General features: G+C 37.2%; 3 protein-coding genes and 1 pseudogene across 8 annotated transcripts; 1 reads left to right on the plus strand and 3 right to left on the minus strand.

Annotated features, from left to right (window-relative positions):
- Positions 1 to 17,243: 17,243 nt before the first annotated feature.
- On the minus strand, positions 17,244 to 19,078 carry LOC121240914. Its single transcript, XM_041138434.1, has 3 exons — positions 18,851 to 19,078; positions 18,009 to 18,491; positions 17,244 to 17,885 (listed from the first exon to the last, which is right to left on the minus strand). The coding sequence occupies exons 1-3, from the start codon at positions 19,076 to 19,078 to the stop codon at positions 17,244 to 17,246; spliced, it is 1,353 nt and encodes a 450-aa protein (XP_040994368.1).
- Positions 19,079 to 26,468: 7,390 nt separating this feature from the next.
- On the minus strand, positions 26,469 to 27,137 carry LOC121240915 (annotated as a pseudogene).
- A 10,005-nt stretch (positions 27,138 to 37,142) lies between these two features.
- LOC121241014 (putative disease resistance RPP13-like protein 1) lies at positions 37,143 to 42,547 on the plus strand. The gene is made up of 2 exons (XM_041138583.1): positions 37,143 to 37,597; positions 42,426 to 42,547. The coding sequence occupies exons 1-2, from the start codon at positions 37,274 to 37,276 to the stop codon at positions 42,471 to 42,473; spliced, it is 372 nt and encodes a 123-aa protein (XP_040994517.1). The 5' UTR covers positions 37,143 to 37,273; the 3' UTR covers positions 42,474 to 42,547.
- Positions 42,548 to 42,899: 352 nt separating this feature from the next.
- Positions 42,900 to 58,918, minus strand: LOC121241354 (hexokinase-3-like). Of its 6 annotated transcripts, none has more exons than XM_041139088.1 (9): positions 58,309 to 58,912; positions 56,980 to 57,130; positions 56,686 to 56,877; positions 56,324 to 56,398; positions 55,656 to 55,811; positions 55,451 to 55,549; positions 55,248 to 55,375; positions 43,566 to 43,647; positions 42,900 to 43,454 (listed from the first exon to the last, which is right to left on the minus strand). In XM_041139088.1, the coding sequence occupies exons 1-9, from the start codon at positions 58,581 to 58,583 to the stop codon at positions 43,248 to 43,250; spliced, it is 1,365 nt and encodes a 454-aa protein (XP_040995022.1). In that variant the 5' UTR covers positions 58,584 to 58,912; the 3' UTR covers positions 42,900 to 43,247. The 6 variants fall into 6 exon arrangements, with proteins under 6 accessions (XP_040995022.1, XP_040995019.1, XP_040995024.1 ...); XM_041139085.1 differs by lacking the exons at positions 42,900 to 43,454; positions 43,566 to 43,647 and adding exons at positions 52,495 to 53,057; positions 53,213 to 53,294 and having other exon boundaries at positions 56,695 to 56,877; positions 58,309 to 58,918; XM_041139084.1 differs by lacking the exons at positions 42,900 to 43,454; positions 43,566 to 43,647 and adding exons at positions 52,508 to 53,057; positions 53,213 to 53,294 and having other exon boundaries at positions 58,309 to 58,918.
- Positions 58,919 to 60,948: the final 2,030 nt, after the last annotated feature.

A 60,948-nucleotide genomic window follows, 5' to 3' on the forward strand; every position in this document is an offset into this window, starting at 1 on the left:
GAAGGTGGTACTACATAACACAACTTTAGAGATCCAAGACACCAGACCTTTGAACAATTGTTGGATGATGCACAATGTCCACTCTATCCATCATGTACAAAGTTCTCGAAACTTTGTACATGAAAATTAAAAATATCATCTCACTTCTACATCTCAAGATATCTTGCAATGAGATTCACACACCTTTACAAAATCAACTCAAATATCTTAACCCAAATCATCTCACTATTATTTATAGAATTTCTTATTATTGTTCACAAAATTCTGAGTAATTAAAAAAAAAATCAATTGGGAGCTAGCTAGCGCTGCATATATATAGGGTGGCAATATGTAACACGACTCGCAAACCCAACACGAGCATAATACAAAATTAGTGGATTTAGATTTTATTTTAACAGGTTCGAGTCGAAACGGGTTGACCCGTTAAGGCGATAAATTAACGGGTCAACCCGCTTAACACGAAATCAACCAGTTTTACCAGTTTAGATTTTATTTCAAAATTCAAATTTTATTATTGTTAAGTTATAATATTAGTATTTCAACGTATGCTTACTTTTTATTATTTTTATTGTTGAAATTGTAATTTTAGACCTATACTCATTTGTTATTGTAAGGTTTGTAATATTGGTTTTATTATATGTTAAAATTTGAAAAATATTGATACTTATTTTTTAAGATATTGTGGTTACTAATAAATAAAGATTTTAACTTTTATGCAAATTTATGTTAATTAGGTCAAATGAGTTATGCGTGTTAGTTCAACCTATTTAGATTAAATGTGTTTAAATGAGTTGTGTTGTGTTAATTTATTTCTAATTAATTATTAAACAGGTCAAAAAGGATGATACGACACAATTCATTATCTAAATGGGTTGGGTTAGGGTTTTAAAGTTTGACATATTTAGCTTAACGGGTTGGGTTTGGATTAATCTATATAGTTGAATGTCATGACTTGACATGACACGAACACAACTAGAAAACACGATTTGCCACCGTTGATATATAGCACTAACTATAAAATGTTGTTACTCCCCTGGGTGTTTTTTTTTTTTTCACTTAATGATTAAAGAAGTGTTTTTAATGATTTTGTATTTTTTAAAATATTTAAAAGTGTTAAAAAATGCATGAGAAAAAAAAAACAAAAAAAAGAAAGATGAAATGCATTGTCAGGAGCCCCCAGCGAAGCCCTTAGCGGTGGCTGTAGAGCCACCCATTCAACTTCTTCAAATCTTTAAATAAAAATAATATTAAATTCTTATATTCTAATAATATTTTAACTTTATAATATTTTTTATTTAATTTTTTTCTTTCATTTCCTAAAACTTAAAAAATACGTAACTCAAACTATCTCACTACTATTCACAAACTATTTTAGTATTATTTACAAAATTTCCATGGCATCTCACTCTCCAAGGATCTGTCTGCCATTCTCGAAATCTAGAATTTTGATCTCTTAGCATCCCCTTAACTATTCTTTAACTCTTCTTCAAAATTCCAGATAGCATGGCCTATATCGAATTTGGAGTTTTGCAATCTTCAAACATTCATCTTCATTCCATACTGAAACTTAACACATCAAATAGAGCATTTTAGATAACTTTGATCTCTTATCAACCCGAACAAACTACAAACCTTATCAGTTATTATTATTTTTATAGATAAATCTTATCTTTCTGTTTTTTTTTTTTTTTAAAAAGAGACGGGGTGACATGTCCAAGAGTGACCCTCCCCCCCCCCCAAATTTATTAAGAACCTCACTTGTGGTAGAGGAAAATCTTGACTACAAACATATCACTAGGAATATTTAACCAACAAACCGCAACTATACAATTCCTATCAAACTCATATAAACGGCAAACCCGCCTTATCAACACGAAATATTCCTTTTAAAGGAGTTGGTATGTCCACCGACTCCATCCAAAGACAAGAAATTCCCTCAGCACCGAACTTTGCCAAGCCATCAGCCATCGCATTCCTTTCTCTAAAATTATATTGAACTGTGTACTTTATCGAGCGTAACATTAAAATGATCTCCTCCTAAAAATATTCAAGATACCAAATACCACACTTACTCTCTTGCAACCAATTTACTAAAATCTTTGAATCCATTTCAAGCTCCATGTACTGTAGGCCCAGTCTCCTACAATGCCGAAGACCATAGACAAAAGATATTAATTCAGCACTATTGTTTGTGCCATTTGCAATCTCTGTTGCATACACAAGAATGAGTGCCCCGTTTTCATCTCGTATTGCACCACCCACACCTGATCTTCCAGGATTTCCCAAGTTGCAACCGTCCGTATTTAGTTTGCACCATCCAGCTCTTGGTTTCTGCCAAGCAATCAGCCTAGCTTCTTTCCTTTTCATGTGCTTAATAGGCACTTCTAGCTCAGCCAACACAGCATCATCAAACGCATTCCACTTTACTGCTGCCTTGATTTTAAACCCACCCAAGAAATCCAATATAGAATCTGCCGCCAAAGAGACTCTTTCAAACCATCAACACCCTCCATCTTTTTTTTACATCTCCACAGCCAAATTTGCCAAGTAACAATCGAAGGGATCAACCCAAGCAACATCCCACGTGAGGATGATTTTTTCGCCCTATTAAACCACAAACAAATTCTTTGTTTCCATGAATTGGAAGAGACAAAACACATACCCAACCGTGTAGATATTTTCCTCCAGATATGCTGCACCATGTCTCATCTTGACAGAACGTTCTCAATATCTTCATAGGCTCCAGAATCACAACACACATTTTGAGACAATCAGAACGCCCACTTTACGCAATTTATCATCCATTGAGAGACCTCCATGAATGGCTTGCCACATAGTCATAGAAATATTTTTAGGAAGAACAGGATTCCAGATCCAATTAAAGCAAGGAAACTTCGATCCCCTCATTCTCGTCATCTCCCAAACATTTTTCATAGAGAAACCCCCATCAAACTTCCCTATCCAAATCAATTTATCCAGACCTTGTCTACTATTAGCCAAATGCAGCAACACTTCCAGGGCCTTTTTCCTCCCCAATAAATTTGTGAACAACTCCTCATTCCAACCAATCCTCGACTTACATTCTTTTAGAGACAACAAAGGCATAGCAATATATGTATATGTATGTCACAGAGGCTCTATAGAAGACCACTTATCCCACCACAAAAACATATCCCCCATCCATAACCCTCCATCTTGAATGTTGTAATACCTCAGGAATGCATCTCATCACTATACGCCAAAACCTAGTGCCCCTCATTGGATTTATCAAAGAAATATGACTCTTTTATATACTTAGCTCGAGAAAATGAAGCCCATAATGACTTTTTAGCAACAACTTTCCACGCAAATTTCATATTTAAAGCTTTTTGAACATCACCTAGATTCCTCAAACCAACTCCCCCTTCCTTAATTGGTTTACAAATTTTTTTCTAAACCACCCATTTTTTTTTCTCCTTCCCATTTTCCATTCCCCAGAAAAAGGAGCTAAATGCCCGATTCAAGGACTCAATTGCCAACTTTGGAATAGGAATAATAGATAACAAATGGACCGGAACGCTTGAAAGAACATGCCTTAACAAGATGAGTCTCACTCCTTTTGACAACAACCGTGCCTTCCACCCTTCAATTTTCCTCTTAATTTTTTCCAACAACTCCTCCAAATGTCTATTTAAAAATTTGCCATAAACAATGGGAACTCCCAAATATTTGAAAGGAAACGCACCATGCACAAACCCAGTAGCTCGTAAGATGGAATGTCTTCTTGTCCTTATAATACAATCAGAAAAATAAATCGCCGATTTATTTTTATTTACAGCCTGCCCCGACCAAACCTCATACTTCTTCAAACAATCCATAATTGATTTTACATATTTTTTCCCACCATTGGCAAATATAACCATGTCATCTACATATAAAAGGTGAGATACTAGCGGCGCCCCCATTGGATGCGAAAACCTCCCAATTAATTCAGATTGAAATTTCTCCTTCAAAGGTTTTGAGAGCATCTCCACCACTAAAATAAACAAATATGGAGATAGGGGGTCTCCTTGCTGTAACCCATTTCCACCCTTATAAAACCCCTTCACCGTTCCATTCATAACCACGGATTACCATACTGTAACGCCCCGTCCCCGAGAGTTTGAAGAGTTAACTCATGTCACCTAAAATCATCTCCAATAACACTTTTAAAAATAAACCAAAGTCTCCATAACATATTAACCTATTTGTTCAACACAAATATCCATGTTCTTATATAAGGGCACATCAGAAGTGTCTCAATAATATACATAAACATTTTCACAAAGACTAGGAATATCCACTACTCAAAATACCGAAGCTACAAAAATATCAACACTACCAAAAAGACTCTCCAAAAAGTCCTTGTACCCTAAGGCACTTAGTCTTCTATGATCAACAAAACTTGCAAGAACTCCCTATTCCTGACTTCCTGTTGTTGCATCAAAATTATCTGAAACATATTATGGAGATAGGGGTGAGTTATCAACAACTCAGTAAGTAGATAACATATACTAGTATGCAAACATGAGCATTTACAGAGTTCAAAATGCCGAACAAAACACTTTTTATTTTCAGAATGCAGAGTCCGAACATGTTATCAGAAATATCAGAGCGAACGTTCAAAAAATATTCTTATTCAAAATTTCATTGGCACAGCATAACTGAAACATCATATCAGAACAGAATTCCATGTTTAATTTCCGTGGTAGGGTTGTGCAAATCTCGGCGGCCAACCGAGCAGAAACAGAATGTGAATCTTCCCCTTATCACCCCGAGTGTGCACATAGGAAAGACCACGAAGAAAAACCACTTTGTTTCCAAAGTGGGTGCACCAGAAACAGAAAAGTTGGTACCAACCCAAATAGAGGCCACAGTTTTACACCTGTGGTAAGGTCAGAACATAACATAAACAAAATGTCATGCCAGAGGTTTCAGAAATCACATCATACCATATCAGAATACAAACCATTTTCATAACATAATAGAATCATATCACAAAATATAATTTATGCACAAAATTTCATATTCGCTCTCGAAAAAGCAGTGGTTCTACCCAACACAACACCTAGAGGGGGGTGAATAGGTGTAGTTCAAAATTTTCTTAGTTTACTAAACATATTGACACCAATACAACTAATCAAAAATATGCATCACACAAGTAATCAAAGCATAGATTTGTTCACGGAGTGGAAACTCATTTGAAGAACTTCTTCAAAATATAAAATCACTCCAGGTGTAGGTCACCACCACAAATCTACTATAGAAATATAAGTTCGTTACAACCAATTTAGAAACACTCGCAAAACCTTTGTAGTAGCTAAATATTGGCTTGCAACTCCATAAATAACCCTTTCTATATTATCCCACGAGAACCTCTCGATCTCTGCAGTACGGCAGCTCCAGAAACCTTCCGGCCAATGAATACGTCCACTTCAATGGACTCTACAGTGTTTTTATCTTGAGTGTGTTTTGGTGAAGGTAAATCTTTCAAGAGATTCAACTTTGAATGAGAGAAAAGTTTCTCTCAAATGCTCTTGAAAAGATATTGCGTTTTTGCTCTGTTTTCTTCACACAAAGAACAGAACTAACATGTTCTGTTTATAGTCCCAGCAAGACACGGCGCCCAAAATTAGGTTGTCTTGAACATTGGCTCGAGCGAGGTGTCGAGCGAAGGTCGAGGGAACGTTGTCTTCTGAAACCGCTCGAGCAAGACGTCGAGCGTACATCGAGCAAACCTCTCTGGATGAGTTCTGCTCGAGCGCTACGTCGAGCACACCTTGAGCGAACCTCTCTGGATAGGTTCTGCTCGAGCGCCACGTCGAGCGCACCTTGAGCGAACCTCTCTGGATAGGTTCTGCTCGAGCGCCACGTCGAGCACACCTTGAGCGAACCACTCTGTATCGTTCCGCTCGAGCGCTTCGTCGAGCGCACATCGAGCGAAGCACTCTGTATGGGTTCCGCTCGAGCGCTAAGTCGAGCGCAAGTCGAGCGAACCTCTCTGGAAGATCCCGCTCGAGCGCCAGTCGAGCCATGTTGAGCACACTTCAATCTTTTTCATATTACACTGCTTCAACACTTGTTACAGCTCAATTTTACACAGGTTTTCACAAGAATATACCAATCAACTAATTTATTCCTCAACAATCTCCCCTTTTGGCATTTCTGTGATAAAACCTCTAACCTATACATAGGACCTAATCCTGACACACCCCAAATAGGATTCCCATGATTTAGACAAAAGCTTGAACATGTTGAGAAATTTCTGCAAACACTTAGCAAACGGTTAAACGAACCACCAAAAATATGCAAGAAATAATCTTATAAGCATAAACAATGTCAGTTGCACAGTTTTCATAAAAAAACTTTTCATTAAGAAATTAATCAGACATTGAGTTCAAGAGACAAACAATAGCAGCATGCAATTAACAACAAAAGCTGCTCCCCCACAAAAACAATGTGATACCATTACTAACAAAACAAAAACTGCCCTTACAGCTTTCTTGCTACTCCCCCTATATCTATACCACTCCCCCTGAATATGTACTACTCCCCCTTTTTGTCACGACAAGCCAAGGGTCTCAAGTATCACCATGAGGCTGACTGCCATCATCATCACCATGAGGCTGACTGCCATCATCATCAAAGCGCTCCTCTATATCGTTGAAGCGTTGAGTCACAAGCTACTGCAGGCTGTTAACTTCAGCATCAAGGCTATCAAACCGTGCATCAAACCGGGCTTCAAGACGGGCAAGGTACTCAACAACCTGCTGAAGGCTGGGCTCGATCAAACCAGGTGTCGATGTGGATGGTACCGAGCTATGTGGTTGTGAGCTTGAAGGCCGAGAGCTCAATGGTTGAGAAGAGGGTGGTGGAGGATGCTCAACATCCAGAGGTTGAGGGGCAATGTGAGCCCGACTCAGTTGCATGGTCCTACGACCAATAGGAGCTTTAAGAGGGACTCTAGGCTCATGTGGAAGAAGCGCAACTGACCGAGAGAGGGCTAACCTAGTGATGAGGCAAGCGAAAGGCAAACCAGTCCTTGTTTTAGGGGAATTAAAAGCCTCAAGCATAACCCGGCACAGATGACTACCCAGGTCTATGGAGACATCGTTGATCAGTGCATACAAAAGAGTGGCATGGTCAGGACCCACATCACTCTGATGACCAGTAGGATAGAGATTTGTAAGGGCTATCCTACTGAGAATGAGAAAATCAGGTGGAAAACGTGCCGTTAGAATGGGTGACTTACCATCCCAACTAGAAAATGGACCAATTAGACACTCAACAATGACTGTTGGACTAGGAAGAGAAGTCCGTGTATAGGGATACACTGGATTTGCCACACGCGGGGCATTTAGCAAGTCCGCTAACATGCCCGGAGTCACCCGGAATACAATGTTTCGGAGACTAACATCAAAAGAGCCATCATCAGAGATGGCATGAATGTTGGAGTAAAACTCCTTAACCAACTCCATAAAATGAGTGGGATGACCAGTGGTCAAGGCCAGCCACTGGCGAGACTCAAAAATGTGTGGGATAATAGTCTCAGAAAGCTCACCGAGGGTGACTACCCGCTCGACAATAGGAGAACGGTTAGAAAAGTTCTGAGCGTAAAGTTCTCTTGCACGAGCATCGTGGAAGTGCTTGAGCGGGGCAGGAGGATTTTGGCGTGGACGAACACGTCGAGAAATGCTTTTGGCTGTGGATATAATTAGTGACCGTTAGACAAGGCTAAAGGAAATGTGAAATGTCCAATGCATGTCTAAAATGTCCAATGCATGATTCAAACCAATGTATACTTTGCCAAAATTAGGTTATATAAAAAAATTTCAAAACCAAGGCATGAATGTTGTCAAAAACCATTTTAAAATGCACAATGCACAATACACATGCCCAAAAACACAATTTAACAACCCATTTGGCATTTTGAGCACTTCAAGTGCAACTAAGCCAATGTTGGGTCTTAAACCCAATGGAGGTCCCAATCCTCAATGTCAAACACTATCCCTACACTAGGATAGACATGGAATGATTATGGGAACAATGCTATGCTGATGCATGATGAAAATGAACAACCAAATCTCATTGAGGCATTTCACTGAACACTTGGTGTGCATCCAAGCAAAAATCAATTGAAAAAGAGTCTTGGGAGTTCCATGAACATTCTCAATACAAGAGTGAGAGAATCACACTCTACTCCCAAATCACAAATCAGCAACCACCCTGAATACAACAAACCAATGGAGAGAAACCAATACAACAAACCAATGGAGAGAGAAAAAAATAAAAAAACAAAACCTAATGCTGAAATTAGGACAATAAACCCAATGGAAGGAAACTTACCGTGAGGGAAGAGAAAATGGTGCAGGAATCGCACAGAGAGGGAAGAGTCGCACCCCAATAGAAGAATCGCACGGAGAGGGAAGAGAAAAACGGTGCAGAAATAAAAGGAAATGCAGAAAAGAGAAACCGTCGCAGCTTTTAAAACGATTTTCGCTCGAGCGGAATTTAAGTTTCGCTCAAGCGAAAATCCAGAATTCACAAATATAAGCACAATTTCTCATTCAGTGATTCAAGCATTAATGAAGTCAATTTTGAAGCCTGAAAATCACATCACATGTAAATGAGCATCATATTATCACAATTTACGCAGGTAGTAGAAACAAAGTATTACAGGTAAGATGTACATGCATGCGTGTTTATAGAATTCCTACTCAATCAAGAAGTTTCAACCAAAATATGTGAGTGGAGTTAGGCTGAAACATGAAACCATAAGTGTTGGGAAAGCTTTTCCACGATACAGAAAGTAAAACCTAATGCTGTTAGGACCTAAAAAAAATTCTGTTTTAATTCCTGTATCAGTATTGCCTATCGAGTAATATGTCCCATTTTTCTTCTTCTTCTTCATCTTCTTCTCCCTTTTTTTTTTTAAAAGCAAAGACTGCATAAGAGGAATTTTGATATAAAATCAAGAGGTCATCTAGCCCGTGGTCAATTCTGTATACATGTAGAGCTCCCTTACACCTTTGATTGCCTCCTCAAGAACTCACAGGTGGCAAAGCAACAATTGATTGAGCTAGAAGTGTAGTGTGTGATGCAGGTCACAAAATACACATAGTACACATGTTTTAAACCATTGTAACTTGTAAATGTACATGATACAATTTTCAAACGACATATGTCTACAAAAATTTCAGAATTGACATCACTAACCATCTTTATCACACACGTGCACTCTTTCTATATATAACAGCAAGCAAAAAAAAATTATAATAGAAGAGAGGAGCAAGAGGATAGGGAAAATACACAAAACAAATAAAACGAAAATGCATGTAATGCATGTAATGTATGTTCCAACCCTTAGGTCAATGCACAAATACCAATAGCCTTTCTAAGACATTCAAATCGAAGCCCATCCAAAGGTTTGGTAAGGAGATCAGCTAGTTGATGTTCGGTGGGAATGTACTCAAGGGCTACGATATGTGTTTCCACAAGTTCTCGAATGAGATGATGTCTAATATCAATGTGTTTGGTCCTAGAATGTTGGACAGGATTTTTTGAAATGTTTATGGCACTAGTATTATCACAATAAATGCTCATTACACCTTGAGTAATGCCATAATCACATAACATTTGTTTCATCCACAACAATTGTGTGCAATAACTCCAAGCGGCAATGTACTCAGCCTTAGCTGTGGATAAGGAAATGGAATTTTGCTTTTTGCTCATCCAAGCTACAAGATTAGTGCCTACATAAAAGCACCCACCAGAAGTACTTTTGCTATCATCCGCATTACAGGCCTAATCAGCATCAGAATAGCCCGCAAGCACAGTATTAAAGTCTCTAGAGTACCAAATCCCATAATTAACTGTCTCATTCACATACCGAAGTATACGTTTGACAGCTACAAGATGTGATTCTTTGGGATTTGCTTGAAATCTAGCACAAACCCCAACACTAAACGCAATGTCAGGTCTACTCGCAATGAGATACAATAAACTCTCAATCATGCTCCTGTACACGGATTGTTCAACATTTTTCCCAGACACATCAGTGCTAAGCTTGACAGTTGTGCTCATGGGGGTTCTGGCATGGCTATTGTCATCTAACCCAAATTTTTTGATCAAATCCCTCACATATTTTGATTGGGATATAAACATCCCATCGTCCAACTGTTTCACTTGGAGTCCTAAAAAGAATGTCAGTTTACCTACCATACTCATTTCAAATTCATTTTTCATTTCTTCTGCAAAGTCAAGAGCAAGAGCATCGATAGATGATCCAAACACAATGTCATCCACGTAGATCTGAGCCACTGTTATGTCTTCCCCAGCTTTTCTTATGAAGAGTATCCTATCAACACTTCCTCTCAAAAACTTATGATCTAACAGATATGAAGTTAGCCTTTCATACCAAGCTTTGGGAGCTTGTTTTAGACCATATAGGGCTTTCTTCAACCTATAGACATGATTCGGATGTTGGGGATCCTTGAACCCATTTGGTTGCTCAACGTACACTTCTTGAAGAATCTCATTCAAGAAGGCACTCTTAACATCCATTTGATACAGTTTAAAACACATATGACAAGCAATGTTCAACAATATCCGGATTGATTCAAGTCTGGCAATTGGTGCAAATGTCTGATCAAAATCTATTCCCTCCATCTGGGCATACCCTTGAGCAACTAATCTTGCTTTATTTCGCACAATCGTACCATGCTCATCTGACTTATTCTTGAAAATCCACTTGGTACCAACCACATTGTAATTTTCAGGTCTTGGAACCAAGTGTCATACATCATTCCTCACAAACTGATTTATTTCTTCATGCATAGCATTTAACCAACTCTCATCATTTAAGGCTTCTTCGACTCTTTTTGGTTCAATCTATGAGATGTAGCCTGAATGAGCCAGTTGATTTATCACTTTCCTCCTCTGTGTCATTCCTTCATCTATCTTCCCTATTATGTTATCCTGAGGGTGATTTAACTTCACTCTTGACGATGGCTCCTTGTGGACAATTACCTTTTCACCAGAAAAGGTCTCCAAGTTTTCATTGTGCTCATCAACACCCATTTTTTCAGTTTCACTAGGTATGTGAACTTGTTCTTCACTGTTCAATTCCTCTCTAGGAGCATCATTCACCACCACATTTATTGATTCCATGACATTTTGGGTGCGTAGATTGTAACTCCTATAAGCACGACTGTTTCTGGAATACCCGAGAAAAATTCCTTCATCACTCTTAGGATCAAACTTAGCCAAGTTTTTCCTATCTCTCAAAATATAGCATTTGCTTCCAAACACCCTGAAGTACTTCACATTTGGTTTCTTCCCTTTCCACAATTGATATGGTGTTTTAGAAGTGCTCGGTCTTTGATAGACTCTATTCATAATGTGACAAGCTGTGTTCACAGCTTCCCCCAAAAAATGAGTAGGTACACTTTTGTTGTGCATCATAACACGAGCCATTTCTTGAATGACTTTATTCTTTCTTTCAACTACTCCATTTTGCTGTGGAGTGATAGGAGCAGAAAATTCTTGACTAATACCCTCTTCATCACAGAATCTCTCAAGACTAGAATTTTCAAACTCTCTTCCATGGTCGTTCCTAATTCTGACTATTGATTTTCCTTGTTCATTTTGAAGTTTCTTGCACAATATTTTAATCACGTCAGGAGCTTCACCTTTTTCTCTCAAAAACTCTACCCAAAAGTATCTGGTGAAATCATCTACCATCACCAGTATGTATTTCTTTCCTCCCAGACTCTCAGTTCTAGAGGGTCCCATAAGATCAATGTGTAACAACTCTAATGGTCGTTTGGTTAGGATCGCCGTTGTATTCTTGTGAGCTGTTCTGACTTGTTTTCCCAATTGGCATGACCCACAAACAGGAGTCTCCACTTTACCCAGCTCAGGCAATCCTACCACCATTTCTTTCTTGGCAATCTTGGATAGATTTCTGTGATTCACATGTCCAAGCCTTTGATGCCAAAAATCAGTAGTCTCACTTTTAGCACTACTGCAACTGTACTATGAACTAGGAGTGATGCCATAACAATTATCAGATGTTCTGATTCCTTGCACTACACACTTTCCATCATTATCTGAAACAGTACATATTTCTTTTGAAAAACGGACTTCAGCACCGTTATCACACATCTGACTTATATTGAGTAGATTTGCTCTTAATCCATCAACAAACAAGACTTCCCTCATGACAGGTAGTCCAAGTATTTCAGTTTCACCCCTTCCAATTATATTGGCCTTTCCCCCATCTCCAAATGTAACTGTTCCGCATTTGTATTCTTCAACAGTTTTAAATAAGGTTCTATCACTCGACATATGACAAGAGCATCCGCTATCAAGGTACCACAAAGACCTGGTCTTCAGAGCAATGTGTGCAACATGACAAGTGTACCTTTCCCTTTTTGACCCACATGTTTCTGATTTTTGGAGAGTTTGCCTTCCTAGCCTTTTGGCTAGTAGTCAGTTGGTCTAACTTGACATTGAGTCTATCATTTTGTCTAGTTAAGGCCATGACTTGACTCCACAGATTTTGATGCACTTTCCTTGAATGATTCTTCTCATCTCTCATGGGATGCCTCCTAAGCTGATAACAATTTGGCCGGATGTGACCAATCTTATCACAATTATGGCACACATAATTTTCTTTGTAATCTCTCTGTCTCATGAAGGGTGAGGCATACTTAGGGGCATTTATGAGATTCTTACCCCTTTTTGACAAATCCACATTTTTACTCTTAGAGGATGTAGGACCATGCATAGTGTACCTTTTCAATTTAGAACACTCTGTTCTAACATGCCCTATCTTTCCACAGTAGTGACATATAGGGCTTGTATTGCGAGCTCTTTTTCTTTCTGGAGGTGGAGCAAATTGTTGCACCTGTAATAATTTCTTACCCTTTTCCGATATGTTGGCATTCCCATTGGCAGTTGATTCACAAACAAACGCAGTCCTTCCCACATTTTTATAGGAGGTTGTAGCCACATCGGATTCCCCTTTTACATATCCCAGACCATTCTTGTCACTAGAGGACTTTCCTAAGATTAGGATTTTGTCAAGGTTATGTTTCCCAGTAGAAAAGGTTTTCAGTCTATCATTTAACAAAATCATCTCACTTTCTTGAGTTCTCAACTTATCTTCCAGAACTGCATTCTTCATTTTTAACTGATCTGATAAACTTATGACTTCATTTAATTTGTCTTGAAGCCCTTCATTTTCACATTTGCAGAAAACTATTTTCTCAATGTGTGCTTTGTTGAGTTTTCTTTATCTAACACACTCCTTGTACAGCTTCTCATATATTTCTTGCAACTGATCTTCGCACTCAGATTCATTTCCAGATATACTCCCATCATCAGACACTTATTCACTGCATTGACTTTTGTCACTAACAGTAGAAGTAAATGCCATGTAGTTGAGGTTTCTTTTTGGAGAAGAGTTCTCTGATGAGTCACTTGACTCTGACTCACTCTCACTCAAGGATGCAATCTTAGCTCTTTCTTTGGCCTTTTTGTAATTTGCACATTCTAAGCGAATGTGTCCAAATCCATGACATTCATGACACTGTATCTTTGATTGACTCTTGTCTTTGTTAGCATTAGTGTATTTCTTAGAGCTCCTCTCCTTGTTCCCTGAACTCGAATCTCCGTTGTATCTTTCAAACTTTTTCTTCTCTTATCTCTGATTCTTGTTATATCTAGACACGAACATTTTCCTGAATTTCTTAGCATAGAATGTTATTTCTTTGTCACTCATAGCCAACTCATCTAATGACTCATCTGACTCCTCTCTAATGGTATTGAGGGCTATAGACTTGTTCTTCTTATCCACAGGAAGAGTATGTTCATAGGTTTGTAGAGAGCCCACCAGCTCTTCAATCCTCATAGTGTCCAAATCTTTGTTTTCTTCAATAGCAGTGACTTTGGGGCGAAATCTTTCAGGAAGAGATCTGAGGACTTTTCTTACAATCCTATTTTGAAGAACTTCTTTAAAATATAAAACCACTCCGGGTGTAGGTCACCACCACAAATCTACTATAGAAATATAAGTTCGTTATAACTAATTTAGAAACACTCACAAAACCTTTGTAGTAGCTAAATTTTGGCTTGCAACTCCATAAATAACCCTTTCTATATTATCCCACGAGAATCTCTCGATCTTTGCAATACGGCAGCTCCGGAAACCTTCCGGCCAATGAATACGTCTACTTCAATGGACTCTACAGTGTTTTTATCTTGAGTGTGTTTTGGTGAAGGTAAATCTTCCAAGAGATTCAACTTTGAATGAGAAAAGTTTCTCTCAAATGCTCTTGAAAAGAGATTGTGTTTTTGCTCTGTTTTCTTCACACAAAGAACAGAACTAACATGTTCTATTTATAGTCCCAGCAAGACACAGCGCCCAAAATTAGGTTGTCTTGAACATTGGCTCGAGCGGGGTATCGAGCAAACATTGTCTTCTGAAACCGCTCGAGCGAGACGTCGAGCGCACATCGAGCAAACCTCTCTGGATGAGTTCTGCTCGAGCGCTACGTCGAGCACACCTTGAGCGAACCTCTCTGGATAGGTTCTGCTCGAGCGCCACGTCGAGCGCACCTTGAGCGAACCTCGCTGGATAGGTTCTGCTTGAGCGCCACATCGAGCGCACCTTGAGCGAACCTCTCTGAATGGGTTCTGCTCGAGCGCCACGTCGAGCGCACCTTGAGCGAACCATTCTGTATCGTTCCACTCGAGCGCTTCGTCAAGCGCACATCGAGCGAAGCACTCTGTATGGGTTCCGCTCGAGCGCTAAGTCGAGCACAAGTCGAGCGAACCTCTCTGGAAGGTCCCGCTCAAGCGCCAATCAAGCGCCAGTTGAGCCATGTTGAGCACACTTCAATCTTTTTCATATTACACTGCTTCAACACTTGTTACAACTCAATTTTACACAGGTTTTCACAAGAATATGCCAATCAACTAATTTATTCCTCAACAGCTCTCTTTGCACAATTCAAAAACAAAATATCAAAATAAGGTCATGTCTATACCAGTCGTGACAGAAAATACTTTCTTCTTATACAGAATTTCATAAGTAATGCAGAAAAAATAACTGAGGTCATTTCCAAAATCAATCTCAGTTCATTTTATTTTATGCAAAGTGTAGCATAGGAATCTCGCTTACCTAAACTCCTTAGTCTTTTAAAAAATTTCCCTAACAATGCCGAACAAATATTAATCATCACCTATAAAAGTCACGTAATTCTCGTAAATTTTCAATCAACCATGTATTTCGATATTTCAACTTAAAATGCTAAAAGAACCTATTTTTAAAACCTCAAAACCTAAAATTCTCATAATTCCTAAAATACCATCAATTTCTAAAACCATCAATATCCACGTAATCGAATTCGTACTGAAGAAGAAATTTATCGAATAAGTATTATGATATTATGGAACTCAATAAATACTAATATTTTAAAATATCTAAAATACCAACAACGTATTATAAATTAATAGAATACTTTGGCTACTAAAACAAATTCCCATAAAATAAGTCATGAAAAACTCCTCTAAAAAAAAATAGGTTTACTTCCTTTAATAAACAATATTATCAAAATATTATCTACACAAATATAATATTCTTGAGACTTAAAACAAAACTCATTTAAACTAAGTCCTAAATAATAAATTTGGAGGCATACACTAAGGGGTAAAAAAGTAATAGCACTTCCTTCTATTAGGTTAATATAGTTACATATATGTATATAAAACTTATAAGAACATGAAAGCCAGACGAACACATACATCGAGATAAAAACATGCATGCGGCGGCAGGGGCTTACCCAAGAGAAATCGAGGCACGTGTGAAGGGTTAAGGCGCGACGGCGCTGGCTGGAGGGACTGTGGTGGCACGATTGAAGAGATGGAATGCGGCGGAGATGCCGTCGAGCTGGGCTAAGCACGAGAGAAGGAGAGGGAGAGGTAAGGGCGAGAGAGGGTGGATAGAAAGGATGGAGTAACCGAGAGAGGTACTCACCGTGAGGGGTTGCTACGGGCTGAGGTGGCCTGTGGGTGTCCAACGGCCTTTTCTGTGCAAGTGGCGACGACTTGAAGTGGCTGGTGCGGTGCAGTGGTTCGGTGGGGGGGATCTCTGTTTCGGGTGGCTAAAAACAAGGGAGTTTCGTGGCTTACAACGGAAGCTACGGGAGGCCTTGGGCGGCGACTTCGTGTGGCTGGGCATGGTGGTGAGGTCTGGACTGAGGTTCACATGGAGTAGATGAACTGGGCGGCAGTAACGTGGGGGGTGCAGTGGGTCACTAGATTCACACTCTGTTTTAGTGAAAGAAAATAGAGGGTGATGGAGGATGTGGTTGACGACAAGGATCCTCACTAGCGCAGTGGAGTGGAGATTTCAGTTTGACCTTCTGTGAAGAGGAGGACGAGTAGCACATTATTTCTAGGGTTGAGGATGCTTAACACACACACACACACACACACATATATATATATATAAGATATAAATAGTAATGAGATAAAAACCTAGAGGAAGGGGATGAAAGGACGTGCATGAAAATGGCAAAAGGACGTGAAACCATGCGACATGGACTCTGGAAGCGCTTCCACGGGCCTGGGCTCTTTAGCCAAAAAAATAAACATAATCGGCCTACGTTTTGGATTAGGATCAATGCGTGGGCTTTTTCCTTAAGTTTTGGGCCTCGACTCAACTTAAAAAAATATAAACTTGTCCTGTATATTTTTTGAGTAAAAATCCACTAGATCCATTAAAAGATTTTAAACCTAATTATCAAACCTATTGAAAAAAATTATAATCCGCCAAAAATATCTTAGGCTCGAACTCTCTTTCAAAAGTTTTTACTTTTAATCCCAAATGATTTTTCATAACTATAAACCCAAAAATTTTATTAAGCGGTTTGACTGGGCTTGGGTGTTACACATACAATCGTTACACATTATTTTACCAAGTCTTGAAACTATGATGAAAAGCCGAAAACATCCAACACATGTAAAAGAAACTCCCAATCAATGTTGTCATATGCTTTAGCAAAATCCACCTTAATCATTACATTGCCTCCTCTAACATTTTTATTTATGCTATGTATCATTTCCTGGGTTAAGCTGACATTCTCCAGAATACTTCTACCTAAAATAAAGGCGCCTTGCTCCTTAGAAATTATGCGGGACAAAATAGGCGTCAATCATCACACCATCAATTTAGAGCATACTTTATACACCATAGAACAAAGGCTAATTGGCTTGAACTTCTCAAAACTTGTAGGATTCGGCACCTTCGGGATAAGAACTACATATGATGAGGAATAGAACCTAGGTAGCTCACAACCTCTAAAAAAATCCCACACTGTTTCCACCACATCCTTTTCCACAATCCCCCAGCAACTTTTATAAAATCCCGAAGTGAAACCATCTGAACCTGGTGAACTGTCTATCGGAATAGAAAACATGGTTTCCTTAATATCTTGGATTGAGGAGAGCTCGTACAACCTTCTATGTTCAGAATCTGAGATTTCTTTATGTACCCACAGCGACAAATCCGGATATGAGCTACTATTTCTAGCCTCCATAAAACAAGAGAAATATCTAACAGCTTCTTCATGTACTGCTTCCGGAGAACTAAGTCGACGTCCATCTTCCAAAGTCATTTCTCGGACCAAATTACTACCTTTTTTATCCAAGCTTCGAAACAATTGTGCATTAACATCCCCTACCTCAGCCCACCGTTGCTTCGCTATTTGAGACAACCTCATTTCCTCTCTACGCATCCACTCATCCAACTCAAGCTTGGCTGCCAAAAAGGCCATTTCATCCTCCTTGGATCCCCTCACCTATAACTTACAATCCAAATCAACTATCTCATTTTCCAATTGAGCAATATGTGTATGCGTCCAGCCAAATACATTGACATTCCATTGTTTAAGAGCCACCCTTAACTTTTTTAGCTTACCTACCAACTTCCACATCCCGATCCCAATCGCCTCTTCCTCCCATACCATTTTGACACAATTTAAGAAATCATCATGCCTCGTCCACATTTCCTGGAATCTGAACGGAGAAGGGCCATAATGCGCCGAAGGTTTCTCAAGGCACATTACCATTGGTGCGTGATCCAACGAGGAGCATGAAAGGTATTCCATGCAAGAAGAAGGATAATTCATAGCACATATATTATCCATCAAAATCCTATCCAATCTCGCCCAACATCTAGTTAACATGGCATGACCATTGCACCAAGAAAAAGGGCCACCCATGAAAGACATCTCCTTCAACCCACCAAGATTAATGAATTGATTAAACTCCTCCATTGCCATTGCTGACCTCGGACGACCACCTCTTCTTTCTGCATCTGAACGTATCACATTAAAATCACCCGCAACCACCCAAGCTTCAAAAGCACTTGGAAAGCCACACAATTCTTGCCAAAGCTGGCATCTCTATTATCCCAAGCACTTAGCATACACCAAAGACAACCGCACCCTCCTATTATTGTCATTAATAACCACTGTAATATGTTGATTAGACTTTGCTAGCACTTGACACCCAACCCCCTGATTCCATAACAACCATATTTTGCCTCCTTCCGCACTATTTGATACAGCATCCACAAAATGAAAATCCCGAACAACTCTCCTCAATGTATCCTTAGCTTGAAAATGTTCTACCAAAGCCACTACCTTCGTTTTATATTTCCTCAACAGCTTACTCAGCCTTTGCTTCGAGATGTTCAAACCTCGAATATTCCAATAAAGGAAACTGCACATTATAAATTAAAGTGAACGGGTCTACTAGGAACCCTTTTAGAACTTCTGATTCTAGCACTTTTCCTCTGCTGACCACTCCTCACTGGATCAGAATAGCAATCTTTTTCTTTACTCTTGTGCACCATACTCTCCACTTTCTCTTCTTCTAATATCGAACCCAGAACCTCCCCTTCATCTTCAACTCCTTGCACCACTTCAGGATCAACTCCTCCGTTATCAACTTGTTGAAAACCGTCCTCCAACCAACGAGCCTCATCCATAGAATCAAACTGGTTCTCCTTTTCTATATCATTCACAACTGCTAGCTCTCAATCTTGCAAAAATTCCTCAACCTTGAGCTCCTCAACCTCTAGAACTTGACCCACCAAAATATTTCCTACTAGATTTTCCATCAAGCCTACAACCGTTTCCTCACTTACTTTGACCAACTCAGCAACCTCAGTCACCTGATCATGTGTCTCGCATTCCTCAACCAGGTATACCTCCTCTGTCACCTGAACAGGAACCTCACACTCTGTAGCCAGAGCAACAGGGGCCTCACATTCAGGCTGAGCTTCAACATCCGCAGCACAGGAACTCATTCCTTGTTCTTTCCGTCCTATATTTGAATCCCTTCCCATCTCTAACACCAGCTTCTGACCCTGAATCTCCCCCGCCTCTAGCTCCTCTATGATCATCAAGTTGACACCTTCCACGGAAGAAATCAACTCCTTCCCTTTTTCCTTCGCCGAACACGTCACCAAAGGAGGCACCCCATATGATACCCCGTATTTTAGTGTATTTTAATTGAAAAAGTATTTTAATTATTTAAATATTGATTCTCTTGTTTTAAGTTTATCGGATTTCTCCTTGGTTTATTTTTATGATTTCTAAGTTGTGAAATTAATTTTGATATGCTTTCATAATTTTAATTATTGTTTTGCATTTAAGATCCTCTTTGATTTAAATTAGTTTGTTTGTGGGCTTTAAAATTATTGTATTGTTGAATTTTATTATTATTTTATTTTAACTAATCACTGTGTTGAAATTATTTTATTCAACTTACTGTTTTGAAATTCTTTTCGTTGGATCAATTTTGTGACCCAAGTTCTGAGGATTGAACCTCATTAATTTCCCTCACTTTTTCTTTTCCCCTTTTTCTTTCTCCTCTTCTCTTTTTCCTTCCTTCCTTTTTTTCTCCTTTCCACTGCATCTCTCTCCTCCCGAGCGCGCGACAACCCTCCCTTCTCTCCCATCCATTTTCTCTTCAACCCACAGCGCTGTCGTGCCCCATCCATTGTCGTCACCGCCCCTCCCATTTTTTTCCTCTCCGGCCAGAGACCTCACCCATCAATTTTCAGCTCCTCCTTCACTGTCGTTAGCCTTCATGCATGGCTTCAAGCCGCGGCTCCCTTTCGTTCCAGGATCGCCGTCGCGCTGCCATTGGCCACCACGTTTTCACCACAGCATCAATGGCCTCCCAACTACCTAACCCATCCTTCCTCAACTCCGATCCGCCACTGGTGAAGCCCCTCCATCTCCATTTCCAATTTGGGTGTTTTAACCTCCAACCGCCGCCCACGCCGCCACCCACGGCCAACGACCACTACTAGTAGCCTCACTAACACCTCTAAGCCCTTCCCTAGCCATCCCAACTCTTCATTTGTCCCCATTCAAAAGTTGAGTTTTTGAGATCCATGGCCATTGTCCATTTTGCACTGTTACATTATTGTGCCGCCACTTCTAGCACCTTCGTGATTCTTCAAAACTTATATTATAGCACTATAAGTATATTTCCAAAGAACTTTTGAGATTTAAATGTATTTTTGCGCTAACTCATATTTACTGTGAACTGGTTTGGTTGTGCTGGACTGAGTCCGAGGAGTAAGGGGGTCGGTTGGATTGGAGGATGGAGTTGTTTGTGTGATTGGATTATACTAGAATTTGTTGGTTGTTAGATATTTGTATCATGTCTTGAACATTGCATAATTGCACGCATGTTCATGTTTGTAAATGAAAACTGGGTTTTCGCATAATTGCATACATGTTCATGTGTATATTTGAAAACTGGATTTTCATATGAGAAATGGTTTTTGGGTGCGTGTGTATCACGACCCCAAGCCTAGATGGGGCATTATCTCGGTGGATCTTCTCTGGTCGGAATATACTGATTGACGTCCCCTGGGTTGTCGCTGGGAGACAACGGGATCGAACAGGATGGTAATGCTCTCGTGCCGACTTAGTGGCCCCTCTTGCTGGCGGGGGTTAGAGGATGCTGGGCCATGAACGCGCTGGGCGCGACACTTGGCATCACTCGTTAGGAAGTCACTCGCACGGTCGTTACCCGTGGTGTGACGAAGGGAGCCAAGGTGTGCAGATGATCCCTAGGAGAGATCATGGTGCATACGGTTAAAATTGATATTGGGTCATTTTCTAAGAAAATGAGGGTTTTTTGTGATAAATGGATATGTGGACCATTTTCTAGGAAAACTAGGAAAATGGTGGATTTTTATGTGAGCCGTTTTCTAGGAAAATGGCGGGAAATGTTTTAATGGAATATTTTGGGTCAAAATGGAATTTTGGCGTACGTTGGAAAATATTCATTTTCGGGAAAATTGATGTTTTGGGCCTAATGCATATTTCATCATATGCATACATAATTGTTGATTGCATTAATGCATTTTTATCTCATGGGTTGTTTGGATTATTACTTACCTGCGGTACTTTTTTATGGTATCTCAAATTTTGATGCAGATGATGCTGATGTTGAGCCTGAAGATGTGGCTCCGTCGGAGGAGTGATTTGGGATCACTCGCTTGTGTTTAGGATTTGTTTCCCGCTAGTTGAATTATGTATTTTGGAATTTTTTTTTTTTTTGGATAACTTTATTACTTTTTAAAACGTTTTGTTTTAAGCGAATTTGTATTAAACAATTCTGGTACTTAGTCGACTTATTTAAATTATCCGATGCTTTGCTTTGTTGTACAATGTTGCATGTACACACACTTGCCACTTACTGCTGGGATGCATGACCGTGTTGTCATCATCCCTCGTTTCGGTACGTGGGAGTCGGGGGCACTACACCCCTTCTACTCCCTCCATCTAGCCCTGCTCCTTGGACACCCTTCTTCTACTCTCCTTATTGCCCTCAAGATTTTTGTCTCTCCCCGATTGAGTACCAACCTTTCGACACTTCATTAGATTATGCCCCTGAATCTTACAATGCCTACAATATACGTTGGTAGATTTTCATAGATCACCTTCTGAATCTGACTACCCACTTGATGAGGCACCCCATTCCAAAATGATTCAATAGGATCCTTAGCAACATTCATTTCAATGCAAACTCTTGTCGCATCCCTCCGTGTAGCACATCTGGTACAATTGTCACGGCACACATATTTCCCTAACGGCATGATAATATTTTTCAAGAACGATTCATGAAACGTATTCGGTGGCAATCCAGGAAGCGTAATCCATACAGGCACCACTGGAGACTCCAATTCCTTTGTATAATCCATCAACCAATGAAACGCATGGTATATGACCCCTTTCACTTCACATGACTCCCTGGAAAATGCCATCTTAAAATCCACCTCATTTGCAAATCTTACAAAAACCAACCTAGGCGCAACCATCGACGAGACCACAGGTTGAGAAGCAAGCCCACATCTTCGTCGAATACAAGACCGAATATCATCCAGTGAAGGACGTTGCCTCAAGAATTTTAAAACCAGAGAAAACATAAACGGCACAGCCGATTTTGTAATCTCCTCCTTAGAAAAACGAATGTAAATTTCGCCATCCAAAACTTTAGGGGACCTCAGAGGAATCACAACTTCTAGAATAGGCTGTGGAGCAGACGCCACCATATCCGCAAATGACCGGCGAACAGGGGGTGCCAAGGAGCCCGACTGGCCCCCGGCGGCAATCATTTAGGAAACACCCAAAACCCTAGTAGAGCACGAGGAAAAAAAAACGTGCACACCTTATCATCAACCCAAACCAAAAACAAATCTTACACATTATTATTATTATTATTATAAAAATAAATGCTATTTACCAACCCAAACTAAAAAATAAATCTTACCCATTATCATTGTCTTTGTGGGTAAATCTTATACATCAACCCAAATCAAGTAAAAAACCTTACCCAATTTTGTTTTGAAACCGAATTTAGCCAATAGTAAAATACTAACAGTCTCCACCTTTAACAATTGGGTGACAAAACATAAATAACCCAAAATTACTAATAAGAACAGGATAATTATATCTTTCTAAGGTCTCTGCAACTTGTTCGTACAACTCCAATTTTTTTAAAAATATATGATCTAACATGCATCTTTCCTAGAAAAGAAAAAGATTCATCAAGAAGAAAAATTTTCGAGATATTAATTAGGGCAGGGTTGGGTAATGAGATGAAATGAAAATTATGTGACTAGTAATAAAATGATTTTTGAATAATAATAAAATTGTTTGAGTTAAGATATTATATTGGATTTTGGAAAAGAAGATAGAAAAAGTAGAATAAAAATTAAAATATAAAGTTAAAAAATTATTTGATTATAGTTTTTTAATATAACTTTTGTTTTCAAATTTGAAAAAATGGTGTTTTTTATTTTTTGTTTGAAAGTTTAAAAAAATGTAATGATGAGATGAAAATTTTAAAAATTTAAAATTAAAAAATATGTATTTGAATTATGTTTAAGAATAGAAGTATAAAAAATGTAAAGATGAGATGGGATGTTGTGTTTATCTAATGTCCATGCATGGCCTAAACCTTACTTCCTGCGCCAACATCACCTGATTACACCCGGGCAAGTCAATGACCAGTTATTTAAGAGCCATGGGCCCATGGGACCGACGTCGTCAATGATAATTACATAGGGTTTGCTAGATCTTATAATATTTGATATATTACTATATAATAAACTTTAAAAAATTAAAAAGTTTAGGTAGATTAAACAATGGCTAATTTGGTCCATGTCACATCTCCTGATTAATAAGTTTAGGTAGCTGTATTACATTGACTACAAAATAATAATTTTTATACAAAGGACACGTACTAATTCTGTTTAATTAAGTGCATTCATGTCACTCGGATTATGGAGACAAATGCATGGATTATTGTTATAATTAAATGTTTCGATATCAATCAATCACCATTTTCTAGTGCTTTTCAATAATATTTGTTATATTTGATTTCTCTTTCTGTGGTCTTAGTATCATAAGTACATTACCTGGAAGAACATAAAAAAAAAAAAAAAAAAAAAAAAAAAAAAAAAAAAAATTATCGATTATACAATTATACAATTATTCTATTCCAAAGACCTACTCCTGATTTACAGTATGAATAAAGAATTTTTCAAACTTAATTTTAGGTTTCTTCTAATAAATTGTATGAATAGAATCATGATGGATTATCTAAACAAGAAATCCTCAATACCATGAACAAAATATCAATAGTCGCAAATGCTTATATTAATAACAACAATCTCAGTCAAATCGAGACAATTGATTTATCTGGAATGCTTCGACACTGGTGGGATAAATACCTCTCTGAAGAAGCAAGAGAAACCATTAGGAATGCTATCAAGCATGATGATAACAACATGCCTATTTTTTATCAAACTATAGAAAGGAGTATCCCTGATGGTATTAATACTTTGTTTTATACTGTTATTAAATATTTTGTTGGAACTCCCTTCACCATTAGTAAGCGCATTAGTGATTATTTGAATAATTTGAAATGCTATCAAATGTTTGATTATAGATGGTATCAGAATGTTTTTCTTTCTAGAGTTATGCTTAGGGAAGATAGCCAAAAACCTAATTGGAAAGTAAAATTCATTGCTAAATTACCTCATTTATTTTCTCACAAAGTCAAGAATGAATATAATGATATCTCGGGACTTCTTAATTACGATAATTAGACATACGATGATATTTCCAGTACAATTAAGAAACTTGATATCAGTATGTGCAATGATACAAAAATGCTTCGGCAACAAATAGAGAATAGTAAGAAAGTCAATTATGAAATGAAAAATTTCTTTGAACAATCTGGTCATCCTTCTATTTCTCCTTCTAGACAAAAGTGTAAGCATTTTGATAAATCTACTAAAATTCACACCAGGAAAAGATATAGTAAGCGTGATGATTTTTATAAAAAAAACCTTCGGATTTTTATAAGAATTAAAAAAAAAAAAAAAAAAAAAAAAACCTTCTGATTTTTATAAGAAAAAAGTCTTCTTATAGAAAAAAGACTTTTCAAATTCCTTCAAAAGGAAAATGTTTTAACTTTAGCAAGTATGGTCGTTTCTCCGAGCAATGCACCAAAAAATCCAATAAAATTCAAAAAAAAAAACTTAATCAATTAAAACTTGATAACAATGATAGCAAGGAACTTATTCGAATACTAGAATCAAAATCCTCAGAATCATTTGATATCAATGAGTTCAGTTTAGTCAAAATATTGTCACTTGTTAATGTTGTGTCCCTTGCCAACTATTGTATCATGGCCTATAAATAGGGGTCCTTGGTGCACAATGAAAGCACTCAATTTCCTTTGTCCATCACCAACTTGTGGGACAAATACCCTTACGAGAGTGTCACCATATTGTCAAATTTACGTTTGATTTTTTACCTTTTTTGTTCTTCATTTTTCTAACTCCCCAATTCCCCAATGGAACATCTACTGCATTGACTGATGATAAACTTGGACAACGTCTAGAGACATTTGAGTTTACCTAGATTTTCCAGCATCTCCTTGATAACAATTCCAGTAATATCAATATGACGTAAACCGATGAACTTTTCCATATCTCTTGGTAGTGCAATAAGATTTTCACTACCAGATAAATTTAATGCATGCAAATTACACAACTTACATTAGCAATTAGGCAACCTTGTAAGTCATGTATAAGAAACTGCATCCAGATAGTGCAAGTGTTTCAATTTTCCAATGGACGCAAGCAACTCAGTCATATTCCAATAGTGAGACAGAGAAAGCACTCGCAAATTTCTTCGTTAACATTGGCAATAAATCACAGCTGACTTTTTTGGATAAGAAAATAAATCTTAACATTTGTGGCGACTCCACTGCTATAAAAGTACGCAACAACTTAAACTCATTAATTGCCTCGAACCTATTGTAGGTTTCAAATTGACTTCTGACATAGGAAAAATGCCTAGTCTTGTCAGGAATTTTGTGAGAACGATCATGATCAACTTCTATCCTAAAGGTAAATTCACCTAATACAAAGTTTGCTAAATCATTAATAAGGTCATGCATTATTAAACATGATTCGTCTTCACTTATCTTTGGAACAATGATCTTGATAAAAGAGTGTAGAAGTAATCATCACCAATTTGTTCCATTGTTTTATTTTCAGTTGCATGCAAGAAACCTTATGCCATCCATAATAAAATTAATTGCTCTTTCTTGAAAGCATGGTCTTTTGGAAATATTGAACAGTAAGCAAAACATGGTTTCAAATATGATTGGAGATATCCGTAACCTAATCTTAGAGCAGGAAGAATATTGTTTGTTTCGTGATTTGACAATTCCCATAATTCGCTACTTAACACCTTCTCCCATTCACAAACATCTAATTTAAACCGTAATGGGCCCCCAATTGTCTTGATTACTAAAGGTAGACGTTTTCATTTTTAAACAATCTTTTGACCTAATTCTTGCAACTCTAAATGTGCATTAGAGTTAGCATCATGAAATGCATGTCTTGCAAACAGTGACCAACAATCCTGCTTTGGTAGCTTCTTTACAGGATGGGTTGCAAAAGCGCAGATGACTGATGCAAACTCATCATCGCGCTTTATTATGATAATCCTACTTCCTTGTAGCCCAAATTCAAAGGGGTTGCTTAATATCTCCCAATCATTATAATTCTTATTCCAAACATCATCGAAAACAAATAGAAATTTCTTTCCATTTAATTTCTCCTCTAGTTGAAGTTGAAGCTAATTTAGGTCTTCAATATTACTGGCGGATGAAGTTACAGCATTTAGAATTGTTTTCGTTACTCCGAAAGGGTTAAATTCCTCTGAAACACAATCCCATGTTGTAAGGTTAAAATGCTCACGAACGTCCTTGTCATTGTATACAACTTGAGCAAGGGTGGTCTTGCCCATTCCCCCCATGCCGACTATGCCACTCACACCCACCTTATTGTCACTGGCATCATCTTTGATTGAGAGTAACTTATTAATTATTTGCTCCTTATCATTATTTCTTCCATAAATTTTTGTTTCTTCTACCAAATAAGTGGTGGGCAATCTTTCATATGCTTTCCCTTGAACGGTGCCTTGTGTGAGATCCATAACAATATGCTGACTTGCCAAATTTTCAAATCTCTCAAGTACCTCTTTTATGCTTACTTCAATCTTTGGGAAAAAAGAGATGTGCAAATGTTATTTCGTACCTTACTTGTAGTGGTTCCAAATTCTGCATCCAACCTAGATCATAAGGCTTTAGTAGCAATCTCGTCCAAGATGTCCTCTGCATCATAGACAACATGTTTCAACTCATCAAGCCACTTTTTAACGCTTGGATTCGTAACTTGTTTATCCTCAGCATCTTCAAGCATAACTTCAACAGGCAACAATATTATTTTCAACTTGTTCAAGAGCCCACCATTTAGTTTTCGCCCCCTTGGTATTATGAATGTTATGGATGCCACTGATGAATCCACTACTGCACAAACCAACACCACAAGTCATGCGGGTCCACCAAAGTCAATGACTCTAAAGTCGGAACCATATATTGCCAAGGAATTTATTCCTTGATTCTTAATGTATATTATTTTCTATGTAAATGACTTTCCTTTCTTGTACAAGTACGTACTCTATTAATATACAAGAGGTACACGTATTGTGTGTGACAGAAAATTCATCCAAGCACTCTGTTTTTGTTTTATGGTACCAGAGCATTAGACTTACGTCAATTCTTTTCTATCGCATCCTCAACCTCTTCGGTGTCCAACTCATCCACTTCTTCCATCTCCACAAACACCACCTTTGTTGCCAATAATGTCAATCTTATCCCTATGAACATTCAAAACATGGTGACAATCAAGCTGACCAAGGATAATTATTTTTTTTCAAAGGCACAGGTTGTACCTTACCTGCACGATCAGCAACTCTACGGCTATGTAGATAGAAGTATCCCTTGTCCTCTGGCGTTGATCCAAGCGACATCTTCAAGTGATACTTCTCCAAGTCTCATCCCAAATCTGACATTTGCACAGCGGTTCCAACGTGACTAGGCTCTTCTTGGTCTTTTGATGTCTTCACTCTTAGAAAGCATCATAACCAATCTGGTTGGTCTAACAAATTCCCACAACGTATGGATGGCCCTCGAACACATGTTTACGACAAACTATCAAGTTCAAGTTGTGCAAACAAGACTCAAACTTTCCACCATAAAGAAAGGTAATCTCTCCATTTCTGATTATTTTCTGAAGGTCAAATCATTTGCAGATACTTTAGCTGCTGTTGGAGAGACTCTCAAGAGACAAAAATTGTTTCCTATTTGATGGATGGCTTGGATTCTTCCTATGATTCAATTGTCACTTTCGTATCCTATGATTCAATTTACTGGCCACTCACAACGATAACAATACTAGACGTGGTAGAAGTTCTGGCTCTCAAAGTCTTCAAGGAAATAGGAGCCGTGGCCGTGGTCGTGGAAGAGGGTACAACAACTATGTCCAATCAAGACCAACTTGTCAAGTGTGTGGCAAAACTTGTCATGTTGCTATCTCTTACTATCACCATTTTGATCGTCATTATCAAGGTCAAATGCAAGCTTTTCTCACCACTCCACCAGCTCATCCAAACCAAAATTGGTACTTGGAGTCCAAATCCACAAATCACATTACCCATGATTTTCAGAAGCTAAATATTGAAGCTGAGCCCTACACAAGCATGGATCAAATCCAAGTAGGTGATGGCACAGGTTTGGAGATTGCTCACATTGAGAAATCTCATCTAAAATCCACAAACTCTATTTGTCTTTTGAAGAATGTCTTACATGTTCCTAGGATTAAGAAGAACTTAGTTTCAATTCAACAATTTACTGGTTATAACAATGTTTTTGTTGAGTTTCATCGTGATTATTTTTTCTATGAAGGACGAGCACACGAGGAAGGAACTTCAGCGAGGCAGGACTAAGAATGGGCCCTACCAATTTCCATCTCCAACTTCCCCAGACGCCTACTCATAATCCTTGACTTGTCAACAGGCTCCTCTGCCAGTTTGGCATGCCAGGCTTGGTCATCCTGCATATTGCACTGTCTGTCATAATTTGGTCTTCCTGTATCTGACAATAATGCTCCTATTGTGTGCGATGCATGTCAACAGAACAAAAGTCATCGTCTTCCCTTTAATTCGTCTACTTTTTAATCTAATGATCCTTTAAATTTAATATTTTTCGATGTTTGGGGTCCATCTCCTATAATGTCAACTCTTGGGAATAAATATTATGTCTCATTTGTGGATCGTTTCAGCAAATACGTTTGGTTATTTCCTATTCCTGCTAAATCTGATGTTCTATCCACCTTCAAATTATTTCAAGTGCATGTTGAGAGATTTTTTAATCATAAAATAAAATCCATTCAAACTAATTGGAGTAGAGAATTCTGAAATTTGCAAAAATATTTTCAGGATATTGGTATTCATCATCGTGTATCTTGTCCCCATACTTCCCTCAAAATGGCACTGCAGAGAGAAAGCATCATCATATTATGGAAAATGGTCTTGCTCTCCTCTCTCATGCCTCTATCCCACTTGTTACTGGGACCACGCTTTCCAACTCGATGTGTTTCAAATAAATCGCTTACCTATATCTCCCTTAGGAATGGTTTCTCCCTTTGAAAAAATTATACAATCAATCCCTTGATTTTTCTGAACTTCATGTCTTTGGGAGTGCCTCCTGGCCATATCTATGTCCATTTAATACCCACAAATTTGATTACCGATCAAAGCATTGTGTATTCCTTGGATTCAGTCCTCATCATCGTGGCTATAAATGCTTAGACCCCAGTTTGGAAAAAGTTTCCTATCAAGGCATGTGGTATTTTCCAAAAATCATTTTCCCTTTAAAAGTCCACAACAGTCGGTCTCTCCAAATGGATCACGTCCTCAATCATCCTCCATGATACCACAATTTTTGCCAAACTTCACTCCCGAAAATTCCTCTCCCATCATGGCTCCTTCTCATTGCAAATCACTTTCCTAGTTCACGTCAACTTTCCATTGCAAGTCCTATGGTGCCCCACGCCTCTCCCTCCTCCACCGGCAAACAATCTCAATCATACCATGCCCCCACTTGATTCCTTGTGCAACTCTACTTCTCATTCCAAGTCTCATGAGATATTAAATCCATCTACTTTGTGATCCTCTCCAAACTCAGCAATAATTCTCTCTTCATCTGATTATGCTCTGAATTCGGCTCTTTCCTTATCTTCTACTACACCGGAAACATCTCTCTCATCTCCAGCTGGTTCCCACTCTCCTACCATATCCGACCATGCCTATTCTTTGGCTCATTTACCTCCAGCTCCAGCCCAGCAACTTCCTTCTGCTCGTACTCACCAGATGGTCACACGATCACAACACAACATCATTCAACCAATGAAAATCTTGGATCCTATGGTGAGATATCCAATTCCTAAGACATTTTTTACTACTCATGCCTCTATTGCAGAGCCTACTTGTTTTTCAAAAGCTGTTAAGCACACCAGATGGAGAGATGCTATGCTCTTGGAATTTAATAGTCTTATGAAAAATGGCACATGGACTCTTGTTCCCTATGACTCTAGCTTGAATATTCTTGGTAACAAATGGGTGTAACAAGTTAAGAAGAAATCTAACGGCACTTCGGACCGTCTTAAAGCTTGTCTTGTTGCCAAAAGCTATCATCAACAGGAAGGCCTTGATTATGATAAAACGTTTAGTCCAGTTATCAAACCGACGACTATTAGTCTGATTCTTAGCTATGTCATGTCAAAGGGCTAGTCTATTCATCAGATTGATGTGCAAAATGCATTTTTGCACGAGTACATCACAGAAGAGATCTATATGTTTCAATGCTAAGGTTATGTTCATTCTCAACTGCTGACTCATGTTTGTAAATTAAATAAGGCATTATATGGCCTTAAGCAAGCTCCTCGAGCGTGGTATTCTCGCCTAAGTGACAAATTTCTTGCACTTGGCTTCCATAACTCTCAGACAAACACGTCTCTTTTTATTCATCATGCTTCGGATGTCACTCTCTTTATCCTTGTGTATGTGGATAATATTCTCATCACCAACTCCACGTCTCAAGCTATTTCTTGGGTTATTGAATCTCTTGGTCGTGAGTTTACCATAAAGAAAATTGGCAATTTGCATTATTCTTTAGGTGTTGAGGCCACCCCCATTCCAGATGGGCTCTTCTTGTCCCTAATAGGTTACATTTTGAAGCTTCTCTCTCACACACATATGTTGGAAGCCAAACTTATTACTTCACCAATTTCAACCTCCGCTCCATTATCTGTCTTTACTGGTTTAGCATGTTTGGACCCCTCTCTTTATAGAAGCACGGTTGGCTCTCTCCAATACTTGTCTCTTACGTGCCCGAATATTTCATTCTCGGTAAATAAGGTATATCAATTTATACATAATCCTACTGAGATCCATCGGATGGCAGTTAAGCGTATTTTATGCTATCTCAAACAGACATGAATTTTGGCCTCCTCCTTCGGCGCAGTTCCTCCTTTCAGCTTTCTGTATATTCGGATGTTGATTGGGCCAATCGTCACAATGATCAAAAGTCCATCAGTGGTTATTATGTTTATCTTGGTCCGAATCTTATGTTTTGGAGTTCTAAGAAGCAACCTATGGTTGCCCGTTCAAGCGCTGAAGCTGAATATCGTGCCATCACACATGCCACTGCCGAGGTCATATGGTTGCAATCTTTACTTTGGGAACTTGGGATTTTTCTTGCTCATAGTCCAATTTTATACAGTGATAATTTTGGTGCCACCTATTTAACTAGCAATCAGGTCTTCCATGCTCGCACCAAACACGTTGAGATCGACTATCATTTCATTCATGAGAAGGCTCACCAACGTGCTCTTGATGTACATTTCTTATCCACTAATGGCCAAATTGTTGATCTGCTTACGATGCCGCTCATTTCCACGTGTTTTTTCCTTTTTGAGGTCCAAGCTCAATGTTGCTGCACCGGCCATTGGCTTGACAGGGGCTATTACGAAGATTATGGATGCCACTGATGAATCCGTTGTTGCACAAACCAACATCACAAGTCATGCAGTTCCACCAAAGTCAAGGACTATAAAGTTGGAACCATATATTGGAACCATGTATATTCTTGCTGTATATTTATTTTCTACGTAAATGACTTTCCTTTCTTGTAAAAGTACTTACTCTATTAATATACAAGAGGTACACGTATTATGTGACCGAAAATTCATCCAAGTACTATGTTTCTGTTTTACTTATAAAATCAACAAACTCGCCATATGTCATTTTATCAAATAATATTTGAAGGAAGGGAGAGAGAAGTGCTCCTCCCAGTTCGGCCATGTCTTGTTCTTTGAAATCGAAGAAAACAAACGAAGGAAGGAGAGATTGCAAATAGCAGAGCGAAAAATCTGTTTTCAAGATTTAGCAATGAAAATAGAGGAGACAACCTACTGCAGTGATGGTATTTTAAGTGCTGCTGATGGACTTATCACAGATGGTTTTATTTGTATCTTTGCTTTATTTCTTCTAATATATATATATATATATGACAATTGAGGAAGACAGCTTTGGATGCCATTTAATTTGCCTATTAAAGTGGCCAACTCCATGCACTTGAAATGGTGATCATTAATCAAAGCTTTTATACTTGTAGACCCATTAAAATACTATTGTCATGATCTTTGGTTGTGGTCATGTTTGCTTGCTTGGCTTGATCATTTTGTCATCTGGGCGGCTTTTTGTTCGGTTGTGAGTCTTGTTTGTTGTCCTCTTTGAATGACAATATATAATTGAACGGAAATCATTAAAATAATTACTCAAACCTAATTTTTGTGGCAATCACTGACCTGTACAAAGATTTTAGTCCGTCCAATAACTGGCCGTGTGCATCAAATTTCGCTTCACTTAAAGAGTTTTCATTCCGTTTATATTTAGTATTCTTTTTTTTTTTCTTTTTTTCTTTTTATCTTTTTTAGCTGAGAGCCTGAAAGGAATAAGCGATGAAAGCATCAAATTACAATAATAAGAAGAGGATCCTTATATATTCCTAAGCTCGCTGCAACATGTACTACTACTCCAGTTTGTTTAGAAAATGATCTAACATGCACCTTTTCCCAGGAAAAAAAACTAATCAAGAGGAAAATTTTTGAGATTTAACATGATCAACTCGTAAGTAATAGTACTACTGGCTGTGATGTACGGACTTGTTTGGGCACTCAGATGAAACATAAGTGAGATGACTTGTTATGGTGGCTTCGTGGGTTGGTTTCCTAAGGTGCACTTTGACGTCGAGCGGGACGTTGGTGCAGCTGGTGTTCTATTTGGAGGAGGCGTTGTGGTTCACAGCGGATAAGGCAGTCTGTGCATGTTCTTGGCAGCGGTGTCTCGACTTAAGCCTTCTACTATTCACAAAATTTTCATCTCATCTCACACCCTAATGATCTCTATACTTAGAGCATGTTTGGATAATGAGATGAAATGAGAATTTTGTGACCAATAATAAAATAATTTTTGAATAGTAGTGAAATTGCTTGAATTAAGATATCATGTACTGAATTTTGGAAAAACATATAGAAAAAATTGAATAAAAATTATAAAATAAAGTTAAAAAATTATTTGAATATAAATTTTGTTTTTAAACTTGAAAAAATGGCATTTTTTATGTTTTGTTGGAAAGTTTGAAACAAATATAATGATTAAATAAAAATTTAAAATTAAAAAATATGTGTTTGAATTACGTTTGATAATAGAATTATAAAAAATGTAAAGATGAGATGCGATGTTGTGTTTATCTAATGTCCAAGCATGGCCTAAACCTTACTTCCTGCACTAACACCACCTGATTACACCCGGGCAAGTCAATGACCAGTTATTTAAGAGCCATGGGCCCATGGGACCGACGTCGTCAATGATAATTACATAGGGTTTGCTAGCTCTTATAATATTTGATATATTAATATATAATAAACTTTAAAAAATTAAAAAGTTTAGGTAGATTAAACAATGGCTAATTTGGTCTATGTCACATCTCCTGATTATTAATAAGTTTAGGTAGCTGTATTACATTGACTACAGAATAATAATTTTTATACATATTATGCTAAGCAAGCTTGATGTGAGCTTTAATGGATTCTCTGCTAGACTTCCAGCAAGACTGGCTAATATTTCACACTTGGAAGTTCTAGATCATGTGCGAAACAAACCCAGATCTGGGGTTGTCTCTACTGGCGCGTCTCTTCCATCCTCGATTATTTACACAAAAAGCTCTCATTTTGACACTAATTTGGTTTTTTTTTTTTTTTTTTTTTGGTGATTTTGTTGTGAATTAATCTGTAATAATTATATTTGTTTATAAATGAAAACCAAGCTGTCAAAAGATTAAATTATCAAGGATTCCAGTAGGAAAGAGACAGAGAGAGATAAAAATCACGTACGTAGTCGCTTGAGGGGAGAGGGGAGATCAGAAGGTGTCTGTGACGGGTCGGAGGAAGGTGCATGGGAGCGCTGGCTTTCTTTGTCTCCTTTCGGAAAGCATATATACGTCTCATAATTTTATTAGCAGTCACAGAGATACAGAGACAATGTTTTTTACAACATAAATAAAAGGTATTTTGTAAAATAACAATATTGTTATAATCTTATTTTATTAAAAGAGGAATATTTAGTGTACTTAAAAATTTTTTACAATAAATTTTATAAATTAATGTAAGTTTACGTGATCCGTCATATATATTTTACAATAAAAATATATTTAGAATCTGTAGAATCACATTAAAAAATATATATTTTGAATCACATTAATTTACAATAAAAATTATTTTTTTTTATATAATTACCATATATGATTAGCTAGTGATGCCATAAGATATTTTGTAGTGAATGTTTAACCAACAAAAAAAAAAAACTCGGCAAAAACAAAATGGTATACATTGTTAGATTTTATTAATTAAATAAAATAAGTTATTTTGAGTATTCTAAATAATAATGTGATGCAAGCAACTCAATTAATTAGAATTCTTACGTGTCCTTAGAAATTAGAATCGACGAAAGGATGCAATATATATTAATATGGCTGTACTATGTCCTTTGTATAAAATATTAAAAATTCTGTTGATTAGTGATGCCATAAGATATTTTGTAGTTAATGTTTAATGGAGATAAACTTATTAATTATTTTAAGTTTTATTAAATAATATATCATTGATTTGTGCTGAGATGACGAGGTCGGTCCAATGGCTCATAAGATTGTATTACTGGTCATTGACGTGATCGGGTGTAATCGGCGGGTGATGTAGGACCGTTGCTGTAGGAAGAACGTTCCAATCTTTTAAACGTATTGCGATGGAAGTTCAGAATTCAGTTATTTTCGAACCAATTGAATATTCACTATATTAATTAGTGTTTTTTTAACAATAATTATTGAGGAGGGATCAGAAAAAAGAAAAGAAAAATTATCACCTACTACTGTTCCTCTACTACTCCTATAGTATATATTAGGTTTATTTTTATGTCTAATTTCTTTTCGAAATTTAATTCCTTCTAAATTGAAAATATCAAATATACTATTATATAATTGAGAAATGATATTTTCAGTTATAGAGTACATAAGCAGTGCACACTTTTTTTAAAAATAAAGAATAAACATGAGATTTACATAAAAAAAAAAAAAAAAAAAAAAATTAATTTTTTAATAATAAATCTCTTTATTTTTTTAAAAAAATATACGGTACTTGCACAATACATAACTATATGTAATTCTAACTACCAACGTGATGCACACCCCCTAACATTGGCACGTGCAAATAGTATACGTGCTATAAAATGGACTCTTGTGCCTCAGATCTGCTAGTTACAGCCTTCATCGACCTTCCACTATCGACACATAAGCCTCATGCACTGATACAATGCCGCGTGGCACATCTTAACACACAATTTTTTAATTTGAAAACAAATTCATGAGTCCCTCGTTAAGAAAATAATTTGTACGTAGATCTTAAATTTACCTAATATATTTTTAAAAAAAATACACATTTTAATATTTCAAATATCATCTCTCAAATGACAATTTTGAAAGCACAACTCCTTATACCAAGTGGCTACGTGCATGCTTCCTTTGCTATAAAGCTCATTTAAAAGGAATGGACAAATGAAATTGTAATAAGAAATTGAAGTCGAAGTTGGTGGATTTATAGATGAAGACATTGAATACATTTAGCCAAAAGGATTTGTTGGCTTATCGCTCTCAAGCCTAATAATAATTAAATTATCAAAATAAATAAATAAACGGTTGAGAGGGGACGTCAATGCATTAATGCTTGTATTCCTTCCACCACATGCGACTTTAGCCCACTGAAAAGGACGACCATTCCCAACTTTGAATTTGCAGTCTTTTTTTCATTTTAAATTCTATTTTTTTATTTATAGAAATATCATTCATTTTAGTGTGTTGGGATATTTTCTTCGGAGACTCAGAATTTGGAGCTAAGGATTGTGACGTACTTTCAGCTAAAATGCCCCTTAAAACTTCCACCTTAGATTTAAATATTGGTATATAAATTTGATTATGAGCTACAGTAATTCAATAAATGTGTTAACTTACAGTAATTAAGTTTAACGAATTTTATATTATTTCTCATTCCTTTGTGAATATATTATGTGTATATTTTAATATTTTGTATTTGAAAATGAAGTTAATTTAAGTCGATAGATGGATTTTATGTATTTTAATATATCGATGGTTGGAAATTATGAAAATAAAAATAAAATGTATTTGAAAAATAAATATTACATTAACTAAGTAGATTAAAAAAAGAATATTATTTTATAATTTTAGAAAATGAGATGATTAATCCAATAATTCAAGTTTTGAAAAAAAAGCCAAAAAATAATTTCCAGCTGAACATTGATATAATGACAATTATTTCACAATTTTATCCCAATTTTTTTTCATTAATAATGAGATATTACATGGACCAAATTACCCCTTGCTTTGTTTGTGCAGAGATGAGGGTCAAATAGTGGCTCTTAAATAACTGGGGTCATTGACTTGACCAGGTGCAATCAGGTGGTGTTGGATCAATGCAGTAGGCTGTTTCCTCCACATATGGTACTCATTGCCAAATATTGCTTGCAACCACATTTTACTCTCTACTAGCTCTTTGCAATCTCACCTTTCTTCATTTGCTTTTTCCCCTTTCAAAGAACAAAACATGGCCGAATTAGTGGGAGGAACACTTCTCTCTGCCTTCCTTCAAGTATTCTTTGATAGGATGGTATCCAGCGAGTTTGTTGATTTCCTAAGGGGGCAAAAACCCAGTGATGAACTCTTGTCCAAGTTGAAGAATGTATTGCTATCTGTGGGAGCGGTTCTCGAAGATGCCGAGGACAAACAAGTTACGAATTCTAGTGTGAAAAAGTGGCTTGATGAGCTGAAGGATGCTGTCTATGATGCAGAAGACGTCTTGGATAAGATTGCTACAAAAGCCTTACAATCCAAATTAGATGCTGAATTTGGAACCAATATTGGAAGTAAGGTACGAAACTCCATCCATACTTCTCTTTTTTTTAAGAAAATAGAAGAAAGGATAAAAGGGGTACTTGGGAGATTAGAAAATCTAGCAAGTCAACAAACTGTCATGGGTCTAGTACAAGCTAGTACCGTCGGCAGGAAACCATCTGATAGATTGCCCACTACTTCTTTGGTAGAAGATTCAGACATTTGTGGTAGAAATGATGATAAGGATGAAATAATTAATAAGTTACTTCCTGATGATGCTAATGACAATAAGATAGGTGTGATTGCCATAGTTGGCATGGGGGGAATGGGCAAGACCACCCTTACTCAGCTTGTATACAATGACAAAAAGGTCCAAAAGCATTTTGACCTTGTAGCATGGGTTTGTGTTTCAGACGAATTTGATATGTTTAAAGTAACAAAAACAATTCTAGAAGCAGTAGCGCCGGCTTCTTCGACCCGTAAAATTCAACTATCGACCCGTGAAATTCAAGATCTAAATCAGCTTCAACTTCAACAATCAACCCGTGAAATTCAAGATCTAAATCAGCTTCAACTTCAACTAAAGGAGAAATTGATGGAAAGAAATTCCTATTCGTCTTGGATGATGTTTGGAATAGGAATTACACTGATTGGGAGATATTAAGTAAACCCTTTAAATCTGGGGCACAAGGAAGTAGGATCATCGTAACAACGCGCGATGTTGATGTTGCATCAGCCATGCTTGCTTTTGAAATCCATCATCTAAAGGAGTTACAAGGCGAGGATTGTTGGAAACTATTTGCAAGACATGCATTTCCGCATGATGCTAACTCCTATATGCATTCACATCAGTTTGAAGAGTTAGGTCGACAAATTGTTGAAAAATGTAAAGGTGTACCTTTAGCAATAAAAACAATTGGGGCCCTCTTGCGATCCAAAGTTGATGTTAGTGACTGGGATGAGGTTTTGAATAGTGAGATATGGAGTTTGTCAAATGAAATTCTTCCTACTCTAAGATTAAGCTATAAACACCTTCCCTCATATATAAAACGGTGTTTTGCTTACTGTTCAATATTTCCAAAAGACTATGCCTTCAAGAAAGATCAAGTTGTTTTATTATGGATGGCAGAAGGTTTTCTCCACAAAATTGAAAACAAAACAATGGAAGCAGTTGGTAATTATTACTTTGACACTCTTGTATCAAGATCATTATTTCAAAAGTCGAGTGAAGATGAATTTAGCTTTGAGATGCATGATCTCATCAATGACTTGGCAAAATTTGTGTTTGGTGAATTTACATTTAGGTTGGAGGTTGATAGCCGTTCTCATCTAAATGTTAACAAGACTCGTCATGTGTCGTATGTTACAACTAAATATGACAATTTTAAGAAGTTCGAGGCTCTTCAAGAAGCTACGCAATTGCGTACATTTTTGGCATTAAAATCGTCGTCAAGAAATTATTTCTACATATCTAAAAACTTGTTGCGTGATTTGTTGCCAATGTTAAGTTGTTTACGGGTGCTCAACCTATCTAATTACTGGTCGCTGTGCGAGTTGCCTGAATCAATTGGAAAAATTACACAGTTACGTTATTTGGACATTTCTTGTTCGAGAATTAGAAAGTTGCCTGATTCTTTATGTAAGTTGTACAATTTGCAAACATTGAAGTTATCTCATTGTGAATATCTTGAAGCATTGCCAAGAGACATGCATAAACTCGTTAATTTACGTCATCTTGATTTGACTGAAACTCCCCGCATAATAGAGATGCCGATACATATGGGCAAACTAAATTATCTCCAGACATTGACCAAGTTTGTTGTTAGCAAACGCACTGGGAGTAGTATTAGAGAATTGGGAAAGCTTGCAAATCTTCGAGGAGCACTTTCTATCTCGAATCTTGAAAATGTTGAATCTTTCAACGATGCACAAGGTGCATGCTTGAGGGATAAAATGGACCTTAAAGAGTTGGCATTAAACTGGAAAGAAGGTTCAAATACTGAGATTTTAGAAAGTCAAAGAGATGTACTCAACGGTCTGCAAACACATAGAAACCTGAAAAGTCTCACTATAAAGAACTACATGGGTGGAAGTTTTCCAAATTGGGTAGGGGATCATTCCTTCCCTTATGTAACGTCTATTCATTTGGAAAACTGTAAATATTGTCGCAGCTTACCAGCACTTGGGCAGCTACCCTCTTTACAAAACCTCTCTATTGTTGGTTTTGATGGAATTCTAGCAGTGGGTGAAGAGTTTTACGGAAGTACTACTGGTTCTTCTTCTATTAAGCGGTTTGTGTCATTGAAAGTTTTGAAATTTGAGCAGATGAGGAAATGGGAGAAATGGTCTTCGTTTGGTGATGAAAATGAAGGAGGGGCTTTCCATCGTCTCGAGGAGCTTTATATTTGGGGATGCTCAAAGCTAACGGGAGATTTGCCCATTCACCTTCCTTCTTTGGGTATCCTTGAGATTACAGATTGTCCGAAGATGTTGGCTTCACTCCCAAGGACTCCGGCTATATGCCAATTGAAGCTGACAAAATGGAGGGAGGATATATTAAGGGAACTACTGCCAATTCATGTTACGGAGAAGCTCACAATTGGAGAATTTGATGCAGTGGATATGGGTGACTTTTTCTCGCATATGTCTCTTCCAGTGGGTGGTCTACCCTCTACATTAAAATCTTTTGAAATATACAGTTGTAAGAAGTTGGGGCTCTCAACGAACTTGTACTACTGTTCATGCCTTGAAGTTTTGTCCTTGATCAGTTGTGATTCTCTCCGGTCCTTTCCAATGGATTTATTCCCAAATCTGAAGGATCTGATAATCCGAAGTTGTACGGATCTAGAATCTCTTACAGTTGCAGAACAAGTACATCAACATGATTTAGTGGCCTTGTCATCTCTACGTATCTCAGTGTGTCCTAATTTTGTGTCATTTCCGAGAGGAGGATTGCACGCCACCAACCTTGGAATCTTAGAGATCAGTTATTGTGAGAGTTTGTGATCGCTACCTGAAAAGATGCACATGCTCCTTCCATCTCTTACTGAATTTTCTATAGAAGGGTGTAAAAATATTGAGACGTTTCCAGAAGGGGGCTTGCCTTCCAGTCTGAATGAACTTGTTATTTGTGATTGTGAGAAACTTGTTGAGAGTCGGATGGGGTGGAGTTTGCAAAATCTTGCCTCTCTTAGATATTTGGCAATTGACGGTGGATCGAAATTAGATGTGGTGTCTTTTCCGGAGAAGGGGTTGCTTCCCACAAATCTGATCTTTCTGGAGATTTTTGAATTCCCAAATTTGACGTCGTTCGACAAGAATGGGTTTGAGAACCTCACCTCTCTAAAAATATTGCAAATATATAACTGCGACAATCTCAAGTGCATCTCAGAGGGGCTTCAACACCTCACCTCACTTGAAAATCTGGCAATCATGATCTGTCCAAAGCTGGAGTGCATCTCAAAAGAGGGGCTTCAACGCCTCACCTCTCTAAAAAGTTTGCATATCTCGTCCTGCAACAATCTCAAGTGCATCTCACAAGAGGGGCTTCAACGCCTCACCTCACTTGAAAATCTGACAATCCATTACTGTCCAAAGCTGGAGTACTGCATGTTAGAAGAGGGGCTTCAACACCTCACTTCCCTTTCTGTTCTGGAGATCGAGAATTGTCCTTTATTAACGAAGAGAAGGTGGTGGGAAAGAAGGAAAGGAAAAGAATGGCGGCGGAAGCTTGCTCGCATCCCCTTCAAAATAGTTGACAGCGAATTGATTGACTGAGCCAACCAAAAGTCTACGATCAAAACAAGGGTACGTTAGGTATTTACTCTTTTATAGATGTTATACCATTTTGATCTCGTTTAGACCCAGTTTTTGACGAATCACGCACTACATGGCCCCCCAAATTTTTTTGAAAAATAAATATACCCTAATTTTTAATCATAATTTTATAAATTTATAATCCCAACATGTTTTGCAAAATTTTATAAAATTTCAAGAATTTTATAAATTTATAAAAATGTCTCTCCAATTTTTTTCTCCAAGAATTTTGTATAATTTCTATATATTATTTATTTTCAAGAGTGTGGTCTCACCAAAATTAAATCAAAACTAAGTTTAAGATAAATAATAAACTTATTAATATAGATCTCAAAATTTTTTGTTATACAATATTAAACTTCTTAATATGGAATCTAAAGTGAGAATACAAGAAAAATCATATAAGATTGGTGATCTATATAGAAAATAATTTCTATATAGACTTCATTAAGCAATAAAAAACTTATTTAAGATCTCTATTATAGTATTATATGTTTAATGTGACACAAAAATATTTAGAATTTACATGAAACTTAATAAACTAACTTACATAGTGACGTCCTAGAAGATCACTTGGTAGTTTCTATGAAGCAAATAAATTCTAAATATTTCATTACAAAAATAATAATAGACGAATATTATTTTATAAAACATTATCCTCAAAAATCTGAAACATATATTAAGATGTTGTAATTTTAGAATCTTATTTCTATGTGTATAAGACAAATTATCGAGATCTAATAATAATAAAATCATGAATTAAATCTACCATTCTTCATATTTTATCTTAAAATTTGCCCCACCTTAAAAAAACTGTTGGTTCCGCCACTGATTGCCACTCTTCTTTTGTCTCTTTGGATGTTAATTTAGGGATCGGAGGCAAAACCATTATGTTGATCGGAAGTCTGTTAGTGAGTATTAAATCTGTTATTTAATTTTGAATAGAAAAAATATTTTGGATGATTGTAAAAGCAAGTGACTACCTTGCTCTGTTTTTGTTTTTCATTGTCGTTGGTCGTGATACTTTTTTTTCACTTGTAAATTTGCAGACACGTGACATGATCAATGTGGGAAAAATGGCTGTTCATTTGCACTGAAGTTTTTGCCTTGTGAAATTGTCACTGTTGGAAGCTGAGAAGGGTTGAGATGAGAAGCTGACATATTAGCAAATAACAAGTGAAACTGGAACATTCCGTGAAGCAACGTTTGGCTTTATGTTAAAACTGTGTGTTGCAACTTGCAACAGTTTTTTTTTTTTTTTTTTTGTTTCATGAACTGTTGGATTTAAGTCGTTTGCTTGTTCAAATTGCATTTTGCACTTTCCACTTGATTGAGAAATTCAATTATTGTGATTTCAATCCCCCTCAAGTTCAGCTCCAAATTGTAATATTGTTTCAAGTGATAAGAGACATGAAGTGAATTCTACAATATCTATCAAACAATTCTGTCATAACAAATTAAGATTATAATCAAAATTCAAAAGGCAAAAAGACATCCTTCCTGAAAATCAAGACTGGGAGAGGAAAATTTTATAAAGAATATCATTTTCACGTTGCCAACATCAATCTATCAATAGATGGAAATTTCAGAAAAAACAAAAATTATATGTGGACAATCCTTCCTTTATACAAGAAGATATGGAAAAATAACTCTACATTTTACAGGGGCTATTTGTATGTAATTGAACATATATTCATACCAACTGTACGCTATCCACACACACTGTCCTTTGAATATGTGGCGGCAAGGACAGCTGCTCCAATTCCTGGTCCATCTTCGATTACCTTAAGAATGACATGTGGAGCAATGTCTTCCCCCAATATTTCCCACAAAGCTTCATGCAAGTATTCCCTAAACATCGTATAGCTTGTTTACAACCTCCCTTCAATAGCAACCACTGTTCTTCTCATTTTAACATCAGTTCTAGGCCTTCCACCAGTGATGCCGCCACTTCCATCCCGGTCTATCTTTTTCAAGATTCCCACCATACCAGCAGCTGCCAATCTAGCAGCTCTACGGGTCACCGCATTGCATAACTTTACAACGAGTTTTCTAACCTTTAAAGGGACAACAGGAATCTGAAATGAAAAAACCTACCAAGTAAACAAATCATCAAAGCACCAAGTGATCTATTTGGGTTATCATTCTTCCAAGGAAACGGAAACACTAAATGGATTAGTGGCATCTACCTCCAGAACATCTTTCAAGATTCTTGCTACTTCTATCAATTCAGGGGAGTCATCTTCATGCATGGCAGAAATCATAGGCGTCCTGAAATTGAAAAGGGGGATACCATGAAAAAAAATACAAACTGATGTGGTTTAATATGATATATTGGATTGTATTTTTCAGATAATGATTCAAATATTATGTTGAGATGGCCCCTTTTTCAAGTTATTGCAATTGCCCACATGTTCTACATAAGTGTTACCTGCCTCAATCTTAAAAAGCTAAAACAAAATAAAAGGAAACCATTCTTAGAATGAAGACAGGCTAAATACAAGCATTGGTCTGGTCAGAAGCCATCTCCTTCCAACTCATTCAACTAATTCAAAAGAGTGTGATGAGATATTTATAAATGGGAAATACAAAACAAAAAACAGTAATTGGAGTTCCATTCACCACCTTAAGTATCTCATTCTCATGCTGAACTCCCCATCTTAAATAACTCACATTCTAAGAACTAGTTTCAGTGAAGATCAAACACTACAAGAGAAATGACCTTTTGCAGTGATTTTTGTTTTGTTGCAAAAAAAATCACTGCAATAAGTAATTATTTGCAGCGAAAATTAAATCGTCATAGCTCGAAAAAATCGACTTGTAATTTAAACTCAGCGGTCCAGTCACTTTGTTAATTGCAGCGACTTATCATCTTATTGCGGCGAAGAAAATCGCTGTAATGAGAAAAAAAAGTATTGCAACGGAGGAAAATCGTTGCAAATGTCTAATCTGGGGGCGCCAAAGCGTGTTTTGGCATTTTATTCCCCCCCCCCCCGGTTTTGTTTCCCCCGAGTACAAGTCCCTTCTCCACTTTGATACTCTTCCCCATTTTCGCCTACTTGCAAATCCACCCACCCCCACACGGCTTCATTTCCATTTTCAACGTCAAGGCACAAAGCTATGATCTCCTCCACTTCATTTTCCTTCCGCGGAAGCTAGGGTCCTCGTTTCCACCCTTCTCCACTTCAACGCTCTTCCCCATTCTCACCTACCTACAAATCCACCCTCCCCCACACAGCTTGATCTCCATTTTTTACATCAGGGCACAAAGCTTCTACTCCTCCACTTCATTTTCCTTCCGCGGAAGCTAGGGTCATCGTTTCCTCTCCATACAAAATAGCATGCCTCCATCATTCGTCTCGGAGTGATTTGCTTTCAACGATTTTCCATTGGATTGGAGGTCCAGATAGTTGACCAAGACTCTTGGGTATACCTTCTCTCACCACAGGTATCTCTGCAACTCATTTGTTGTTCTCTCCCCCTTCATCCATGCTAGTTACTTTACAAAAATTGGCCTTTCTGTTTGTAGACTAATTTCTAGATGTTTGAATCTAAAAGCATGTCCTTTCTTGCACAAGATTTTTTTGTATCTCGGGATTTTCTGTACGGGTTGATGTGGGTATTAGATTAGGGCAAGATTTTGGCGTTAAGTATGATTTTTCCTATCTAAGCAGAGTTGCCTTTTGAAAATTAGCATAGTTTTCTTTTTGGCTTTTTGTGACTTGCAGTTCAGAGGGCAGGCACCGCTTTTAGACGCTTTTAGTGCTTGGAGTTTTAACTCAATGAGTTACACTTTTCTTTCCACCATTCTTTGACTAACCAAAAGAAATGTTGTTGAAATGTGTACATTTATGTTATAATTCACATAAGATGTTCAAGCTTATTGGCATTCTTAACCTAATAATCACAACGAATTGATATCACCCACTTTTAATTACCTAATACATGGTTTTTGCACCATTGAACTTCTATAATTTTAACTCTTAGTGTTCAATAGTAACAATGATAACATCAGACATTATGAGTCACCTAAAACTCGTGTAACTTAGATTTGAATTTCAAATTTCCTAATCCAAATATAACATGTGGGTTTCCAGTAGTGTATGATAGAAAATTTCTAGTGGAACAATATAACATAACATCAGAAGATGCAGAAGAAAAAGAAAAAGAACGCAATATAAGTTGTGTCAAATTGGTTTGAATGCATTTTCCATAGGGATTGCTTTCATTATATAGAAGGAAATTTACAAGGTGTCTATACAAGGTAAGTATTTACACGATTATGTGTATATCTAGCTAGAAAGGAAAATATCGAACTGGAAAAGAAAATGTTACTAAAATACAATAATCATATCAAATCATATCTCCGTGACATCCCCCCTCAAATTAATGTTGGTAGATCAAGAAGCATCAATTTGTCAACCAAGAATTGATGCCGGTGCCGAAAAAGAGCTTTAGTGAATAAGTCTGCAGTTTGATGTTTGGTAGAAATGTGAGGAAGTGTAATCACATGTCTGTCAAAGGATTCACGTATGGAATGACAATCGACTTTGATATGTTTCGTACGCTCATGGAAGACAGAATTAGCAGCGATCTGAATAGCACTAGTATTATCAGCATGAAGAGGAGTGGAATGAAGCTGAGGAAAACCAAGTTCACCCAATAACCCACGAAGCCATGTGATCTCAGAACAGGTAGAAGACATAGCTCGATACTCAGACTCAATGGAGGACTTGAAAACTCTGTTTTACTTCTTACTCTTCCAAGAAATGAGTGCATTGCCTAAAAACATGCACCAACCAGTAACAGAGCGACGAGTATCCGCACATCCGACCCAATCAGCGTCACTATACCCCACCAACTGTAAGGAAGATTCCTTAGGAAAGAACAACCCGCGTGTAGAGGTGCCCTTCAAATATCGAATAATGTGGCGGACAGCAGCTAAGTGAAGGTGTCGGGGGGCCTACATAAATTGACTGACCTACTGCACAGCAAACGAAATGTCAGGACAAGTAATCGTCAAGTAGTTCAAACTCCCAACAAGTTTTCGGTACAAGGATAGATCTGATAGGAGCTCGTCTTCCTCCTGACGAAGCTTAAGATTTACCTCCAAGGGAGTAAGAACATGATTACCAGATTGGAGACCAACCAATGAAATCACTTCCTGCGTGTATTTGTACTGGTGTAACAATGTACCAGTCGAAGTAATCTGCACCTCAAGGCCAAGAAAGTACTGCAAGGGACCGAGATCTTTCGTGTGAAAAGAGGCCTTGAGATGCTGTTGTAATTGCTTAATTAACTCAGTGTCAGAGCCAGTAATCACAATGTCGTCAACATATACTAAAAGCAATACAATTTCTGCAGAAGTCTTGCGAAGAAACAAAGAGGAATCAAACTGACTCTGAGTAAAGTGAAAAGCAAGCAGAGTAGAGCGAAATTTATCAAACCATGCTCACAGAGCCTGTTTATGTCCATACAATAATCGACGTAGCCAACAAACCTCTGAGGAAGGTGTAGCAAACATGCCGAGAGGTGGAGACATATAGATTTCTTTCTTCAAATCCCCATGTAGAAAAGCATTCTTCACGTCCATCTGCCAGAGAGACCACCCCTGCGACGCAGCAAGTGCCAAGATAGTCCTTACAACAGTCATTTTGGCGACAGGTGCAAATGTCTCTTCATAATCAATACCATACTCCTGCCGATTCCCAAGAGCCACGAGACGGGCCTTATATCTATCCAGTGAGCCATCAAACCGAAACTTGACTGAGTACACCCATTTACAACCAATAGGTTTGACACCAGAGGGACAAGTCACAAGATCCTAAGTGTGATTGTCTTAAAGTGCTTGGATTTCTTCTTGCATGGCCTGCTACCAACATGCTTGGGTGGCTGCCTGAGTATAAGAGTTAGGAACAAAAACAGTATTGAGAGTGGCAGTAAGCGAGGTATGAGAAAAACCATACCTATCTAGTAGATGTGTAACCCGGGTGGAGCGTCGAGGTATAAGAACCACAGAATCAAATGATGAATCAGTGTCTGGAAGTGGCGTTGAAGAAGGACGTCTATGATACACTACACCTGGTTTAAATCGCTCAATAGAAGAAGGCACATCATCAAAAGCGGGTAAAAGAGTAATAGGAGGATCAGAAATAACCTAAGACTGAAAAAAATATTGATTTTCAAAGAAAATCACATTTCGAGAGATTCAGAATTTGTTTGCATGAGCATCATAACAAACAACTCCTTTCTAAGTAGGGCTATATCCCATAAAGGCACACGTGACAGATTGGGCAGCAAGCTTGTGATGATCAACAGGTTGTAAATGAACAAAACAAACACACCCAAAAGTATGAAAAGATTGATACTCGGGAGATATGCCAAATAACCGAAAATATGGAGAATCATAATTTAGAGTGGCAGTAGGCAATCGATTGATCAAATAAACAGCAGTACATAAAGCTTCTACCCAGAACTTAGAAGGTACAGAAGAATCTATCAACAAAGTACGAATAACATCAAAGAGATGACGATTCTTACGCTCAGCGACTCTATTTTGTTGAGGGGTATAAGGACAAGAAAGCTGGGAAATAATCCATTTTTGCTAAAGATAAGTCTGAAAGGAATGAGACATGTATTCCCCCCTGAGTTGGAGCGTAAGATTTTGATACAAGTACTGAACTGTGTCTCGACAAACGCAACAAATTTTTGAAAAACAGAAAAGACGTGAGCTTTAGAATGGAGAAAATAGATCTAAGTAAATCGACTGTAATCATCAATAAACGTCACAAAATAACGATACTGACCATGAGAAATAACAGGGCTGACACCCCAAACATCAGTATGCACAATCTCAAAGCAATTAGAAGCACGACTACCATGCGCAGGAAAAGGTAAAGTTTTACTTTTACCAAGACGACAAGTAGTACAATCAAAAGAGACATCAGAAGAAGAAAATGAATCTTTATTGCCCAAAAAACCATGTTTCAAAAGATGAGTCAAGACAACAAAATTAGGATGACCTAATTTCTTATGCCAGACTTCATTATTATTGGCAGTAGCCATACAAGCAAAGGAAACAACATTAGGAATAAAAAAACTGTAAAGGAAATAGACGTCCCACTTTAGGCCCCTTCACGATCACTGTCCCCAACACCTGATCCTGCACAAGACAACCACCACAAGAGAAATGAACATCACAATTATTATCCACCAATTGGCCAATAGAAATCAAATTGGTAGATAATCCAGGAGAGACAAAAACATTTCGAAATGAAGAACCCAAAGTACCAACAGAAGTAATAGGAAGTGTACTGCCATCAGCAATCTGAATAGTTTGTGTGCCTCCATACTTACGAACACCATGGAGACCCGTTGTACTACCAGTCATACGATTAGAGGCACTCGAATCAACAATCCAAGAAGAAGTGAAACTAGGATCCGTACCTTGCAGACCTAAAGCCATAAAAGTAGACACAATCATCTGTTGGACGATGGCAGGTGTGAGAACAGATGAGTCAAAGCTTACAGTGGGGGGCTCAGAAGAAGACGAGGACTGAACAGCAGCTTGAAATGTTTGGGATTGGCGATTCTGAGGCCGCACCCGACAATCTTTGATGAGATGGCCTTCTTTCTTGCAGTAGATACAAACTTTCTTCGGACAGTTGTGAGCAATATGACCAAACTCCTTGCAATTGAAACACTGCAGCTTGTTCCTCCCTCTCCCTTGTGCAGCATAGGCTACATTCACAGCCTTGGAAAAGACCTTCTCAGAAGTCATACCCATCTGAGTGGATAACCGTTGTTCTTCACGCAACAAATCTCCCAAGCAAATATCTAAGGAAGGAACCGGATTACGGTTTAATAAACCGGCTCGAACAGGCTCAAATTTAGGTCGAAGCTTCATCAAAAACTGATCACGTTGACTCTCAGCATGAACCGCTTGAAGAGTCGCGAGTGCCGCAGTGGGAACCTTAGCATGAACAATAGCAGAATACTCGCTCCAAAAATTAATAAAACCAGAATAAAATTGCTCAATAGTTAAATTACCTTGACTGGAATTACTAATTTCCAACTCCAATTGGAACTTCCGAGCATTATGATCTTGGTGGTAAATACGGTGGAGATAATCCCACATAGCCTAAGCCGTTGTAAAACAACGAAGATTGGTCACAACGTGAGACTTAATCGTCCCCAACAGCCAAGAGATCACCTGAGCATCCTTGACCTCCCATTGGGCAAGTTCCTTTTCATTAGTGGGAACTTTAGCAGAACTATCAATATGTTTTAATAATTCTTTTCCTTTCAAAAACATTTTAAACTGAAATTCCTAAGTAGAAAAATTCTTTCCAGTAAAACGAACAATATTATTCTCAATAAACATGATGAAAGGAAATCACGGAAAACCAACCAAAGAAACCAAGGTAGGCACGGCAATTTAAAAACAAACAGAAGCCCAATAAGAAACCCACTAATAGCAAGCAACAGCCCACACGAGGACAAACGAAAACCCGATACCTTCCCAGAACGCCAACAGGAACCAAAGTGTCGACATGCCGATGTGTCGACAGCCACAGACAATGTCGACATGCCCACAGTGACCCAGCCACCACAAAGCAATCACCGAAAGAGAGAAAACAGCCCAAAACCAGAACAACGGCCACGAGGAGAAGGTTGAACACCACTCAACCACCACAGAAAACACCGAACACCACATAACAGTAAACCCACAACATGGTTCACCACAGAAAGGATCGACACACCAAGAGCAAGATGGGACTTGCCAAAACAAAGGAAAAAAAAATTCTTCCCATCGCACAAGAAGGATTAAGACCACAGAGATGAATATCAGAGTAGAGGCTCTGGTACCATGTCAAATTGGTCTGAATGCCCTTTCCATAGGGATTGCTTTCATTATATAGAAGGAAATTTACAAGGTAAGTATCTATACAAGGTAAGTATTTACACGATTACGTGTATATCTAGCTAGAAAAGAAAGTATCAGACTGGAAAAGAAAACGTTACTAAAATACAATAATCATATCAAATCATATCTTCGTGACAAGTTGTGCCAATTAATTAAGGAATGTTCCTTTCTCCATCTCATGATTGGTGTTTTATTAAGGTGATCTTCCTAATATTGATAGTGATTGGCATAAAGTGGTCAATTAATTACATGTGCATCTTGTTTAATGTGCTAAGTTTTTGCATTTGTTTTGTATTATTTGTTTTTAGTCTTTTTGTGATATGTATACATATATATATATATATATATATATTTCTTTAGATAATTGGAATGTGTGGGGTAATTTAAATGTGAATGTACAGTTTTTTATAGTTTCTTTGTCCACACTCTGGTACCTCATTTGGTTCCAACATTGGTCTGGATATTTTGGCTATTTTGCATGTTCCTCACTAGTTTTTCTATTTGGTGCACTATTTAGGTGAATTAATTATATCTACAAATATTATATATAAGGGTCTCTAATATGAAGTATAGCTTGGGTATAGTTCATCTCTATTTTAATTTATCTATTTTTCCTTCATCACGCTTGTTTTCTGTTTTCAAACTGTTGCATGCCAACAAAATCAGCTACCCTCGTTTTCTTCACAAGTTCTTAAATATATGTATTTTCATTTTTCACATTTTATACATAAAAACAAAAAACAAAAAAAACAAAACAAGAGAGTTAATCATTTAAACAAAACCGTGCTTTGTCCACCTACTTTGATGTGCTTTAGAAGTGGTCTTGTTCATAATGCTTAGGTTCTTTCTTGAACTTCAAATATCCCAACATAGATCAATAGAGATTTATATGTTTTAATTTAACAGTAGCTTGCAGTAAATCAGATCATTTTTGCCCATTTAATCTTTTGTTGTTGAACCAAAGAATGTAACTGGGAGAAAGATCGGGTGCTTATAGTAACCTTTGTATTTTGTTTTACTTTCTGTGTTACTTTTATTTTTAAGCTTAAAACGTAATCATATATGTTGACCTAATAAAGCAAAATTAAAATCCTCAATGTTTCTAACCCCCAACCACTCCAAGAAAAGGCAGCTAACTGCAAAGAGAACCTAATGATGCTACTTTACATATAATAAGTTTAATTATATTTTGATTATTTGAGATTTAGGGATCCAAACTCATTTCAACTCATCTTAACTCATCATTATAACTTTTTCAAATCTCAATACAACATATAATAAATAATTTAATTTTTTTAAATTTTAAAATAATAATAATATTAAAAAATAATATTCTAACAATATTTTATCTTCTCAACTCAATTCAGTTCAACATCCAAATGCAGCCTTAGCTAACTGCAAGAGAACCAAATGACCACAAACAGGGCAGATCTGTGGAATGAGCTTGGAGGACTACATTTTGTCACGCTCACCTCCCTCAAAGAGGTCTTCACTTGGTCTGTTCTAATTCTTTTTTTTTTTTTTCTTTTAATAAGTTGTTCTAGATTTACTTTGTACTCCCGAAATAGAAGACCTCATTTACTCATATTTCAATTCTGATTTTACTAATCTCATATGCATTTTAGGCTGTTGGAACTAACAATACTTGATTGATAAATCAATAAAATATAGTGATCATTCACTAGCCATGGTAGAATACACAGATGTGGCTAATGTTGCTAGCTGGTGTAGGAATTGAATGGTTAGATAGGGCTTTATGGCTGTGAACTTAGCCATATAACTATTTTTTGAGTCCATATAAATCTTGCTGGACAAGAATGAATTACAAATTTATGTCAATTTGTTCTGATGCTTTCTAAAATTTCGTCGAACTTGTGTTTGCATTAGTCTAATTGTTTAAATAAAATTGCTTTAGGTTGATTTACTGCAAGCTGCTTTAGTATAATGATTACTGCAAGCTTTTATTTCACTTTTAACTTATTTCATTTATTGTTTACTTGAAATGCACTTTGAATTAATTGAACAAATAAATTGGCACAATAGGGTTTTTTTATGTGTCATATACACTTAATATCTATCGAACAATTCCTATCATAATAAATGAAGATTATAATCAAATTTATTATAATCAAAGACTCGGATGGAAAATTCAAAAGGCAAAAAGACATCCGTCCTGAAAATCAAGACTGGGAGAGGAAAGTTTTATAAAGAACATCATTTTCACATTGCCAACATCGATCTATCAATGGATGGATGGAAATTTCAGAAAAAACAAAAATTATATGTGGAAATTCCTTCCTTTATACAAGAAGATATGGAAAAATAACTCTACATTTTACAGGGGCTATTTGTATGTAATTGAACATATATTCATACCAACTGTACGCTATCCACACACACTGTCCTTTGAATATGTGGCGGCAAGGAGAGCTGCTCCAATGCCTGGTCCATCTTCGATTACCTTAAGAATGACATGTGGAGCAATGTCTTCCCCCAATATTTCCCACAAAGCTTCATGCAAGTATTCCCTAAACATCGTATAGCTTGTATACAAACTCCCTTCAACAGCAACCACTGTTCTTCTCATTTTAACATCAGTTCTAGTCCTTCCACCTGTGATGCTGCCACTTCCATCCCGGCCTATCTTTTTCAAGATTCCCCCGATACCAGCAGCTGCCAATCTAGCAGCTCTCCGGGTCACCACATTGCATAACTTTACAATGAGCTTTCTAACCTTTAAAGGGACATCAGGAATCTGAAATGAAAAAGCCTACCGAGTAAACAAATCATCAAAGCACCAAGTGATCTATTTGGGTTATCATTTTTTTTTTTTTTTTTTTTGTTTTAAACCTATTTGGGTTATCATTCTTCCAAGGAAACAGAAACACTAAATGGATTAGTGGCATCTACCTCCAGAACATCTTTCAAGATTCTTGCTACTTCTATCAATCCAGGGGAGTCATCTTCATGCATGGCAGAAATCATAGGCGTCCTGAAATTGAAAAGGGGGGGATAGCATGAAAATCTGTAGCATTCAAAAGGCCCGTTAAACTGCACTACAAGCATGACAATATCGTACATATTTTTCAGGAGAAATGCTTGGTCTACAAAGGGATCTTACAAAAAGAAAAAATTTACAAAATGATGTGGTTTAATATGATATATTTGATTGTATTTTTCAGATAATGATTCAAATATTATGTTGAGATGGCCCCTTTTTCAAGTTATTGCAATTGCCCACATGTTCTATCTACATGAGTGTTACCTGCCTCACAATCTTAAAAAGCTAAAACAAAATAAAAGGAAACCGTTCTCAGAATGATGACAGGCTAAATACAAGCATTAGTTTGGTCAGAAGCCATCTCCGTCCAACTCATTCAACTAATTCAAAAGAGTGTGATGAGAATCATGAGATATTTATAAAGGGGAAAAACAAAACAAAAAACAGTAATTGGAGTTCCATTCACCACCTTAAATATCTCATGCCCATTCTAAGAACTAGTTGCTTGCTTTCTTTCTTTTTTTACAAGAAACTAGTTTCAGATAAGATCAAATGACAACTACAGAAAACTATCATTATAATCTAAAACTGCCATCGACCACAACGAAATGCAAGTGACAAAAGGATGATTGATATTTTGGAATGGAAACTTGAAGAACAATCAGTCATTCGCAAGGGAATGGAAAAGGATATTGGTGATGAAGTGTTGCCAAAGCCAAGAAAGATCATGTATCATCACCCATGGCTTTCTTTTTTCCCCTTCTTTTTTCTTATTCATTGAAATAATCTCGAGAAAATAAGAGAAGAGAAAGACAAAGGAGAGGAAAGTTGTTTCTATCATCACCCTTGGCTACGCCTTTTTTTTACCTTCTTTTTTATTGAAGGCTTTCAAATGGAGGGAGGTGTAAACACACACAAGACCAGAATAAAAATATTTCCAATACCCAGGCATCTCTATCAAATCAGTGATTTCCTTCTTCAACAGATGACTTGAGTCACAGCCCAGAAAGATAAAGGTCATCACCATTGGCTTCATTCTTTTTTTCATATAACTTTTATTCATTGAAGGCTTTCAGAAGGGGTAGGAGTGAGCACATACATGAGTAGCAGATCATGTGCAGAATTAAAATATGTCAAGCATCAAGGCATCTATATTCATGCAAGATAATTGTATGTCTCGCATGCTTGTGCAACAGTTTCCACCACGCTAAATCTGTCTTCAGCTCCTCGGATTCGAGGATTTGTTCCAACTCACAGGCTTTACGGCATTCAATTAAATCACTGTCATCTGTGAATAAAGGCAACAGGAAAAAAAAAAAAAAAGCCCAGACAAGTTTCCTTTTACTATGGAACTTCACCAAAGTAGGGCCCTTTGGGCTTACCCGGTAGGAAGTAAACCTGCAAGAATCAAGTAATAACTAATCCAAGGAAACTCCTAGTGAGGAATCAATCACAGGATCTTTGAGTCTACAACTCATCCCAAACCTGCCTATGACCACTAGCACCCTGACAAGTGCAAGAATGCCCAGACATGTAATTACCATAAGGTTCAAATACTAGTTATTCCTTTTGAAACGGACAAAGAAACAAAACATCGGCAATCATGGAAATTAATAACATCAATCCATTCAGAACAGCATTGAGCAAACTATAAAAATTTTCACATGCACAGACAAAAGAAGCACAGTCTAAGCTCAATACCCATGTAGTATAGCTCAGGTAGGTCAACATTTTATTTCCTATCATCCAAAATTTTTAATAGTCCTTTCGTATATTTGAGGAAGCTGAATATGCATGTTTACATAGCATTACAAGTCAATTGGTAACATGATTAAAACAAAGAAAAACATACGAAGGATCTATGTGTGGACAACATAGATGCATGTACCATAGCGTGTTTGTGCATATGTGTTTGGGGGGGTATTTGAGAGAGAGAGAGAGCACCTAAAAATAAATGGCAATGATAATCTGGAAGGAACAGTTCCAAATATATCTGACTCTTGTGACATTCTTAGAAGCACTCTCCTCACAACCTCACCAAGATACATTCCTGATATCATTTTCTCAAAACCCTGCATCCAAAAAGATTAGGTTTGAGTTAATCCCAAAACAGTAAGCAACAAAAAGGGTAAGCAATTGAACCTTACCTGGTCATTTGGACTAGAGCTATGGGAATCTAAGTCGGTGTCATAAGAAGTTCTCGGCAAATGAGATGACCAGAAATTTCCCCATTCCATATTGATGACCTGATCAGAAGAAAGAAGACTCAACATGAACAAGAATATACATAGTAAATCAACTTGTCAGATGAAGAGTCAGATGATGTCTGCATAGAAACAAAAGAAAGGATACCATGCCTCCAGAAGTTGTGAGAAGCCCTTGACACTTGATGATAGCATCTGTCCGCTCCCAGTAGCAGGCATTTGTACCTGTACCAAATATCACTGCAGCAACAGTGTCTTCATCGTGATAATGTCCAAGTGCTAATGTTCCCACAGTATCATTGACCTGCTTAGAAAGATGAATGAAATCATGTTCAAAAAACCAGTCACTCGCACAACTGTGGTAGTCAATAAAAACAAGCCAATCACATGTCTGGCTGCACGCATGTCAATCTTATGCATGTCTCCAGAAGTTGAAAACAGTCAGTACATCACCATTTAGGGACTATGGTGTCATAACAACCATAGCTACAGCCACAATTAGCTATTACTATTCATTGGCTACAAACCTTTTTATGATATAGTCACTATTGACTATATCATAACGAGCATAACTTATCATAAAGAAGAAAAAGAATGCAACATAATGAGGTCATTAATGCTCAATATCCTTTGTGCAAAATATTACAGACATGTTATCGCATTTTCGTTCAAGTTATTACTCAGGCATGTCATCACATCCAACAATTTAAAATTTTTCAGTCATTCCACCAATTAATTAAACGCCATTTGATCCTCAATGCACAGTTAGAGACCAATACGACATAAATTAGTCAAGGATGCTCAGGGAGTACTCACCAGTACTGCTACCTGCATATTCAGTCCTTTTCGGCTCATTGCTTGTTCTAAGCATTCTGTCAACTCCCTTGGAACCTGACAACCAGATAAAAAAATATACATATTTCAATATGTCACCAAAACAAATTATGAGAAATGCAGTATAATGTTCATATAGGATTATGCTAAAATTTGATATTGAAAGAACTGTTAAGACCACAGCTTAATTTGGCAAGAAGAGCCTAGCATATTCTCAATCAAAATTTAGCTTGACTTGAAACTACTACCATTCCAATTCCTGCATCAACAGAAGCATCTAGGCAATCAACTTTCACAAAGTTTCCCATGATTATGGATCACTGTGAAAAGTACATGAAATTAACCTGACTAACCATGTCTTCAATGTGAAACCCTTTTGTCCATTTAATCAGAATGCCCGATGAAACAGATCTTTGCTTCACTGGAAAAGGGAATGTAAATCCAAGTTTCCCTCTTCCGCTAACTAGAGTTTTGGAACCATCTTCTCCTCTATCAACAAACTCCTTTATTGCTGAAGCAATTAAATCAAAGAGGTTCTACAGGAAATAAAAGCACATAGTAGCATAACATCAACACATCATAATATTTCATAGTAGTTCTAAATATAGATACAATATTTAAGTTACAAAGTCAATGACCTCACTAGTGCTGGTCATCAGATGTGGGGGAATGGCTTGTTGTTCCACATGTGGTTCCAGGATTGAGGACCTTTGACCTCCTAGCTGAACCCGCAAGACCCTAAAATTAGTACCCCCAACATCTAGTGCATAATAAGTTCCTTTCTCACTCCTGATGAAAAAGGTAATGTCAATTTTACCATGGTATTAAATGCAAGATCTTGACAGCGATGGGAACAATATGGTCATTGCATGCATCATGATAAACAAAACCAATGCAGACATGAAAGCAATAAAATCATGTTTTATTACTCCCTCAAACATGAATCCTGAACCAAAGTTTTTTTATTGTATAACTGATCCTGAACCAATATTATGTCTTAGATGAAGCAAAATGGCACCTATAAACATCAGAGAACTCAGGGCAAGACAAAGCCCCTAATTGCAAAGTGATCGAATGAAAGGCTAGTGCACGATCAGTTAGTGGCTTTTGGAATCTAATGCAGTATTCCTATGAAACTTCTCTCACATTTACGGACATGTATTTTTTCAAATTTTTCTGTAAACCATATTCTTAGATTTTCCAAACAAAACATTCCCATATATAGTGGACGAATTAATCACAATTTTGGAATGTCAAACCGACATATACAACTATATTGAGTATATATCTAGATTGGTAAGGTGAACGACTTCAAAACATCCCAATCTTAAAAGCCATGTAGAAGTATCTCCTAAAAGAACCCCACCAAATACATCAAGAAGACCGGAAATAGAGTAAAAGGATAGCAAAAAGACCTGCACTTCTTTGAAAGCAAAAACAAAAAAAATCCAGATAGATGGAGAATTTTGAATAAAAGAGCAGCAGAAAAAATAAAACGAAACAACAAAAAATGACAAATTCGCAACGAAACCAAGACAAAAGTTCAATACACAGGAGAAAGTGACAATACAACACCAATGAAGTGAACTCGGGAGGGAAAGCAAAGATCATATAATGTCACAGGAATGGAGTTACTCGATCGATAAACAACAAAATTATTACAAAGAAAGAGTGACAAAACTGTTACGGGAATCAAATAGAGACGGACTTCGATACAATAAAAGTAAAAGGGAATCATAGAGAAATAAAAAACCCAAAAAGAAACACAAAAATGTAAAAAGATCAAAAAAACAGTTAAACCAAAGCGATGAAAGAACAATTATCAAATTCCAAAAAAAAAATCTTGTCAAAAAGGATAGAAAGATTCAAGAAAGACTAAGAAAGAGACCATTCAATCCTAAACCAAATGAGCTCGCAACCAAACAACAGCGATCAAAAAAAATAGCCAAATAAGATTATGTGATTACCCATTGGGGAGACGATCGACGAAGGTGAGCAACATTTTGAGCTTGGAGCCACCCTCGGAGGCTAGGCCAGCGTGCATCTCCACGGCCATGGCGTCCACCACCTGCTTAAGCTTCCCAACCGGGGTCGCGCATCTTTCCTCCAGCTCCGCCAGCACCCCCAACACTCTCCTCCACTTCCTCCTGCTCCTCACTCTTCTCCCCACCGCCACCGACGCAACCGCGCACGCCGCCACCGCCACCGTCACCGCCAACCCCAACACCATTAACCTCCCCATCCACCACCTCCGATCACTCACACCATCCAGATGTGGCGCCTTTTGGCCTCCCTCGTACACTAAAACCACGTCGTTTCGACATGCGCACGCGGAGACAGCTCCCGCCGCCCTTTACCTTTCTTTGCCAGACTATCAAACCTCAGTCAAGACGACCACGTTGCTCGTTATCTTTCTTTCGACGAACCTGAAAGCTCTCCTGAAGTACACCGGACAGTTTATCCGGCGTAGTTTGTCGGCGAGAGTCGCCCGCGAAGCTGTCTAGATGGATGACCAGCTTGAGAGAGAGAGAGAGAGAGAGAGAGAGAGAGAGAGACGAGGCTTTGTACTAAAGATGCAACGTTGGAAAGCGAGGTTGAGGGATACTTATAGAGGGTAACACAATGACGGATTTGCCCCCTTAAAATTTCCCTAATGTCAGATTTGTTAGACTTTAGAGTACTGCGTTCTTTTTCTTTTTTTTTAAATGACAGTTAAAATCTTAAATGCAGTACTGTGTAATTATTTTGAGAAAAAATAAATAAATATAAAATTTATATAAAAAAATTAATTTTTTAATAATAAATTTTCTTTTAAAATAATTATATGATATTTATATATTTCTTGATTGGATTTAACATTTTTTTTTTTTACCCATTACCAATGCGATGAACTTTTTCGCTTTTCGTGCGGTCGGTGAAGGAAATTGTCTGAATTTCTCTATACTTTTCAGAAATTATGTTATTTGGGTATAATTCTTTTTCATTTTTTATCACCCATAATTATCTGAAATTCATTTATTATTCTTGGTTAATAAATATCATTTATCATCAATTTAATCAACAGCATCCTCTAGTGATTAAAACATTAAGATGATAATGAGAACGCTTTATTATTATTTATTATTTTATATTTATTTTTTATTATTATTTACAAAATATTTGAAATCACTTTATTACTATTGACGTTTTGATAGTTGATTGAAAAATACTTTTAGTTACAAAAAGATTTTATAAAAATAAATTTAAAAATTAATATAGTTTGATGCAGTATACTAAATTATTAAACAGATCTAACATATCATATAAAATTATGTCAATTTTATAAATTTTTTTTTATAAAATATTTTAATGACTGTAACACTTCCTTCTCGTGTTGATTAACACTTAATGCTAAAAAATAGTAAATGAGATCCATTATTAATAAATGATATTTGGAATTAAAGTAGGATGATTGGTCCGTGCTAGCTAGGAAATACTTATCTGGCTTTAAATGGAAGGATTAGACCCATGACCTTTCCGCTCGTTAATACAATAATGTAGGACAAAAAAAAAAAAGTTGATACTATAATTAATAGACAAGCGTCATTCAAAACTAAATTCATAAATTCATATTCTAATTACATTATTATTTCTAATCACAAAATTTCCAAATTTATTAAAAGAAAATCAGCTCTAATATTAACATGTCCTAATTTATCTTGATAAGTGTTGCGGACACAAATAAATTATATAAAAATAAATTTATAAATTGACGTAATTTTGTGTAATTCGTTAGACTTATTTTACGATAAAAATAATTTTACAATCTGACGTATCTCATTAAAATACATCATTTTATATATTTATTTTTACATAATCTCTTTATGTTTAAAGAAATTTTCATTTATCATTAATAGTGCTATGGCATATAATATTTCCTGAATGATGTGGTAATTAAGATGAACATCCCCATACTCCGATTTCCACAGAAGGAGAGGATAGATTTATTCACGAGGTCCTCCATTTTGGCTTGTTAAAAAGCAAAATAAGGAAAGGGTAGAAAAGGCACTGAAAAGTGAATAAGGAAATAAGCCCACGTTTTTTTAAAAACAAAAAATAAAGAAAGAAAAATAAAAAACAAATTAAACGGCGACGGTAGCTGCGTATCAACGGCCGTACAGCCAGCTGTGTCCCGCTAGGTTACAGCTGTGCTCACAAGTAAAAGCCCACACCCTCTCCCGACTCCCTTCCTCCCTCGCACTGCCAATACCTTACACCCTTTTTTATTTTATTTATATTTGGCCAGCTCTAACTATTATCACGTGCAAGACAATGCACACGTGTAAAAATAGGTACGACGACTTTGTATATTTGGGTTTTTTTTTTTTTTTAAATTTCTAAACAGTAAATATCGAAGTTTTACCTTCCACGTCCCCCTAGCTAACCTTATGCATGCATGTGTTTATATGCGTCGTCGACCCACAGACTTTTGTTTTTTCAGCACAAACAATTGCATCCAATTAGGTTTTATTTCTTCTTATCTTGATGTTGTTCTACGCATATGTTGTCCACAAAAGGGTGTCAATCTGCATATCTTGCAAAATTTCAAAGGAAACAACCCAAGTCGT

This window comes from Juglans microcarpa x Juglans regia, chromosome 7S (assembly GCF_004785595.1).
Source record: "Juglans microcarpa x Juglans regia isolate MS1-56 chromosome 7S, Jm3101_v1.0, whole genome shotgun sequence".
Classification (NCBI taxonomy): domain Eukaryota; kingdom Viridiplantae; phylum Streptophyta; class Magnoliopsida; order Fagales; family Juglandaceae; genus Juglans; species Juglans microcarpa x Juglans regia.

Coding starts and splice junctions, on each gene's coding strand:
- LOC121240914 (XM_041138434.1), bottom strand. CDS start 19,078: ATGGATGAGGCTCGTTGGTTGGAGGACGGTTTTCAACAAGTTGATAAC. Junction 18,492..18,850: donor GAATCAGAAGTTCTAAAAGG/GTTCCTAGTAGA, acceptor TTGGGATAATAG/AGATGCCAGCTTTGGCAAGA. Junction 17,886..18,008: donor GGATCGGGATGTGGAAGTTG/GTAGGTAAGCTA, acceptor TGTAAGTTATAG/GTGAGGGGATCCAAGGAGGA.
- LOC121241014 (XM_041138583.1), top strand. CDS start 37,274: ATGGCCGAATTAGTGGGAGGAACACTTCTCTCTGCCTTCCTTCAAGTA. Junction 37,598..42,425: donor GAACCAATATTGGAAGTAAG/GTACGAAACTCC, acceptor GTAAATTTGCAG/ACACGTGACATGATCAATGT.
- LOC121241354 (XM_041139084.1), bottom strand. CDS start 58,583: ATGGGGAGGTTAATGGTGTTGGGGTTGGCGGTGACGGTGGCGGTGGCG. Junction 57,131..58,308: donor GTCGATCGTCTCCCCAATGG/GTAATCACATAA, acceptor CTTTTTCATCAG/GAGTGAGAAAGGAACTTATT. Junction 56,878..56,979: donor TGATGACCAGCACTAGTGAG/GTCATTGACTTT, acceptor TATTTCCTGTAG/AACCTCTTTGATTTAATTGC.